At 36.4% G+C, this 72,089-nt stretch overlaps 1 protein-coding gene across 1 annotated transcript; it reads left to right on the forward strand.

The window, feature by feature from the left end:
- Window positions 1-6,165: 6,165 nt before the first annotated feature.
- Window positions 6,166-58,460, forward strand: LOC309839990 (sororin-like; the record flags this gene model as incomplete). Its single annotated transcript, XM_082682009.1, has 2 exons — window positions 6,166-6,344; window positions 58,016-58,460. 2 exons carry the CDS (start codon window positions 6,166-6,168, stop codon window positions 58,458-58,460), a joined length of 624 nt encoding a protein of 207 aa, XP_082538135.1.
- Between the last annotated feature and the right edge of the window lie 13,629 nt (window positions 58,461-72,089).

Here is a 72,089-nt window from a genome sequence, read left to right on the forward strand (position 1 = left end):
CCATCATATATTGGGACATTTACTGCCACTAGTGTGATCACTTTAAAAAGCATCTGTGATCATGACTTACCACTCCTCTGCTTAACATTCCTCAGTAGCCCTCCAGTGGCCATTGGACACCCTCCAAACACCTTGATAAGGCTTCATACCCTGGTCTTTGCTTACCCAAAGGTTCCTTTCGCTTCTTTGTCCTACTCTCACTCCCCCAATCTTCCTCAAGTTTTTTCTAGAGCCATCTTGAATAACTTGACTTTGCCAGAGTGCTATACTATACTCCTTCCTACTCTGCTGGGACACCACTGGACCTGGTGCATACTTCTACAATGCAAATATCACCCAGTTGCTGATTTGTATTTATCTCTTTCTTTACCGAGCTCCTGAAGTTAAAAAGGACTTATTGATCATTAATTTACCAGTACTTACCATACTTGATGTATAGTAAATGTCCACAAATATTTACTGAAATATTTAAATCAAAGCACAGTCATATGTATTATCCCTTAAAGTATAGAATAAACAAACAAAATGTATTTTGAATTTTTAGAGTTTAATCACTGCAAGTTGTTATTAGCAATAATTACATTGCCTTGAGGGCAACAAATGTAATTACTGATGTCCAATGTCATCATAATTTTTTTTAAAGATTTATTTATTTGGTTGCGCTGGGTCTTAGTTGTGGCATGTGGGATCTTCGTTGCCACGTGTGGGATCTTTAGCTGTGGCATGCTAATTCTTAGTTGAGGCATGTGGGTTCTAGTTCCCTGACCAGGGATCGAACTCAGGGCCCCTGCATTGAGAGCGCGGAGCCCTAGCCACTGGACCACCAGGGAAGTCCCAATGTCATCATAATTTAAACATAGTTATTGAAAATCTGAAAAACATTTCCCCCATAAATACAGCATCCCAAATAGAACATTGCCTTCTCCAAAAATGTACTTTTATTCAGCTTTGTAATTCTTACTAATTTGACATTCTATTTATTTTTTCAGAAAAACCAAACTCAATAAATGCATAAATCAATATATTAATTAGTTGTGTTTTTAAACTCTCTGCTTTGACCAATGTACTTGAAGTTTGGCCCTAGGCCAAGACAATTTTGAAGGTGAGGTAGGTTTCTGGTGTTCTTTGGGAATAAGTATTTACTTTTTGAAACTAAGAGTTAAAATATAGCACCTTAACACTTTTTAATTTTTCTTTATATAGCAGAATATAAAAACCCCACTGATGGAATCACTTCTAAGGAGGAAGGAGGAATACAGACCATAATACCTTTGTTATGTTTTGAAATGAAAACAAAATGTTGATGGTCTGCTCATGCCTTTCCTTCCTGTAAGTACTTGGGAATAAAAAGACAAACTTTTTTTTGCCTTTCTCATTTGATAGGTGCATATTAAAATTACTGTTATTTGTTGCACCCTTTCCCGAATAAATCGTCCTTTTAAAAATACTGTTATTTACAAAATTTAAACATTTTATTCACCTGTAGAGGTGTCTGTAAATGGAATCCAGTGTGACAGTTTGTGTAGTTGGTAAATTTTGAAAATTAAGTGTGTTTTTGCTGAATGTACAAAAAAAAGAATTTACAGTAAGAGCAAAAACTTATAAAAGTCAAAACAGAAAGGCAAAGAGAATTGGTTAGAGGTCTTTCTGTCAGTAGGTAAAGGTAAGGAGTATCTGAAATAATATAAGCAAAGACTTTAGTTTTTATTATTCTGGGTTGTTTATCCTCTTTTATAATTATAGTTCAAGCACAGAAATAGCAAAAAATTATTCAACTATGAAATTGTGGTAGTAAATCATTTGGACAACATTTAATTTTACAGCCTATGGGAATTTATGTTAAATGCTTAAGACAGAATATGGCAAAGACTTGGAAGTTTTAGTTGAAGTTAGACAATTTGCTTAAAACCGTACAGCAAGAAAGACAAATACCGTATGCTAACACATATATATGGAATTTAAGAAAAAAAATGTCATGAAGAACCTAGGGGTGAGACAGGAATAAAGACACAGACCTACTGGAGAACGGACTTGAGGATATGGGGAGGGGGAAGGGTGAGCTGTGACAGGGCGAGAGAGAGTCATGGACATGTACACACTAACAAACGTAGTAAGGTAGATAGCTAGTGGGAAGCAGCCACATAGCACAGGGATATCGGCTTGGTGCTTTGTGACAGCCTGGAGGGGTGGGATAGGGAGGGTGGGAGGGAGGGAGATGCAAGAGGGAAGAGATATGGGAACATATGTATATGTATAGCTGATTCACTTTGTTATAAAGCAGAAACTAACACACCATTGTAAAGCAGTTATACCCCAATAAAGATGTTAAAAAAACAACAACAAAAAACCGTACAGCAAAATGAATTAAGTAAACTAAACTAAGTCTTATTGTTTAAATATTCTTTTAGCCATTCCAAACTACTTATATTTTCTAGACTCTGTCAACCTCTCATAATCTAGTAAAGGAGAGCAATTTACAAACACCATAATGTGATAAGAGACTGGAAAGAATGGCATAGATTAGTCTGTATGTGTGTGCACTTGCACACTCACATTCCCAAAAGTGCATCTGGGATGGTTTTACAGAGAAGGCAACATTTTATGCGCATGTTAAAGAGTGCATAGCAGTTTGTGAGATAGAGCTTCGCAAGGAGAGGAAGTGTGTTTCACACATGCAAAGATGCTGAGGTATGAATGAGCATGGTATAGTTAACAACTGGTGAGAAATTTGATATATATCACTGACCACATTTTACGTTATCTATTATTCTAAAAAGAATGTTTTCCCAATATTATTTCACCATGTGATCCCTTCCTCAAATGCAGTATTTGGAAACCCCATTTGTAAACAAATTATCTCAGATAATCTCAGAAACAGATGCTTTGTTTGATTAGAGTCTACAGATAACTCCCTCCCACCCTCAACCCCCTCAGGTGATCTCTGATGAGATGCAGAGAAATCCCTAGAGATAATCACCCCAGCACAGTTTGAAGTTCATTGCCCTAGGTTGTCTGGACCAATACTATTTGTGTGCAGATTTCTCCCTAGTTTACATGTTTGTCACCTGTAGCTTACATGTTTGTCAAATTCTGAGCTGAGATATCAAACAATTTTTTCTAATTCCCTGTACATCACTGCAGAGTTTTGCTACCACAGCTATTTGCACCTTAACTAGCTGTGTCAGGCAGAATGGGTGAAGTTATACTGTTATAACAAACAAACCCCAAGTCTCAGTGACTTAAGACAACAAAATTTATTTTTCACTCATGCTATATGACACAGGGAACTAAAGACTCTGCTCATGGGCTTCCCCGGTGGCGCAGTGGTTGAAAGTCCGCCTGCCGATGCAGGGGACACGGGTTCGTGCCCTAGTCTGGGAAGATTCCACATGCCGCGGAGCGGCTGGGCCCGTGAGCCATGGCCGCTGAGCCTGCGCGTCCGGAGCCTGTGCTCCGCAACGGGAGAGGCCACAACAGTGAGAGGCCGGCGTACCGCAAAAAAAAAAAAAAAAAAAAAAAGACCTCGCTCATTGTAAACACTCAGGAACCCAGACTGATTAAAGCAGCTTCTCAACAACTTCTTCCATGATAGTCTTGACAGAGAGAAGAGAATTTGCTTCTTAAATCTGCCACAGAAGAGGCATATTTCATTTCCATTTCATATTTTATTGGCCAGATGAATCCATGAATCTATGCCACACTTAATCAGTGTCAGGGAAACGTAATCCTAACATGTACCTGAAAGTACAGAAATGCTTAGCAAACTGCACTAATGACTTCTACACTACCCATGCCTATTCTTCCTACTGATGAACTTCCTCCTTAATTACAAGCATATTTAATTTATAACTTTATTTGGTATCTGTGTGATTAAAAAGAAGCTCATGGTTCTCTCTCTGAAAGAAGAGCAGCAGAATTTGATAGATAGCTTAAATAAGCAACTTTGCCTTGGCTATGACTTAGAAGCAGTAAGAGTGACCTATGGCAAATGATGGCTGGACAACAGAAAAAGAGTGCAGTATAAGCAGAGGGAACATAATATAAGGAACAAAAACTAGAAGGGGAGACAGTCAGTGTAACAGTAGTGTGCATTTTTGTCAGTGATGTACTTTCTAGTCTATCCTATTTAACACCAGGTTATTGAATGCTATATACATTTGGGTTCATGTATTTTAACTATATTTCCCTAACAATGCCTGAAGCTCATCCTTTCAATATTTATTTGAAAGTAAAATTGTTAAAAGTTTTGCTGAGAGAATCCTTATTGTATGTGTGCATATGTCTGTCTGTGTGTATACACATGTATATAGTTAAGTAGTAAAGTTAGTCATAAATAAGTGCAGAAAATTATACAATCTATATCTGGTGTAAAGCCTGAACTAATTCATTTTTGGGGGGGGTGTTTTCTATTTCTTAATGGGATGTTGGTGCTGTCTTAGCCAGAAGGCATTATAGTCTTTATCTAGATTGACATCTCAATCTTCTATTGAGGTCTGTATCTCTCACCTGTTGTAACTTCTATGCTCCACATTTTATCATGCTGTGCTAGTTGCTTTAGGCTATCAGAAATGTTAATTGTGGTAATTTGTCAGTGTCCTTCTGCTTGCAGTTGCTTTCATTTCAGTCCTTAAATCTCTCTTCCTGAATACAGAATTAATCAACTGTACTACTAGGTCAGTCACTGTTACTACTTCTCTTCCTAATTGCTGTTGTGCTCATCTCTATGATATTGGAACTGCCACTGCCACTGTAAACCAAGCACCTCTCCTCTGTTACATCTCTCTATTACTCCTGCCTTTTTACTGCTGCCTTCTTTCTGCTGCAGTAAGGGTATTTTATAAGACTCTTACTTTGGGTTGAAAAGCAGTTTTTTTCCAAAAGATATTTCCCTTCCCTTTTAAACAGTAAACTTAATAAACACAGAGCACCTATATTGGCAGGTACTGTGCTAAATGCTAGGGATTCAGAAATGGATTGAAAACGGTCCTTGTATATATGCTCCCAAGTACCTCTTAGGGGGTCCCAAACCAAAGTATTTAAAGCAGTCAAAGAAATCCCTTAAAAAAGGAGTGGGTTGGGGACCTCCCTGGTGGTCCAGTGGGTAAGACCCCGAGCTCCCAATGCAGGGGGCCGGGTTTGATCCCTGGTCAGGGAACTAGATCCCGCATGCACGCCGCAAATGAGAGTTCACATGCCGCAACTAAGAGTCTGCATGCCGCAACTGAGTCTACATGCCACAACTAAAAAGTCCACAGGCCGCAATGAAGATCCTGCGTGCCACATCTAAGACCCTGCGCAGCCAAAATAAATAAATAAATAATTAATTTTTTTAAAAAAAAGAAGAAGTGGGTTGGATGTAAGACAATAATGAGTAACCAGGACTATGGCGAACAAGATTATTCATAAAGATTGAAGGCAAATAATCAGAGATCTTTCAATTTATGTGTGAGTGAAAATCTTGAATTTGGAATTTTGTGTTGGCAATAGGTCTAAAAATTTTTAAACAGTGTATGAATCCAATAAAACATATCTGTGGATTGGATAAAACCTTAAGACCACCAAAGCTGACTTTTGATGTAAGCCATTTACAATGTGATGGTTTCTTTACTCTTCTGCACTTCCTAAAAATGTTTGCTTATGTGTGATTTACTCATTGATCACATAATTCAGATAGCTCTGGGCCTAACTGATAGAAAAGGAGTTAAGAAAATCATTCATTCAAAACCTAAAAGCAAAAATATGGCTTGGGATCTCAAAGATTGGTAACTTCAACTGAAACTAAGTATTTACCAGGAGCCCTTTGAGGCATCACCCTCTTCTCAGGACCAGGAATTTAGAGAGAGAAGCCAGGCAGCATGGCAATGAAGCAGGAAAGACAGGAGTAATCAAATATACTTAATTTAATTACTCAGTTCCTTCCACTAAGCCAACTTCTTGAGTGTGCTATGCCTTAACAGCACTAGGTTAGGCCCAGGTTTACAAATATTTGCAGATGAAAATCCCTGTGTGTCAGCATATTAGGAATGGAGATTCTTCAGCAAGAAGACTTGTTGAGGGAGTGATCTCAGGAGAAAAATTTTAAGGAGAGAGGAAAGCAGAATATGTCAGATGAAGAACCTAGGCAAAGACATGGTTTCATGAGAAGTTTAGCCTCAGCTTGATCCCATGAGGAGTATGAATCTCAACACAGGGGTTTGCCAGTCTACAGACAGGGTAGTGGGGGTAAGCTATTACAACCTAATACCAGTAACTCATTTGTTAGAGCTGCTGGAAGGGGACTATAACGTCCTAGTGTCTTCAGGTGTGATGGCTCCAGTTAGCCAAGAGCAGTCTTCCAGTGAAGAGTAATGAAAGTTAATACCAGCACCACAGCTGTGTGCCTAGCTTGGTAGAGGCAATCTGGACAACAATAGAGTATGTTGCACCCTGTGTTCAAAGAGATTAGAAATTAGTAGCGGAGACAGCCAAGTATACAAAAAGGCATGAGGAATGCTATAACCGAGATGGTTCTTAAATGCCATGGGAACAGAGGGGAGTAAGGAGTAGGTAAGGGGAGATTGGCAGACTTCATAAAGGACCTAGTAATGAAGCTGATCAGTGAATATGTGTATGAATATTTCAGGTGGAGGAAGTCATTCAGAACAGAAGCAATAACTTGTATAGAGGTCTAAAGGAGTGAGAGAATATTCAGCTCTACCAGGCACTGAAATGAAAAGTGTTTCCTGAGGAGCTAAAACTGGAAAAGTTACCATAACTAAAGAGAGTCTTTATTATTATGCCTAGATATTTGGACTCTTTCTTCAAAGTGGTGTGTAAGCATTAAGCGTTTTAGCCAAAGAAGAGGACTTATACAAATAAAAGAGAGAAATAAATATACTATATATGTGCCTACACCAAAAGAGATCCAGAACAGAAGCAAAACGCAAGGCTGTAACTCCATGTTTGCAGTGTGGAATGCATCCTTAATCCTCTGGGTGACTGCAGAAGAAGTTGCAGGAGTGAACACAGATAATTATTTTTATTATAGAACCAGTGGGAGGCAGCATCATTTAGTGGAAATTGCATTAATTAGTATATAAGAGAAATATCCCTCTATTTTATCCCCTTCAAATTCTGAAATAACAATGCATTTTTGGAAAAAATTCTCCTTAATCTGAAAAATAGATGAAACAGGGCACTTATAATACACAAGGCATATGCAGTGATTCCTTTTTCAGCTCATGAAAAAAAGATTATTGATCACAAGCATCTTGAAAATATCTTCATGGTATTTGGCTAACTGCCATTCATGCCAGTCAGTTGAAAATAACGGTCTCTAGCAGCACAGTAGCTATACCAAGCTTTCTGTAAGAAGGACAACTTTAAGGAAGGAAATGTTGGTGAAAGCTTATTATGAAATTTAGGGATTGCCAGGGCAAACAATATTCGATTTGATAATTATCAGTATTATTATTAAATTTTAATACATTCCATATTCAGGACAAAGATTTCAATGGCGACTCTGGTGAATAAAAGAAGGCTTGAGAAAACAACACTGAGGGAAATAATTAAAATTAAAAGCCTGTTAACTTATCTTAAAGGGGATATATATATATATATATCACAATTCAGACAGCTTCTTAGCACTGATTTATAGATTAATGGTTGTAATGGTTACTGTGGTGAGCCATTAAGATTTCCCCTTCAAAACAGAGGCATTCATTTCCCCAGGGGCTGGAAGTGTCATAGAGACATTCAAGTCCCTCTCCAAGAGCTACCCTCTGCCAAAAAAGCTGCCTCACCCAAGGTCATGACTGTATTAATTTATTATTTATCAGCTCCAGATTCACCCTTCAATACCTACTCTGCAATAACGGACAGAATTCTTTAAGCATTTCTCCTGTGTGGTGAACATGATGTTAAGCTTTCTCACTAGAGGTCGCTGTCGTGACATTGTAGGAGAAAGGAATTTCTGCTGATTCCTGCGGCTGTGCCACTAGTCAGAGGTGTGAGTTTGAGGACCTCGGGTGGTATTCTGCCCCAGCCAGGTGTGAAGAACATGCAGTCCCTTGGCGACCTTACAGCTCTGGCTTTGCCTGTTGATCACCTCCCCCGGCCCTCCCAACACTAATATCATATGGTCCCAGCCTTTCTTTAGCACCGATGCCCACACTCTTTTCTGCACACCCATTCACCCACCCACCTTATGTTGCTTGTTTGCTTGACCAGTGACTATGGACCCAGCTCTGCCTACAGAAACCAGCAAAATTTCTGGCATCCAGTGAGCTGCAACTCCACCTTCTCCAATGAAACCTGCATGCTTGCCCTGGGGAAGGAGGTCCCCTTTCAAGTTGGTATCTCCTTGGGTACTGTCTCCTCAGCCACAGGGCACCATACAGAGTTCTCTTACATCTTATAATTATTCTTTTATCATAGCTTAATAGTTATTTATACTAAATTCCCCTGTTTTAATTATAGTTTCTCTGGGTCCCAGTACTTCCTTCTATAAAACAGGCACTAAAACCCCACAAAGATCACATGTTGTTTCTGAGGATCAATTGATATGATGTATGTACAGCATTTTGTTAAGTGCAATATAAATGCAAGCTATTTTATTTTTATATTAATAAATAATGGTAAATGACTGACTTTGCAAACTTCATATCTGATTATTGATACAAATGTTTGGTTATTATGCCACCACCATTCCTCATTCTGAAAAATGGTCTAGTTGTTTGTGGCTTATTTTCAAATTGTCATTCTCACTCATGCAGAAAAGTTGAAAATGCAGGCTGTGATATGATGAAACATCCCCATCTCTATCATAAAATTTCACTTAGAGGAAGAATTCTGACTGAAGTGCCATAAGAACACGACAAACAGTTGAAGACTAGAAGTGCAAAATCACCCAAGCAAGTTTACAAAGCTTAGAAATTCCAGGCAGTTGATATTTATCACACAGCTGAATGCTAATGCACCCAGGAAAACAACATCAGCTCCAGATGTAACCATTAGGTATGTGCTTTGGGACAGGTTATCTGTGCTTTTCATCTGTCAAATGCATCCTTTAAAGGGAGTGCATGATGAACTTTGGTGAGAAAAGGAATATGGAGAATTTAAACACCAATATTAACTTTGTCTTACCTCTGGAAATACTCCGACCTAAATAACAAATAAATATATTAATTTAATGTTATTTTTCACTTGGTAAATGGCTTTGAAATATTATCAAGTATTCAAATTAGTAGTATAGAAAAAAATGAGTCAAGAAATTGAAATGTAAATCCTTCTGTATGAATTGTGCAAGTGATTTTGAAATATGTTTAAGTATCCAATTCAAAGGTGTAAAAAAGAATAGAAGCAGTCAAAAAAGTCAAACATAACTTTTTCTGTACCAAAGCTACTTCCCTCAGCTTGAATGGTCAAAATATTATAGGTATTTTTGGTTAGATTATCTTGTTATCAAACAATTTTTAATGTCCTTCATGGTATCTCAAAACAGTAAAAATGTGAAAACTGAATCTTTACCTTTGGTAATATCGTAATTATTAAAAATGCCTTTAAAAGTGAACTTAGACTAAGTAATAGTGACATTTTCATGTTCTAGGAGAGTATTTCACCAATTGAAAGGAATATAATGGTGTGCATTACTACCACATGTGTCTGAATCTGAATAAAAATTGCTATTGCTATTAAATTTGTTGTCCCAAGTTTAATTCTGCAGGAGCAGCTGCTGCCACAGAGTTTGAAGACAAGATGTTTATTAGAGGATGGCTGATGACAAGGGCTGGCCAACATAACTGGCTGGGTAGGTCATTGTCTACTTTGCTGTTTAGTGCCTCTACCACGGCGGATGATTACTTTTGAGTGTTACAGTGATACAAAGCCCTTCTATTTACACTTCATGCCCATTCTTGTAGGTACCTCCATACGCCTCTACCTTAGAACTTCTTTTTCCTAACCTTCCACTCTTTTACCTTCCAGGCCCCTGACAAGCTGGCCAGACTATTTGCTACTGTCCATGAGTCTGTATATACTTTGAACTTGGGATACTCCTCTTTTTACACAAAAGGTATGACTAGGTGAACTGCCTTAAGCTCTGTTCACTGGGAAGATTTTCTTTACCAGTCTCTCAAGGTCATTACTGTGTGAGGTGGTAATTCAACTACCACCCACTTTTCAACTTGTGCCCACATGCTAAGCCAAACAATGTGTAAACCATTCTTGGGCTTTTTTCTCCTCCTTCAGATGATGATATAGCCTTCTCCCGTGTAGCCATAGGAGTGAGCTGAGAGTGATGCTGACAGTGATGGGGAGCTGGGTTACCTGTCATGCAGCTTACTTCTGGCCACTACTCCTTTTCATGCTCGATACTGGATGTACCATTGCCATCTTACATTGGATTTTTGCTGGATTTATCCAACCTTATGATTTGGTGACTCTCACAGGTTCTAACTCATGCTGAACAGCTCTGGCCATATGGTGACTTGGTGTCCTACGGGCAATCATTCCATCTACACCAGAAGTTGTTTTTCCAAAGGAATATAATTATTTGTTGCTGATGGCAATGCTTTGTTTCAGAACTGCCAGGATCTTGTATTGTGATTCTGTTACTAGGGCTTGCCACAATTTCCACACAACATCTTTTCCAATTGTCGATATTTCCAACATGATAGCGTCTGCCAAATCTTATGGCCTAAGCAGAAAGGCTGCTTGCACTGCGGTACTGAACTGCTGCAGAGCCCTCTTATTCTGTTTCCTGTTCAAAGCTGGCAGCCTTTCATGCTACACAATATTTGGGTGGGAGCAGTATTCCTAAGTGTGGAATATGCTGCTTTTAGAACCTGAAGAGACCTGCTTGCCTTTTACATTGGAGGGAATGTCTCAGCATGCCCTAACTAGAGGACTTCTAAAATTTTAAGGCCGTCATTGGCTGTTCATCTTTGCAGGGTTTATCCCCTATTTCTTGTGAACTTGTGTGTTTTTCCAAGGCCTCTGTATTCTAGGCATCTCTTCTTTATGCTACCAAAGATGTTCGTGGACTTTCACACTTGGCTTTCAATTATCTGCTATTCTCCCTCAGCTGCTTGTTATCATTTTGTACTGGGACAGTGGCACTTAGCTATAGCCATCCAATCCCATTATCTTTTTTTCTGTCCATGAGAGAAACCCCTGCATTCCCAGATCAGAGTGGGTTTAATCTTTTAACAACTTCATTGAGATATAATTCACATACCATATCATTCATCCATTTATAACGTCTACATTCAATATTGTTTAGTATATTCACAGTGTTGTACAACCATCACCATGATTTAACTTTATAATATTTTTGTACCCCTGAAAGAAAACCACGCCCATTAGCAATCATCCCACCACCTTCCCTGCTGCTCCCAGCCCTAACAACCATTAACTAACTTTGTATCCCTATAAATTTGCCTATTCTAGACATTTGATATAAATGAAATAATACAGTATGTGGTTTTAAGTGACTGGCCTCTTTCATTTAGTATAATATTTTTTCAAGGTTCATTCATGTGGTACCATGTATCAGTACTTCATTTCTTTTTATTCTTGAATAATATTTACTTGTATGAACACATCACACTTTATTTATTCATTCATCAGTTGATGGACATTTAGGTTGGTTCCACTTTTGGCTATATCAGTAATGATGCTATGAACATTTCTGTACAAGTTTTTGTGTAGACATATTGTTTCCTTTCCTTAGGAATATACCTAGGAATGGGATTTCAGGGTCATATATCAATAGTAACTCTATGACTAAATTTTTGAGGAACTGTTTTCTAATGAGACTGGGCCATTTTTCATTCCATCAGCAAAATATGAGAGTTCCAGTTTCTCCACATCCCTATCAATACTTACTATTGTCTGCATTTTCCATTATAGCCATCCTAACTGGATATGAAGTGGTATTTCATTGTGGGTTGATTTTTATTTCCCTAATGAATAATGATGTTGAGCACATTTTTTGTGCTTCTTTATCCTTTTATCTAATATTTTCTTCATAATTATCACATACCAGGTACATTGCACCTTCTAGGGCATTCCCTTCCATTGGTACATACTACTAACTCACCAGCAGTGAAGGTTTTAACAATTTAATAGCCACCTTGTGACAAGAGCTCACCATGCTGTACTTGCCACCAGGAGTCTTCATAGAAGTTTGGGTGGTGAGTGATCTAGCTCCAAAACACCATCTTATTGCCTGCTTTCTCAAATCACTCCTGGTGCCAACTCTTGCTGATTGAATTTTCCAGAAGCAGATGTGAGAAAGAGTTTGTGGTATAAGCTACTTTATTAGGAATCAACATTTGTAAAGGGAGATAGAGGAAGGAGGATTGTCAGAGGATGAAGTCAAAGTGAAATGCAGGCCCGACAGACCTGGCTAACCTGGTGGAGAGTTCTGGAACAACACTTGCTCATCATAGTGTCCTGTTTGAGGCCAAAATGGTCAGGTCTTTATATCCTTCTCTGACCCAGCCACCAGTTGTGGGCTGCCCTCAGAAGGGTGTACCTCAAGTAAGGCCAATCTCTGCAGATGAGGTAAAACCAGAAGGAGTGGACAGCTGGAGGCTGTCTACTGACTTCCCTCCCAAAAGCTGGGCAACAAATCTTTTCCTTCCATAGTGATCTGGGTATCACATCACCATGTCTACCACATATATTGTACTTGGATACAACTTAGAGGCCTTCCTAATAATTGTTATATACTATTAAGTAGCTTTTGCTCATGTTGAATAATATTCAAACATCAAATAATTAAGGGATGAATATGAAGTGTTGATAGATATCATATGCAGGGGTTAATTTCCTCTTTTCAGTTATTTACTTATTTGCATATATTTATATTTTGCTGCCTATTTATCATTCTGTAGAAATAGAAGTACAAACTGGTTTCCTCCTGATGATTCATAAAATTGCATAGCCTGAGTTACTTGGTCTTGAATGAAAAAAATCAATCAGTCACTCTCTCTATATATGTATATACACACACACACACACACACACACACACACACACTACTCTGGTAGTTTTCATTGCTTAACATTCTTTCTTCTTAAAGTTAGATATTGGTCAAAATGATTTTCTCTCATTTGAAAACTCTTGTCTGCAACAGGCACTTAATTTCATGCCAAAGGAGTTTATTACAAAATAAAAGGTAAAATTTTACCCAAAGTTCCACTAGCCTTAAGAGAGAACCATAGACACATTTCTCACACTTTTCTATAATTTGACCTTTTGATATTAGAACATGACTCTTTCGATATTCAATTGTTATATTGCAAATGCACTGAACTTTCATGTTTTGGACATTCACTCTTGGGTGTAGAATTGACTGAAATAAAATGTAATACAATATGCACTTTGAAGAACCTAAATCAATTTAGGCCATTTTGTTACAGAGATACTTATAAAAGGCAAATTGTATTGGAATTCCTACCTTAAGTGGCAGGTACACTACCCATTTATACTTAATACAAAGTAGTTTCAAATATGCTTATGTAGAGGTGAATAACAAGGAAAAATACTTTTAATACACATTTAGATACTGCTTTCTAGGCAATGACTTTCTCGTACAATATGTATTTTATTTTTTTCTCAACAAGTAGACATTTCATTTGATATGCTCTAATGGCTTCTGTATTTTAATAGCTTGTGTATTTATTTAACTAAAGAGGGTCCAGTATCTGTCTCTCATTCTAAGTATTTTACACTGGTCTATGTTTTCAACACTTTAACTTTGATGTGTCTGTATGTTGCCTGAAAATTGTGAATTCCAGTGAGTTGAAATGAAAGGCAAATGAAAGTGAATTTTTAGCATGAGAAAGAGTGGGTAAGTTCTTATCCCAACTGAAATGCACACACACACACACATACACACACACACACACAACATGGGCTTCTATGCTATAAAATAAATATATAAAATAAAATATATATAAATTATATATATATAAATATATATATAAATATATAATAAAATATATATAAAATAAATATATAAAATATAATATAAAATAAACCTGGGAGTTTATTTGATTTTTCTTCTCCTGTACAGAATTTATCACAGTAAATAAGAGACAGACTAGAAATGGGTCGATGGGCCCATCTCAGCTACCAGAATAAGAGGATTACTTCTCATCCTAAAAGGCCCGAACAAAATAGTTGCTAAAGAACAGAATGGTAATTTTCCTCTGTGGAAACACAGTTGTCCATACAACTCAACTGCTAGTAATTTGGTGACATACTTTCTTTAAAATCCTTTCAGTCCTGGCAAAATCCTGAAGAGAGGTGACTCTTGTTAAGTGAAATCTTATGACTTCCTATTCTTTTTCCTGCCTGTGAGTTGAGATAAAATGTGGGCTACAGGGGCTTCCCTGGTGGTACAGCGGTTAAGAATCTGCCTGCCAATGCTGGGAACACAGGTTCGAGCCCTGGTCGGGGAAGATCCCACATGCCGCGGAGCAACTAAGCCCGTAAGCCACAACTGCTGAAGCCCGTGCGCCTAGAGCCCGTGCTCCGCAACAACAGAAGCCACTGCAATGAGAAGGTCGCGCGGCACAACGAAGAGTAGCCCCCGCTCGCCGCAACTAAAGAAAGCCCACGCGCAGCAACGAAGACTCAACGCAGCCATAAATAAATAAATTTACTTTTTAAAAAAAGATGTGGGCTACAACTTAAACTGAAATAATTACTCTCTTAAGAAAAATAAGTATAGGAATAAATTGGATCTGTATTATATGAGATATTGAGATACTGTCAAATTATCAGTCCTGCATTCTTTTCCCCTGTCATCATGTCTCTGCATTTGTTTGTTCTAGCACTAGATGACAACCTTGGCAGCAGAAACTACTGATTTACATCTCTTCTATTAATAGGACATCTAGAGAACTCAGGAATATATATTTGGTTATGGGGGAAAAACCTGCTTTTATTTACCAAAACATGTTTATTTTAATGAACAACCATCATATATGTGAGGCATATATATATGAAACCAGATATAACTTAGAAGGTGTTCTTTGAAACTAAGGCTTATGTCATAAGAAAGAGCATTAAACTCCCTAAAATAATTTCATAATCTTGCTCATTTTTTTTTCAGATATAGAAGATTTTCTTTCCATAAATCTCTTTTCTTCAAATCAAGCTTCAAAGCTTTTAGCCGATCTGGTTTACCTCTGTCCATGGGAAAATATTTGAGAACCATAACTTGGCCTTAAAGCATGACATGAATCAAAGTCTTGCCTTTAAATAAATAATTTAAAATACTATATTATCTAAATAAGTCATTCTTTCTGAGTGCTGGCACTACAAACTATTCTCTTTAGTCAGAACTATAACTTAAACTGAAACTCAGTTATAACAGCTAGAAGCTAGATTTTCTATTTTTTTGTCCTCATGACACTTTTATTCAATTAAGAGGCATGTGGAGCAAGGATCAGGTATAGGAACTAGTTGGCACTCAGTTCCTAATTCTTTTCCCTTCTCTCTCACAACTTACCAAGACTCTGGAACCTAAAGTGTATGCAGAGGGTAGTTAATTTTTTTTTTTTTTCGGAAACCAATTGAACTTGTATTGACACCAGCTACATGACTCTTCTTAGTAGCCTTATGGCAATGGATAAAGTGGCTTGACCCAAGATAACACTGATTAGACTTAGCAATGCTACTTTTAAATAAAACCAACCCTATTTTCCCCAAGGTGGCTTAGATTTCATAATGGTCACAAACTAATAATACAAATAAAACATTTAAAATTTTGATCCAAGCCTTTTCTATCCTCCCAAACTTGAAAGGTACCTGATGAACACCAATTTCCCAATCCTAGCATCACTAGCTTACAAACCTTAGGGTTAAAATCTCCCTTCTCATTGACTTTGTTATTGTTTGAAATCATTTGTCAGGATCTATATACTTCCTTGCATGAGGGAGTGTCTAACGTCAGGAGGTTATATTCACAAAGACTGTTTAGAATCTAAATGTTTGGGGAGACCTTCAAGATGGCAGAACAGTAAGACGAGATGACCTTCCTCCCCACAGATACACCAGAAATACATCTACACGTGGAACAACTCCTACAGAACACCTACTAAACGCTGGCAGAAGACCTCAAAACTCCCAAAAGGCCAGAAACTCCCCACGTACCTGGGTACGGCAAAAGAAAAAAGAAACAACAGGAACCAAAGAATAGGGACAGGGCCTGCACCAGTGGGAGGGAGCTGTGAAGGAGGAAAGGTTTCCACACACTAGGAAGTCCCTTCTCGGGTGGAGACTGCGGGTGGAGGAGGTGGGGAGCTTCGGAGCCGCGGAGGAGAGCACAGCAACGGGGTGCAGAGGGCAAAGCGGAGAGATTCCCGCACAGAGGATCCGGTGCCGACCGGTACTCACCAGTCCGAGAGGCTTGTCTGCTCACCCGCCGGGACGGGCGGGGCTGGGAGCTGAGGCTCCGGCTTCGGACGTCGGATCCCAGGGAGAGGACTGGGGTTGGCTGCGTGCACACAGCCTGAACAGGTCTAGTGCGCCACAGCTAGCCGGGAGGGAGTCCGGGAAAAAGTCTGGACCTGCTGAAGAGACAAGAGACTTTTTCTTGCCTCTTTGTTTCCTGGTGCGCGAGGAGCGGGGATTAAAAGCACCCCTTAAAGGAGCTCCAGAGACGGGCGCGAGCCGGGGCTATCAGCACGGACCCCAGAGACGGGCATGAGACGCTAAGGCCGCTGCCGCCGCCACCAAGAAGCCTGTGTGCAAGCACAGCTCACTTTCCACACCTCCCCTCCTGGGAGCCTGTGCAGCCCACCACTGCCAGGGTCCCGGAATCCAAAGACAACTTACCCGGGAGAACGCACGGCGCGCCTCAGGCTGGTGCAACGTCACGCCGACCTCTGCTGCCAAAGGCTCAGTTCGCAATCCGTACCGCTCCCTCCACGTGGCCCGAGTGAGGCAGAGCCCCGGAATCAGCTGCTCCTTTAACCCCGCCCTGTCTGGGCGGGAACAGACGTCCTCAGGCGACCTACACGCAGAGGTGGGGCTAAATCCAAAGCTGAACCCCGGGAGCTGTGAGAACAAAGAAGAGAGAGGGAAATCTCTCTCAGCAGCCTCAGGAGCAAGGGATTAAATCTCCACAATCAACTTCATGTACCCTGCATCTATGGAATACCTGAATACACAACGAATCATCCCAAATTGAGGCAGTGGACTTTGGGAGCAACGTTATATATTTTTTTTTCCTTTTTCTCTTTTTGTGAGTGTGTATGTGTATGCTTCTCTGTGTGATTTTGTCTCTATAGCTTTGCTTTTACCATTTCTCATAGGGTTCTGTCAGTCCCTTTTTTTTTGTATTTTTTTTTTTAGTATAGTTTTGAGAACTTGTTATCATTTGTGGATTTGTTTTTTGTTTTGGTTGCTCTCTTCTTTCTTTCTTTTCTTTAATATTTTAAATTTTTAATAATTATTTTTTATTTTAATAACCTTATTTATTTATTTATTTATTTGTTTGTTTGTTTGTTTGTTCTTCCTTTCTTTCTTTTCTTCTCCCTTTTACTCTCAGCCACCTGGATGACAGGGTATTGGTGCTGTGGCTGGGTGTCAGGCCTGAGCCTCTGAGGTGGGAGAGCCAAGTTCAGGACATTAATCCACCAGAGACCTCCCAACTCCATGTAATATCAAACAGCAAAAATCTCTCAGAGATATCCATCTCAATGCCAAGACCCAGCTCCATTTAACGACCAGCAAGCTATAGTGCTGGATGCTCCATGCCAAACAACTAGCAAGACAGGAACACAACCCCACCCACTAGCAGAAAGGCTGCCTAAAATCATAAGGTCACAGACACCCCAAAACACACTACCAGACACAGACCTGCCCACCAGAAAGACAAGATCCAGCCTCCTCCACGAGAACACAGGCAACAGTCCCCTCCACCAGGAAGCCTACACAACCCACTGAACCAACCTTAGCCACTGGGGGCAGACACCAAAAACAACGGGAACTACGAACCTGCAGCCTGCAGAAAGGAGACCCCAAACACAGTAAGATAAGCAAAATGAGAAGACAGAGAAACACACAGCAGATGAAGGAGCAAAGTAAAAACCCACCAGACGAAGTAAATGAAGGGCAAATAGGCAGTCTGCCTGAAAAAGATTCAGAGTAATGATAGTAAAGATGATCCAAACTCTTGGAAATAGAATGGAGAAAATACAAGAAACGTTTAACAAGGACCTGGAAGAACTAAAGATGAAACAAACAATGATAAACAACACAATACATGAAATTAAAAATTCTCTAGAAGGAATCAATAGCAGGATAACTGAGGCAGAAGAATGGATAAGTGACCTGGAAGATAAAATAGTGGAAATAGCTACTGCACAGTAGAATAAAGAAAAAAGAATGAAAAGAACTGAGAACAGTCTCAGAGACCTCTGGGACAACATTAAATGCACCAACATTCAAATTATAGGGGTCCCAGAAGAAGAAGAGAAAAAGAGAGGGACTGAGAAAATATTTGAAGAGATTATAGTTGAAAACTTCCTTAATATGGGAAAGGAAATAATTAATCAAGTCCAGGAAGCACAGAGAGTCCATACAGGATAAATCCAAGGAGAAACACAAGACACCTATGAATCAAACTATCAAAAATTAAATACAAAGAAAAATATTAAAAGCAGCAAGGGAAAAACAACAAATAACACACAAGGAAATCCCCATAAGGCTAACTGCTGATCTTTCAGCAGAAACTGTACAAGCCAGAAGGGACTGGCAGGACAAATTTAAAGTGATGAAAGGGAAAAACCTACAACCAAGATTACTCTACCCAGCAAGGATCTCATTCAGATTCGATGGAGAAATTAAAACGTTTACAGACAAGCAAAAGCTAAGAGAATGAAGCATCAACCAAACCAGCTTTACAACAAATGCTAAAGGAACTTCTCTAGGCAGGAGACACAAGAGAAGTAAAAGACCTACAATACCAAACCCAAAACAATTAAGAAAATGGTAATGGGAACATACATATCGATAATTACCTTAAATATGAAAGGATTAAATGCTCCCACCAAAAGACATAAAGACATAGACTGGCTGAATGGATACAAAAAACAAGACCCATACATATGCTGTCTACAAGAGACCCACTTCAGACCTAGGGACACATACAGACTGAAAATGGGGGGATGTAAAAAGATATTCCATGCAAATAGAAATCAAAAGAAAGCTGGAGTAGCAATTATCATATCAGACAAAATAGACTTTAAAACAAAGACTATTACAAGAGACAAAGAAGGACACTATGTAATGATCAAAGGATTAATCCAAGAAGAAGATATAACAATTATAAATATTAAAGCACCCAACATAGGAGCACCTCAATACATAAGGCAAATGCTAACAGCCATAAAAGGGGAAATTGACAGTAACACAATCACAGAAGGAGACATTAACACCCCACGTTCACCAATGGACAGATCATCCAAAATGAAAATAAATAAGGAAACACAAGCTTTAAAGGACACATTAAACAAGATGGATTTAACTGATATTTATAGGACATTCCATCCTAAAAAAACAGAATACACTTTCTTCTCAAGTGCTCATGGAACATTCTCCAGGATAAATCATATCTTTGGTCACAAATCAAGCTTCGTAAATTTAAGAAAATTGAAATCGTATCAAGTATCTTTTCCAAACACAACACTATGAGACTAGATATCCATTACAGGAAAAAATCTGTAAGAAATACAAACACATGGAGGCTGAACAATACACTACTAAATAAACAAGAGATCACTGAAGAAATCAAAAAATACTTAGAAACAAATGACAATGAAAACACGACGACCCAAAACCTATGGGATGCAGTAAAAGCAATTCTAAGAGGGAAGTTTATAGCAATACAATCCTATCTTACGAAACGAGTAACATCTCAAATAAATAACCTAACCTTACACTTAAAGCAATTAGAGAAAGAACAACAAAAAACCCCCAAAGTTAGCAGAAGGAAAGAATCATAAAGATCAGATCAGAAATAAATGAAAAAGAAATGAAGGAAACAATAGCAAAGATCAATAAATCTAAAAGCTATTTCTTTGAGAAGATAAAAAATATTGATAAACCATTAGCCAGACTCATCAAGAAAAAAAGGGAAAAGACTCAAATCAATAGAATTAGAAATGAAAAAGGAGAAGTAACAACTGACACTGCAGAAATACTAAGGATATTGAGAGATTACTACAAGCAACTCTATGCCAATAAAATGGACAATCTGGAAGAAATGGACAAATTCTTAGAAAAGCACAACCTTCTGAGACTGAACCAGGAAGAAACAGAAAATATGAACAGACCAATCACAAACACTGAAATTGAGACTGTGATTAAAAATCTTCCAACAAACAAAAGCCCAGGACCAGATGGCTTCAGTGGCTAATTCTATCAAACATTTAGAGAAGAGCTAACACCTATCCTCCTCAAACTCTTCCAAAATATAGCAGAGTGAGGAACACTCCCAAACTCATTCTACGAGACCACCATCACCCTGACACCAAAACCAGACAAAGATGTCCGAAAGAAAGAAAACTACAGGCCAGTATCACTGATGAATATAGATGCAAAAATGCTCAACAAAATACTAGCAAACCGACTCCAATAGCACATTAAAAGGATCATACACCATGATCAAGTGGGGTTTATCCCAAGAATGCAAGGATTCTTTAATATATGCAAATCAATCAATGTGATACACCATATTAACAAACTGAAGGAGAAAAACCATATGATCATCTCAATAGATGCAGAAAAAGCTTTTGACAAAATTCAACACCCATTTATGATAAAAACCCTCCAGAAAGTAGGCATAGAGGGAACAAACCTCAACATAATAAAGGCCATATATGACAAACCCACAGCCAACATTGTTCTCAATGGTGATAAACTGAAACCATTTCCACTAAGATCCGGGACAAGACAAGGTTACCCATTCTCACCACTGTTATTCAACATAGTTTTTGAAGTTTTAGCAACAGCATTCAGAGAGGAAAAAGAAATAAAAGGAATCCAAATCAGAAAAGAAGAAGTAAAGCTGTCACTGTTTGCAGATGACATGATACTATACATAGAGAATCCTAAAGATGCCATCAGAAAACTACTAGAGCTAATCAATGAATTTGGTAAAGTAGCAGGATACCAAATTAATGCACAGAAATCTCTTGCATTCCTATACACTAATGATGAAAAATCTGAAAGAAAAATTAAGGAAACACTCCCATTTACCATTGTAACAAAAGAATAAAATACCTAGCAATAAACCTACCTAAGGAGACAAAATACATGTATGCAGAAAACTATAAGACACTGATGAAAGAAATTAAAGACAATACAAACAGACGGAGAGATATACCATGTTCTTGGACTGGAAGAATCAACATTGTGAAAATGGCTATACTACCCAAAGCAATCTACAGATTCAATGCAATCCCTATCAAACTACCACTGGCACTTTTCACAGGACTAGAACAAAAAATTTCACAATTTGTATGGAAACACAAAAGACCCCGAATAGCCAGAGCAATCTTGAGAAAGAAAAACGGAGCTGGAGGAATAAGGCTCCCTGACTTCAGACTATACTACAATGCTACAGTAATCAAGACGGTCTGGTACTGGCACAAAAACAGAAATATAGATCAATGGAACAGGATAGAAAGTCTAGAGATAAACCCATGCACATATGGTCACCTTATTTTTGATAAAGGAGGCAAGAATATATAATGGAGAAAAGACAGCCTCTTCAATAAATGGTGGTGGGAAAACTGGACAGCTACATGTAAAAGAATGAAATTAGAACACTCCCTAACACCATACACAAAAATAAACTCAAAATGGATTAAAGACCTAAATATAAGGCCACACACTGTAAAACTCTTAGAGGAAAACATAGGCAGATCACTCTATGACGTAAATCACAGCAAGATCCTTTTTGACCCACCTCCTAGAGAAATGGAAATAAAAACATATATAAACAAATGGGACCTAATGAAACTTAAAAGCTTTTGCACAGCAAAGGAAACCATAAACAAGATGAAAAGACAACCCTCAGAATGGGAGAAAATACTTGCAAATCAAGCAAGTAACAAAGAATTAATCTCCAAAATTTACAAGCAGCTCATGCAGCTCAATATCAAAAAAACAAACAACCCAGTCCAAAAATGGGCAGAAGACCTAGATAGACATTTCTCTAAAGATATATAGATCGCCAACAAACACATGAAAGAATGCTCAACGTCATTAATCATTAGAGAAATGCAAATCAAAACTACAATGAGGTATCACCTCACACCAGTCAGAATGGCCATCGTCAAAAAATCTACAAATTATAAATGCTGGAGAGGGTGTGGAGAAGGAACCCTCTTGCACTGTTGGTGGGAATGTAAATTGATACAGCCACTATGGAGAACAGTATGGAGGTTCCTTAAAATACTAAAAATTGAACTACCATACGACCCAGCAATCCCACTACTAGGCATATACCCTGAGAAAACCATAATTCAAAAAGAATCATGTACCACAATGTTCATTGCAGCTCTATTTACAATAGCCAGGACACGGAAGCAACCTAAGTGTCCCTCAACAGATGAATGGATAAAGAAGATGTGGCACATATATACAATGGAATATTACTCAGCCATAAAAAGAAACGAAATTGAGTTATTTGTAGTGAGGTGGATGGACCTAGAGTCTGTCATACAGAGTGAAGTAAGTCAGAAAGAGAAAGAAATGCCATATGGTAACACATATATATGGAATCTAAAAATAAAGAGAAAAAATGGTTATGAAGAACCTAGGGGCAGGACGGGAATAAATACGTGGACTTACTAGAGAATGGACTTGAGGACATGGGGAGGGGGAAGGGTAAGCTGGCACGAAGTGAGAGAGAGGCATGGACATATATACACTATCAAATGAAAATAGATAGCTAGTGGGAAGCAGCCACATAGCACAGGGACATCACCTCGGTGCTTTGTGACCCCCAGAGGTGGGACAGAGAGGGTGGGAGGGAGGGAGATGCAAGAGGGAAGAGATATGGGGATATATGTGTATGTATAGCTGATTCACTTTGTTATAAAGCAGAAGCTAACACACAATTGTAAAGCAATTATACTCCAATAAAGATGTTAAAAATAAATAAAATAAAATAAATGTTTAACTCTAGTAAGATTTTCTAATTTAAAAATAGTATAGAAATTATGCTTAAGATAGGAGGAAGCTTTTACAAAACTATGCAAAATAAAACATACTTGACTTAAAATAGCAGTGGGTATCAACGGAACACGGTATAATGGAGATAGTAGATGGGGTTTGGGAATGGAATAAAATTCTGATAATATGGTGGCTCCTTTTCTTACTATCTGTGTGATATTCATCAGGTTATTTAAACTCTCATGGCCTCAGTTTTCTTAAATGTGTTAAGTACAAAAAGTTAATAATATCCTCTTCTGAGAGTTAGTATAAGGATTAAAGTATTATATAATATTTGTAGGTTGAACCAAATGAAAATTGTCAAGATTCAACTTTTGGAAACCTACAAAATTGGCAATTTTCTTGTGGTTCACAATCTTAATTATATATAAAGCTCTTTGTACACAGAAACCACTAAATAACGTGTAGCTTTTGTTATTTCTGTGGGAAACCTGGTAAAGAACTTCCCCTTCCATAATACCTCCTACTGCACCTCCAGAAGCTTGGTAGTAGAAACACAGAATCTGCTTTGTTCTCTTCCCTACCTCTAAAAATGTTATGATTTCCCTACCACAAGTTTTTGGGTGGTGGTTCAAGGGTATCCCATAGGGGAGGGGCTAAGATAGAAGTAACGGAAAAGTAGGTTGACACTTCTGTGATCTAAAAAGTGAGAAACAGGATGTGTGCTAGCGTGTGCTAAGAGTGAGAAAAGATTGCTATTGATTGAGGAGAGGTTTGAAGCTCCTTGGTTTGTGAAGATGCAACCAATTTAGGTTGGGAGGAGGGATACGTGTTGGCTTTTTCTATCCCTATTTCTTTCTATTGATTCTATTGATGAAAAAATTAATCAATAGTCAATCTAAGAAAGAAATGGAAAATTTTATTCCAGCCAACCTAAGGATTATAACCTGGGAGATCATCTTTCAGTAAGCTCTGAGAACTGTTCAGCCCATTACAGGTCAAAGCACAGTTATGTAAGTTTTTGAGAGAAAGGGTTATATGCTAAATGACGTATTATTGATGGTTTACACAATCCAGATCTACATGTACAAAGTGAGTACTGGGCTGTGGGTCATTGTGGCCCCTTACAAGATTAAGAAGGAAGGTTATCTGCTAAGGAGGTCTGGTTAATGCAGATGCACAATACAAACTAAATAATACTAAAGGGGAGGGAGGATGCCCAAGCTGGCAAAGAAAAATTTTGTTTCAGTTTTTCTCTTCTTGCCATAAAATATGAATTCTATTTCATCAATTCTTTCCGTAACTGCTAGAATGACTGACAACCCCTCCCCCCTGCAGTTCCTGTTTCGCCCATGGGTGTTTTGCAGTGCAGTGAATTAATGGAGAGCATTTGTAAAGAATTCAAGAGAAAGTCTCTCCCCTTTTCCCCTTTCCATAACTCTTCCTACAGTGAAAGGCAAGGGAAGCCTCTGAAGCAACCAAAAGGAAGACAGAATGAATATTCCATAGGGGTAAAATAAATATGGGCCTGGGGCAGGCCAATCAGGGCCACTCTTCCCAGGTGGGGGCTCATCTATGTCTATAAATTTTCTCTCTTACCTTTAATTATTCATTTAACACACACTTGTTGTCTTCCCAAATAGACTGTCAGCAACCTAATGTCAGGGGCCACTTCACATTTGTGTGATTTTCCTCCCTCATCTTTCATCTTGCTACTTAGTTTATTTTTCCCATTAATTTAAAGCAGTAGAGTTCAATAATAATACATTAACTCCAAAAACCAGTAAAGCCTCTTTTACTTTTTAAAACATCTGCCTTCAAGCTCTTTGATTCTCTCATAGAAAGAAAGATCCTACTCCTGTTTCATCTATTTTGTTGGGTCATTTCCTCTTGCTGTAGCATTTTCTAAGCAGAGCAACTGCTTAATTTCCTTCTGAGCATATCCTCTTCTACACTTCAAGACATCTATTAAGCTTGGATAGTTTCCTTTGTTATGGCTCAATAGCCTGAACTCCTTCATTTTTGTTCAGAAAAGTAATTTCCTATCCTTTAATCTTTTCAGTTGATCTTCCCTGGATCCTTTAGAGTTTCTCCCACATATTTTTATAAATGGGAAGATTTAAACTTTGCCTCCAAATGTTCCCAGGAAAAAGCTGCATAATTAAACACTTTCCTCTACCAAAGTTCAACTCCCCTCAGGACGAATAGAACAATGCCTTTGTGTATAGCTGCTTGGGTTTGGTGCAGTTCATGTTTAATCAGGGTATACCTAAGGTTTTTATAATCAGTGCTAGAGCTCTGAAGTCTTCGGTGAGAGTGCAATCCTTAAGAATTCTGACTTTGTGAAGGATTCTGACATCATGACTCCAAGTGCTAGGGCTAACTTTAGGGCTTCAGCAATCTCTACCAAAGAGAGGTGTGGTAAATTAAAGATGAACACAAACTTTCTGGTTGTACTTCCAAGAAGTTGAGTCTATATTTCCTCCCCTTAAATCTGGGCTGGCCTGTGACTACTTTGACCAACAGAATATGGAAGAAGTAATATTATGCCCAGGGTGGCTTAAACAACAAACATTTTGTTTCTCAATTTGTTTCCCAGTTCTAAAGTCTGGGAAGTCTAAAATCAAGGTGTCGGCAGATTCAGTTCTTGGGTAGGACCCTCCTCCTGGCTTGTAGACAGCCACCTTTTCACTGTATTCTCACATGGCAGGGACAGAGAAAATTCTTGTGTCTCTTCCTCTTTTTAAGGGTATTAATTTCATCATAAGGACTCCACCTTTATGACCTAATCTAACCCTAATTACTTCCTCAAAGTCCCACTTACAAATATCATTAGTTTGGGGATTGTGGCTTCAACATATCAATTTTGGGGGGACACAAACATTCAGTCCTAACCTTTCGGAGGACTAGCAGCTACCACTTCTATCCTCTTGAAGCCCTGAGAAGCCAAGACCTGCCTCAGTTTTTGACCTATAATATTTTAAGAGATAATAATAAATTGTTCTAGCAAGTCACTAGTTTTGTAATGATTTGTTATGTAACAATAGATAAGCAGATCAGGAAAGAAACACAATTCCCTTTCTCCATATTGCCACCTTTTCTGTATGTCTCTCAATATCCCCTTATCATGTAAGTATCTTTAAGTACTCCAGCTAAGTATCTTTAAGTACTCCAGCTAAGAGGTTGTGGCTGTGACCTCTGAGGTTAATGTAGAGGGTTCGATAGTTATATAAACAAGTATTTCTCCAAGGACTTAGATTTCTACGTTTCTTGGCCACCACAGTTAGCTTCTCCTGGGACACTGGGAAAGACCAAAATGCTAAAAAGGCAATTTTATCGCTTTATGGCTGTTTCTGCTATTTTCAGGTTGGAGCCCTGAGCTTCCATGTGAGAAGTACGACCACCCTGCTGCAAGAGACCACATGGAGATAAAATGTAACTTATCTATCATGATGGGATTAATATAAGCTCAACTCCAACCTGTTCTAAGTCAGAAGGTAAGTGTTGTGTCTTCTACTTTTACATGGAAGAATGATTGCTAATTTAATTTTGTTACAGGAATAAAGTTGAAGTAATGTGATGGAGAATGTGGTTACATGTGTACAGGAAGGAGAGGGGCAAAACTGCAGTATATCCCAGTATTCCTTGGTCTATCCATAAGGACCATGAATACTGAGTCCTAAATGTCAGGGTCTTGCAACAGATCTATTTATTGAGGGTGTTGTGTACATGTTATTCTCTTTTCCCATGGCTTGTCGACTTAGAGCTCCCACTTGGGTTACATTCTCTGAAAACTTTTGGAAGTCTCAAAGCTTGATCTGCAATATCACTGCAGTATTTCTAGTCAGTGAACAGGACTCAATCCTCCTAAAATAATCTTCCTCCACTGGGATTGCTCTTCACTGACCTGTCTCCTCTCACTGCTACTACATCAGAAGTAGGGGCTTATTTCCTATTGGTTCACTTGTCTAAGGTCAGGAAATCAAAAGATTTAGTTCCTATGGATCCAACTATTTTTAAAAAATATTTCAGGGTATGTCAATATAGCTACCAACACACTTTCACTATCAGCAGTCACCAGTACAAGATTTTCACTTTTCTGCCAAAAGCATGGTTGACATCTGCACTCTTTCCCCATCTCTTAAGGTGTGAAAATAAGAGATATTTAAGAAATCACATATATACACAAAAACAAATCTACACACACACCAACAGTTAGTGTGGCTGGGGCAACTGACATGAATTTCTCAGTATTTTAATCCATCCTCTTATGATGGCCTCTGGCTACTCAGAGGTATTTCTGGTATAACGGGAGCAATGATGCCCTCCCTGCCTGAGGAACATGCTTGAAGCCAATCTTTCATAGTCAGAGGCACCAAAGTAAGCTAGTCCAGAAAGTCAAGCCAAAGACATTTACAGTGTGTTACACTTAGACCCGTGGTGAATAAACAGATGACTGAGATTGTGCAGAAGTATGCTCAGGGCCTGCTCATCTGGAAACCAGAAAATTCAGCAAGGACAGTTCAGTTGAATGTTGGTGACAGAGACTGGAGGCTGGTTGAAAGTTAGGCAACCTTTGGGCTTTTCTGAAGTAGTGGAATAGCTTTTCACTCACTCCTGAACTTTTAAAATGCAACATGCAGGCGATACATTGGACTGAGGGAAACACATTTGGAACAGACACTAATCACTGTGTTTCAGAAATCTGGTATGGCTGGATATCCTTAGGCTGGGAGGGCTCTGAAGCTTAGAGAGAGCCCTCCCAGCCTAAGGATATCCAGCCATACCTGATTTCTGAAACATGTATGTTTCAGAATGCATGTATATTAAACCTTATGATTAATTAATTATTGGATTCTGTGGACTTAAAGAGCCAATACATTGGTATAAAGAAACTTTTAGGTCAAGGGGAAATATAAGATAGACTGAAAAATATAGTCATATTCATATTACACATTGACAGTGCAGGAAGGACAGATATGGGCACCTGGCAGAAGCAGATTTTCCATGAGGCTGAGGAGTCTCTAACTTCAAGGCCCTGCACTTGCTGGTGACGTTTTCAAGGGCCTTGAACAATGTGTCCATACAATCATGTGCTTTGTAAAATTTGCAAATTAAGATTATTTTTTGTAGTCACTGTTTGTTTCCATTGTGACATGTCTTCTGTCACATTTTCCTTCTGTCAATTCCAACAGTATGGCCAAAAAACTTTGAGGATATGACTAGGGTGAAGGTGAGTTGGGAAAGATTTACTTTGGGATATATTTATGTGATTTTTAGCCATGTTCAAGAAAAGTTATTTCTAGCCATGCATATAGCAATGGCTTCCAGGAAAACTCCTCTAGTTCCCCATTCTGTCTGACCCAGTGCAGCTGTGACAGGGATATGCAGGACCAGAAGTAGTACTTTGACATTAACATGCTCTAAGGAGCTTAGGATTGAAAGTTTGTGGATAGGGGAGGAGAAAGAAGGTTTGAAATGTCTTAAACCAGGAGCTGGGCTGTGGGAAATTCTTCCACTCATCAGTCACACAATGTTGTAAGGGAAGGATCTGGTTTCCACTGATGCTTGTCAAAGCAGAAATTCTTTCCAGTCAGAAACTTATTTGATAACACAGTGTAAGCCATTATAAATGTACCATACTTTCTCCCCTGTTTGATAGGGGTCATGTGAAAAGGAATTAATCTGAATTCCTATTGGTGTGTGTAGGGGGAGAGGGGAAGAACCTGTAATATTATGTAGTATTATTACCATCTCCTAGTAATGTTCAGAAAGTTGCATGCTCTATGCATCCAAAGCATTTGATTGTGCCTTAATGTATCCATTCTGATGAAGCAACAAAGCATCCCCACTTTGTTGGAAAGAATTCTGGGAGATCTAGATGAAACAGTACACAAAATTGCCACACATTCAGCAAAACAAGATTCTAGTGACAATTCACCTAATACTTCTCCATTAATAAATCAAAGTATGTATGGTAAGAGTAATTTGATTATACATTATTTTAACTCATTAGTACGTAGCAGCAGTTTATAACGTATTTGAATTGTTGTTCTGTGGCTTCTTCATAAACATAGACACAGTTCCACCTGGATCTTACTAGCTATGTGAACTTGGAAAAGTCACGGAACTACTCTGGGCCTCTGTTTCCTTACCTCTAGAATGGAAATAATATCTGCTCTCTTCGTCTGTCAGGCTGTATTAAGAGAAATCTGGCGCTATATTTGTTACAAGCATTTGTGCACTGCAAAATGCTATCTAGTAGTAATACTAAGTCTTTAGTGGTGATGGTTTGAAAAAGGAAATATCTCCTATTTACTTCTTGGATTATCCCCACTTCTAGAAAACCTGATTATATTTTGTCTCAGCACAAATAATTACTGCAGGTTTCTCAAGACAAAATTTTAAAATTTATCTCAAGTCAGCCAGTGCAATAATACAGAAAGAAAAAAACTTTTAAAAAATCATAATGCATTGAGTATGAGTTTTTTTGAAATCCTTCCTGGGGAATAGCAATTAAGTCTGCTTCCTTGTTATATTGAAGATACATTAAGCCTATTCAAAGCAGCTTTATCTAAAGAAAAACACTATCCATTATAAGGAAATAGTGATTTTTTTCTACATAAGAGTGAACTCAAGCCATCTATTATATCTCACTTATGGAGATCATCTCAAACATATGTGAAAGCAATAAACGACATTCTGACATATAAGCGTATTAACAGAGAGAACTGGCTGCTAAGGGCTCTCACCCAGTGGAAATTCCTTAATGCATTTATTGTGATTCAGGTCTAGAAACTCAGTGTTTTCAGTGCTTTAGTGTTGATCAGACTTAGGAATGTTGGCCCACGCTTAGCAACTCCCAGGATATTTCAGAGTAAACCTGAATGCTAATCTATTAATTTACAATAAGAAACACAACTGTCAACTTGATTGGAGAGTCAGGTCAGCCAGACCAGCACATTCTCTCCCTGTGGAAAAAAGCTAAAGGAAGCCAACTACAATTAGAAAAGCCTGGTGAGGGAGTTAACAGAATGGCTCAAATATGATAGCCCAAAGGAGATGTATCTCTTGGTATGGCCAGCCCATAGCAGGGTCAGAGTGGACCATGCATAAATCTTTGCCAAATCAAAGAAAAAATTCACAAGTCATGCCTGGCACCACGGCCAGATAAAAGAAAGTGTTGGATCTGTACTCCTCCATCCCCTAGAAAATGTGGCTAAAGAACGTTAACTTGTAAATGTTAGGATTACTGCATAATTAAAAAAACAGTAAAATAATTAAAAGCAAGATTTGTATGTCAATATTAAAGATACACAATAGATAAGAGTAAATTCATAAATTAGAGATTCATGATGTCATTAAAGGAGTTCATTTATGAATGAACTCATTTTGATAGAAGACTACCTATAAATCAATTCTAGGTATGGGAAGGAACTTATGTATAAATAAGTTATGGTCATCTAACCTTATTAAAATTCATCAGTAAGTAAAATCCTCTTGTACTTGAATTTCTTGTGAATGCCTGAATTTTTAACTCATTAATTTTCATACCAGGAAACCTAATTAAGTCAATATTTTCACTTGCTAACATCTATAATCAAGAGATAGGGAATTAGGGGGGCTTCCCTAGTGGCGCAGTGGTTGAGAGTCCGCCTGCCGATGTAGGGGACACGGGTTTGTGCCCCGGTCCGGGAAGATCCCACATGCTGCGGAGCGGCTGGGCCCGTGAGCCATGGCCGCTGAGCCTGCGCGTCCGGGGCCTGTGCTCCCCAGCGGGAGAGGCCACAACAGTGAGAGGCCCGCGTATCGCAAAAAAAAAAAAAAAAAAGAGAGATAGGGAATTAGTTAGTGAAAACTACAAATGTGTGAAATCAAATTTGCATATTTAGTAATTATTCATTGACCACTTACACTAATATTTATAATCTTGACCACTTACTCATTCCACTCCTTGATCTATGTCATAGAAATGATTCTCTAACATAAATAAATTTTCAAAAGGGTCACCAGGAGACCTACTGCTTTGAGAAGGAAGATTTTTATGGGAGAAGTGATAAGATAAAAAAAATGTCTGCTTTTGACCAAGATCTTTCTATGCTATGTCTATACTTAGGGAAATGTCCTTTACATTGAAAACCTAGGCATAAAAGGGGTGTCATTCAGGGAGAAAGGAACTGAGGATGTCCAGGAAAGCAGTTCTCTAAGTATGGTCTGTGGAATCCACGATACTCTTTAAAGGGAGACTGTGAAGTCAAAAGATCTAGCATGCAAGATTATAATGTAGCAAAGAACAAAAAGAGCATTGATAATGGTTTCAAATTTCACATCACATCTAACCTTTAAGAAACTGCCACTTGCCTATTTGGGTGCGTAGTGTTGAAGAAGTATACATATAATTATTTGAAAAGACTATTAAAATACTCCTCCCTTTTCAAACCTTATACTTGTATGAAGCCAGATTTTATTCATATGCATCAGCCCAAACTAAACGTTGCAGCAGCTTAAATGCAGAAGCAGATATGATAGGCCCATTGTCTTCTATTAAGCCAGACTTAGAGATTTTGAAAAACACTCTTCTCATTAATTTTTGTTTTAAAAATACAGATATCATTTTTCATGAAAGGGTTGTAAAAATTTAAGGGGTTTATTATTGTCATCTCATATCAATTGATAAGTGTTTTTAAAATTTCTCCATTTTAATTTCTAAATGGTAACTATAGATAGTTATAATCCATATTAATAAAAGCTCTTTTGGATCCTCAATGATTTAGATCAGAGTACAAGAGTAATGAGCCCACATAATTTAATAATAACTAATATAGGACTCAAATGAGATGTGTTAAGTATGAACTGTTAAGTTTAAATTTATTTTGCTTATAAGGCCCTTGTCATGGAAGGACCAGGCAGTGTCAAGTGAAAAGCAACAAAAGAGAGTTGATTAATCAGGACTGCCTGTGGTCTGGATTTTAATGGAGAAAAATAAAAGAGAGCCTTTGAGATGGGTATGTTCTCTGTCTCATTAGGATTTGAGAACAGAAAGGTAGATAGGGTATAAAGATAAAAAGGAATAAAGTTATTTTTTCCCTTGAGTTCCTGTTGTCCTGTACCCCCCAGAAACTGGGCTAGCCTAGCAAAAGTGACAGAATCTTTTAAGAGACACTGAAACATAATTCTATGCTGGACACTGAAAGGGATGAATTTAAATACGCCACATGAGATCTGTCTCTAGAAGTCAAGTCTCCTCATGCCTGAAGGATTGGCAGGCTACAGAATCAGACATTTTAGCAATAGCTTCATCATATTCCTCCAGAACATCATCTCTTGAAATTAAGGGCTTAACAGATAGCTGATGAATACTTCAGTTTTGAAGTGAAAAGGTGGTACCAGTGGAAATTTAAAAGCAAGTATGAATGTAAGAATAAATATTAAATAAATATTAGAAAGAAATGCTAGAGTTTTACTGATAAGGCTCAATGCTGCTGAAAATACTGCTTCCCTACTCAGCTTCTTTCATCTTCTGCATAAGTGCTATCCAATAGAAATATAATACAAGCATAAATAAAATGTGTGCCACAAAAGTAATTTAAAATTTCCTAGTCACATTTCAAAAAGTAAAAAATTATGTAAAATTAATTACTAATTTTATTAACCCAATATCTCTAGAATATTATCATTCCACATGTAATCAATATAAAAATTTCATAAGATAATTCGCATTCTTTCCTTCATAGTAGATCTTCAACATATAGTATACATTTTACACTTACAACATGACTGAGTTTGGACTAGCTAGATTTCAAGTGCAAAATAACCACATAAGGCTTGTGGCAGACACACTGGGAAGCTCAGTTCTATATAGTCATAATTTCAGACCTCCATAAGCAGCCTTAACTTGAGGTCTTAAATGTCCTTTTCGGGTTTTTTTTTATTGTTCTCATTTTCCTTCTTCTCACTGTGCTAATAAAACACAATAGATGTCAAAATTCTCAGTTTCTTTTCTTTCTACTGGGTGTTTTAGGTTGGCACTTGCACTTATTTTTGGATCTCAATATCTGTGTTTCCATGAACTATTTAAGTACAGGTATTAAAATTACTTTTTCTAATTTATCTTATCTCAGGGATTAAACATATCACTGCTCCATTTGTTCATTCTGGTTTTTGTTGTTGTTGTTTTTCTGTTTGAGGCCTACTTGATAAAATGGTATTGTCTTTCTCCAACATAAAAGCTGCTGTTCCATTTGTTCTGTGTACTTTGCTTGTTCTAAGAGAACTAACAACTTCAGATTTAATACATTTTTAAATTTGATGTTTGACTTAAGATTTTCTGTTCTGAAATAAATGATTAGGAAACAGATCCCTTTTATTACAGAATTTTGGGTCACTGCTCACCTGAGGTAGAACTTTGGGATTTAGGGAAATTGTCTTTCATTATTTTATTTATTCATACATTTCACAATTATTTATTGACGTCACTATGTTTCAGGCAATGGTCATCTCTGCTTCCTTTCCTACCATGAAGAGTCAATTATATTTTTTAAATTGTTAATGTTGAGCTAATTATATACTTACAAAAAATTTGTAAAAACAGTAAAGAGAATTCCCACATATCCCTCATCCAGCTTCTCCTAAAGTTAACATTTTACGTAACAATAATTAAAATCAATACATTAATATTGGTGCAATACCATTCATTGAACTATAAATCTTATTCAAATTTCACCAATTTTTCCACTAATTCCCATTTTTCTGTTCCAGGATCCAATGTCCTATTCCACATTGTATTTAATTGTTGTGTGTCCTTAGTCTCCTCCAATCTCTGATAGTTTCTGAGTCTTTCTTTGTCTTTTATGATCTTGGTACTATTGATATGTACTGGTTACTTTGCAGATGGCCCTCAGTTTGGGTTTGCCTGATGTTTTCTTATGATTTGAATGAGGTCATACATTTTTGGCAAGAATACCACAGATATAATCTTGTGCCCTTCTTTGTGTGTCATCTCAAGGGCTTCATTATGTCACCATGCCTTATTATTGGTTATGTTACTTGTGGTTATTTGGTTAAGGTAGTTATTTTCAGGTATTTCCACTGTAAAGTTACTATCTCTCTGTGTGGTTAATAGTTTTTGAGGAGATAATCTGAGACTACACAAATTGTGTTTCTCGTCAAACTTTCACTATTTTTAGTATCCATCAGTGGATCTGATCTACATTAATTGTTACCACAGTGTGTGCTTAATAGTGAATTTTCTATTTCCCTCTTTCTTTCTACATGTATCAGCTGGAATTCTGCTCTCATAAAGAACAATTCCTTTTTCTCTATTTATTTGGTGATTTATTTATACCTATATGGATGGACTTATGGATATTCATTTTATTCTATGGGTTTAAATCCAATACTATCTTTTTTTCTTTTTCTTTTTCTTTTTTTTTTTTTTTGCGGTACGCAGGCCTCTCACTGTTGTGGCCTCTCCCGTTGCGGAGCACAGGCTCCGGACGCGCAGGCTCAGCAGCCATGGCTCACGGGCCCAGCCGCTCCGTGGCATGTGGGATCTTCCCGGACCGGGGCACGAACCCGTGTCCCCTGCATCGGCAGGCGGACTCTCAACCACTGCGCCACCAGGGAAGCCCTTCTTTTTCTTTTTTTTGCACAAAATATTCCAACTTTAACTATTAGGAGCTCTTTAAGGTTGGCTACTGTGTTCTTTCAACATTCCCCATTCTTCTTTTTTAAACTACTTTATTGAAGTTTAATTAATATATAAAAGCTGTACATATTTATTGGTTTCCTGTTACCTTTAAGATAAAATTTAAACCTCTTCATACAGCATGCAAAGCCTCTCATGATCTCATGTATGCTTACTATTTAGTCTCATTTTCTTTCAGTGCTCATCCACAAACATACATCGTCATGATAGCTTCAGTTGCTCAAATAAGCCATGTCTTCCCTTCTCCTTAGGCCTTTGCATATGCTGTCCCTCAGCCTGGAACACTCTGTTCACCTCCACACTGTCCCATGAGGATGGGGGTATTAGTATTATTTGCAGTTTTATTCCCACACTCTAGCTCTTCTCTTGCTGCTAAAGAGAGAGGGCTGAAAAAAATCAAGTTTTAAATGTTTGGTTGCTGACTGAGAGAATTTTAATAATCAGGAACAAAATAGATTTCTGTAGACCACGGGGAGTTTGTTTTCAAACAATTTAACCTTAACACAATGATGGCCTGTCCATCTTTTAATTGCTCTTTCCAGGCCATAACATTCAAACATGCCATTACATATTCTTTGCACTTTTAAAAAGATCATTTATATCCTCATGTTTTTAAAGTGTTATATCTTAAGTATTTTTTTATTTTCAAATTTCTTTCCAAAACATAATTAGATTACGTAGACACAAACATGTATTTATTTCCACACCATAAAACCCTGAATTAAGTCTTTCCAAAAGAAAAAACAAAAGCATTTTTCAATATACTATTACCAAAATATTTATGAAGGATTTAAAATAACAACTTATCTTCCACATGCTTTCTTATACTGAGATATATAGTTATATTTAAAGAAATAGATGGTATACACTTGTAAAATCCTTAGAAAATTGTCAATAAAAGAACCATACAAGAAGTTCCTTTTTACTGTGTATATTGATTTTATTTTAGAGCAAATATAAGAGGTAAAATGCAAGGTGCTGTGGTTTGTAATAGAGCAACAATAAAGAGAAAATCATAAAAGTGAATGTTTGGGTTGGCTTTTGAAGAAAAGAATTAGGAGGCCCATGGGGTGGTTTCCAATACATTCTCCATCCTAAACATTTAGTATCACTTTTGGTATATTTCTCTCCTATACTTTCAATTCAATTCATTTGTACCCTACCCAATATAAATTGAAATGCTGTAGTTTTTAAAATGTAGACATGAAAGAAAATATAAATGATTTGGAATATTTTCACGTTATTCGAGTGTACAATATTATTGGAAAACTTCCATTCAGAAATCCAAAATTGAAGTAATATGCAAAAGAATATATAACAAGAAGCTTATTAGTCGGTTGACAAAGTAACTTCCCCAAAGGGACTTAAGTGTGTTGATTTTTCACAGTGGTCAAAACCACAGATGAAAGTAAGAAGTAGTTTGAAACTCAGCCCCACAAAACAAGGCAGTGAATGAATCTTGACAATATGAAGTCTACTCATTACCCCACTCATTAAGCCTGGTCTCAGCATCCTTAATCATATAACTCGCTAGCAGGACTTTATGTGCTATGGGAGAATCTGAGAAACAACCTCATCGCCAAAGCAACTTCAGTAGTGCCTATTACCAGTAGAAAAAGGCATTAGGAGAAGTATTATTTTGAGCCACCTAAAAGAGCAACTCACACACCAAGGCATATAAACTGATTTGAGGAAGTAAGTGAGGGTGGGGAGAGGAGTTCATTGAATATACTCCCCATCCCACCCCACCCCCAGCTTCTGAGGAACTGAAAGCAATGATTCCCATTTATACAAACTGAGAATGGTTTTATTGAAATAATTTATAGAAAAGAAATAATATAAGATACATCAAAAATTAGATCTGTATTTGAGTATAGATCTGTATTTGAGTATAGTACATTTGATACTCCTGAAAAATTCTAACTTTTTGAATTATACACACAGATCACTTGTAATCATTAGATAAGAGGGTAGGGCGTCTATTGGACCTACAAAATCTCTGACAGAAAATAGCACATCTTGTATTAGTCTCGTTATATGGAGTTCTTCTCTAACTCTCTCCATTGAAATGAACTTAAGTTTTCTAGATAATAAAAATAGAAAATAAAAGCTAAATAAAAAGTCACACAATAAAGTGAATAGCAAAGAGAAAAAGGACATATCTAGAATATATCTTATTACGTTTTTGGAAATGATTTTAAAGAGTCTCCTATGCTTCACTTTATTTTAGTATTTGGATTTATTTTTCTTATAAGACTTTGGAAAGCATTTAACATTTTTTAATCATCAGAGCTATGACATGATCAGATTTATGCATTAGAAAGAGAGGTCCAATGACAGTGGAGGAGAGTAGCCGATGCTGTCAGTGCCTTGCCCACGTCCATTTTGCACTCACCATTTCAGTACATTCCTGAATGAAGCATCAGCAGCTCTCCATTGAGGGCTTTCTCTCAGCCTGTGAATGGGGCAGGCCTGGAGTGCCAGAGAGTTAATGTCTCCCATTAGCCTAGGACAGCGGTAGCTAGAGGATAAATACCACAGCCTCCTTTAACCTTGAGCAGTTAACTGTGGGGCCTAGTTACCCAGATGGATTGAGCACAAGGTAATTCATGAGTTAGCTGCTCCATAATAAATAATTTACTGGTTCATTGTCTTCCCTGTCTCACTTTTTCATTCCTCTACCAGGGTTTCCAGGTTCTGGGATCACCTTCCACAGAAACTACTTTCACTCAAATTCTTATCTCAGGATCTAAAGCTGGGGAAACCCAAACTAAGATAGTTGGACATGACAGTGGTTTTAAGAAGCAGATTCTAAGAATGAATTCTGAAATTGGATCAATTACTGGTTAGATAGTAACAAGGACCATACTGCTAGTAGTAAGTGGAGTAGTGATAATCCTTGGAGTGCTTTAGTCTCATAATGCAAAAAATCTTATATGTGGAGATTTGAGAAGGTATAGGGCAAAGAGTATATATTTGATTATGTAGCAGCTCTAGTACTTGCATTTGAAAGCTATGAAGACAGTGGTAATCATACATCTCATGAAATTGGTTGATTGCTGTTAACTGCCTTCAATGCACTGAAGTAAGAAAAGTTAGGGATGCTGCTACACATCCTACAGGGCACAGGATAGCACTCTATAACAAAGAATTATCCAGCACAAAGTGTCAATACTTCTAAGGTTGAGAAACCCTGATTTAAAGTGACCATCATTCCCTGCAGCTGAAAAGCAATGATCCTGCTCAGAGAAAACACCTACAACTATCCACTTGAGGCCTGTGTGTGGGTCATGTGGATCATATGCCAGGGACTTAATCGCAATGGGAGCTACCCTCAGCCAATGACAGATGGAAATTGAGGCTAAATACTACAAGGCCCTTGCCCCTTGGTTGGGATAACTCCCTTGCTCCTTGGTTGGGATAACTTTGAGGCTTGTTCTATGCTGGTCTCTCTGAATTCCTCAGTGGGGTCGGGTGTAGTTTGCCCACAGCAATGACCTGCCTGATAATGAAGACTTTAATGAGTTTCTTCTCTTCCTTGTGCCCCTCTGAATTCATAAAATTGCCATTATAGTGTTAGGGAGAAATAGTAATATCAGAAAATCTAATAATGTAATTCTCTATATTAGCAAATTAAATAAGAAAAATATGATTATCAAAATAAATCCAGAAGAAATGATTCCATATTCATTAAAGATAAAAATTCATATAATCCAGGAATAGAATAAAATATCCATAAATCAAGAAAAATTATGCACCAAAAGCCTACATAATGATCAAAATTAATTATAAAATTTAAGAAATATTCCTATTAAACTTGGTCAAATACACATGGATTATAGTTACAGGATTATATCATTACTTTTACACATTGTGCTGGACCTCCTAGAGAATTCAATAGTAGAAGAAAAAAGTGGGAAGTATTAAAAAAGAGAAATGAAGACACAAAATTGTTCTTAAAGTGATATTACTGATTACATATACAATTTAAAACAAACTAGTATACCTAGTAAGAATGTTCAGCAATTTTGCTAGATTCAAATCAATATACTAAAACTCAATATAGGCCAAAAATAAGCAGGCTGAAAATGTAATAGAAAACACTATTTAAATGGCAACAACAAAAAATAAAGTGCCTAGGAATAAATCTCAAAAGTAAAGATATATGAGAACTTTTAAAAAATTTACAAAGGACTATTGAAAGACAAAAGTTACATAAGAATAAATGGAGAGATATACCATGTTCATTGATGAGAATATTGAGTATATGAAAGATTACATTTCTCTTCAAAATATTTGTTAAATTCAATGCAATTCCAAAAAAAATTCTAACATCCTTTTTCAATTATCATAACTGCAAAATCCTTATGGAAGTGCAAAGATCAAGAGTAGTCAGTATAAATTTATGGATTAAAAACTATGAGTATGTGAATACCCATATAAGATAGCAAGAAAATTAAGAAACCCAAAGCATTTATAACACTATATAATTGACACAGGGGTACACATATATGGACATGCAGATCATAAATGGAAAAATTATTGAATAAGTGTTGCCAAGGCAATTGGTTATTCACATGGGACAATGAAAATTATATCACTGTCTTACAGCATGTGAGATGCATTTCATGCTACACATAAAACTTAATTTCACGTAGATTAAAGGCTTAAGTACAAGAAGCAGCAAAATCTTAAAACTTCTGAACCTCAGGAGAATGGCTTATCTTAAGGTAGAAAATTATTTCTTAAAAAAGTGACACAAAATTCTAAGAACATACAATGAGAGACATTAATTTAACCACATTAAAAATTTTTAATATGAAGACATGATGATGACATTAACAACATTATAGGACAAGGCTCAGACTAGAAAAAAAATTCTTCAAAATATATCACTGAATAAAAATTAGAACCTATAAATTGCTGACTTCTATTAATCAATAAGTAAAAGATCAAATTTCCAATAGAAAAGAGGGAGAAGTTATGAAGAAGTAATTCAAAGGCTATGAACCACAAACCATCATATCCAAGAATGTCTTATTTCAGCATTGTTTATAATAACGAAAAAATTCAAAATAACCTGTAAGTTCATCAACATGAGAGAAGATAAATAAATCATGGTATATTTACACAATTGAGTTACGTATATATGTGGAAAATTTTGAAATGTATCTTGCAACTTTATGAGATATTCAAAATCTCTCTGTAAAGAAAATGAGAAAGTCTAATTACCAGTTACTATTAGTAGTTGCTAACAATTTCTAAATAGTCAAGTTTATTTGCTTTGCTCACCAAACCTAAAATTTAATTTGTATTTCCATTTGGTCACTTGATCCAAAGTTGTAAGTGAGCAGGTATTTTTAATTTAAATATTTAGGCCTATTTCAAAGTCAGATGCAAAGCACTCACAATTATGACTAAAATGATATGCCATACCAGATTACAATGATAAACTAGACTATGTGTTTACTTCTTATTGTATAACTGACTTCTGACTTCTATGACAATGATTACACGGCAAGCAGTTATGTCCACCTAGTTCCTGGTCTGTGAGTGTAGAACACATGTGCTTAATGATTGTGCTTGCTTATACAATATTTTATGAAGGGATATTAATAGTCTTCAATTTTTAAAAGGACCAGAGCAGACCTATAAACTTTCTAATCAATCACACTTTTATGAGATGTACAAACATGATGAACAAAGATAGTATTTTAAAACATTTTCTTTGTTTACTTGTGCTAAAGGGATAGACAAGTGAGGGAGAAAGATTGAAGTCTCAAAATAAAGTGTATAAAATATGCTTTAAAATTTTTCCATTTTTAAAACTGTGGGTAAATATGTAATATATTAGATGAAAATTCATAATAATTAATAGGACACCATAGACTGTAATTATGATTTGTAAAACAAAGTAAATTACAATGAGGATAAAATCTTGACTTTTTGTTCATCTTGCTTATCACCCCAGAACAGAAAGGGGGATGGCTAGAGTAAACTGCTTTCTTTTCCACATGAAGATGACCCAAGTGTTTTATTTGACTAGAAGCTCAATATGAAACCAAACCAAAATCTCTCATTACAGTTTAAACTTATGAAAGTTAGACATCATAAAGTGGAGTGACAAGGTAAAGAGATGAAATATGACTGCATGGTTCTTGAATATGGAAGGATTTTTCCAGCTGTAGATGCCAGATTGCAGAACTATCAATAAACATGAACACATTCAGATGAAAAACATGATGATGAAATCTGATTATCATGGCCAAAACATTGTATCAGGTACACTAAGAGATGAGGTGATGAGCAGTTCTAGATACAAAAAAGTGGATCATTGAAGACCAAATTGTGAGGATTCTCTACATGGAATAATACAAGAGTGGTGACAGTAAGGCAGAATGTGGTATGTACCTCCAAATATACTGAACACTATGGATGGAGGTCCAGGGGAAATGTGATCATGGTCATTTAGAAGATTAAGGAAAAGATTTCTTCGGTTTTCTTCAACCAGGCATTGATTAAGCTCATCTTAAAATATTCTGATTATAGTGGAACATGCATCAAGAAGTTGAAAACATGGATAGTGAATTCCATTCTGTATAGGATGTAAAATGATGAAGAATATCTGTGCTCCCATAGTTCATCAACATAAATCTAGATAAAATAGAACCCGTACATTTCTAAAGGACTATCAGAGTAGAGGCACCAAAGCTTAAACGAGGTCATTTCCAGAGAAAGGAGCCCCTCTTCAGGTAACAATGAGCCAAGGATGCTACTTGAGGGCAAATGCTGGGTTTGGCTAACAAGCTATTGATCAAGGTGTTAGCAGACAAAACAAAATGAATTCTAAAAGACTCACAAATACAATGATAATTCACTCAGCCTAACAATTCTCCCCTACACATTTTCTTAGAAAATGACAAAAAAGGCTTGACTGAAAAGCAGAAAGAATTTGCACAGTCTTATGGAGTTTTGTGGTACCTGAAACCAGAGGTCTTTGTACCAGTGAATCCAATGCTGAACCATGACCCAGCCGTCTCCTGGCTCAAATACTAAGTCAAGAATATGGGGATATATGTATATGTATAGCTGATTCACTTTGTTATAAAGCAGAAACTAACACACCATTGTAAAGCAATTATACTCCAATAAAGATGTTTAAAAAAAGAAGTCAATCTGCACTCTTGTGCTCTCTCCCTCTCTCATAGTTGATATAACATATCTGTACTCACTGAATAATCTCATTTCCATGCATCCATTTTGATCACTGCCTCTTTTCTTTCCCATTCCCTCCATCTTATAACCTGGCCTCCAGGATTATACAACTCCATGAGACCATCAATCAAATGACCTTCGTGTTTTCCCTATTTCTTAACCCTTCAATCATGACCGTCAGCCTTACCCAGCCTAGCTGCCCTCACATACACTTTCAGTTTCCTTGCCTGACAAAACCCCAACCATAGCTAAATATAATTCTCTGCCTATTTCACATCTGCACCTAAGTAGCTAAACCTGAATACAAAAACACGTAAAGGTGCTAACAGGATCTCATTATAAATGCATGAGTCCAAAGGGAATTATACCCTATTTCCCTAATACATTTGTTCTTCTTTCTTAGATAACTATTTCTTCTCTCTTCACAAGGTATGAATATTTCCTTCTCTTTTTTACTTTCAGATCATGACCTTTCTTATTTCCTGATGAAATAAAATATAACTGATAAAAGATTCCACATTTACCGATCTAACCACTCTACTTTCATCTGGATCTATATCCTTTCCCTTCCCTCCTACTGCTCTCAAAGAATGGTTACTGATGCTATCCAAGGCTAACCCTTACACTTGTGAACCAGATCCCATTCTCTCTTGCCTACTCAAAGACATAACTCTCTTTCCTCCTTCTTGAGTTTCCCTCTCTCATGGATACTTCTCATCAGCACATGAATAGGCTGTACTATCTCCTACTCCAAACAAAACTCCAACTTCATATCCTTCTACAGCTTCTTCTCCATTTCTCTGCCCCTCTCTACATTAAGATACTCAAAAAAAGCTATTTATACCCTGTCTCATTTCCTCTTGTCCTTTCTCGAATCCACTCTAATCAATCTTTTACGCTAATGACTAACAAAATAGCTTTAGTGACATTCTGTCATGGCTTCTACTTTGCCAGTTCCAATGGTCAATTCGCAATCTTTATTGTACTGACTAGTTAAGAGCATCTGACACAACTGTTCACTCTCTCTTAGTTCAAACATTTTCTTCACTTGGCTTCCAGGACAACACGTTTTCTTGGTTTTCTTCTGATCACATAAGTGCTCTTTTTCAGTTTCTCTTGCTATATCCTCCTCCTCTTCTAGATTCCACCAACTGGAAAGCTCCAGGGCTCGGCCTTCGGACCTCCTCTCTGCTCCTTTACCCAGTCCCTCATGATCACATCAAGACTTATGGCTTCAAATACCATCTATATGTTGATAGTTACCAAATTTATAATCTAATATAGATGTCTCACTAGAATTCTAGTCTCATATCAAGCTGTCTAAGTGCTATTTCCCTTGGGATGTCTAATAGGCACTTTAAAAGTTAATGTGTCTAAATCCAAACTCCTGATTTTTGCCAATGCTCTTCTTGTTCAGTCTTTCTTAAATCAGTTAGTGGTAATTCCATCATTTTAATTGATCAGACTCTAAACCTTGGAATCAGCTTTAACAATCTCTGATGTTCTTCCCACAGATATCCATGTTTCACTCCCTTGCTACATATTGCTGCTCAACTTTCATGTAGGAAGAGAAGGCTTTTACTATTTCCCTAGAATTTCTCCCTCATTCACTACATCCATTACCTCATTTCATTTTCTATACAACACTTACTACTACCTGATATATTATATATGTTTAATTATTTATTTTCTTTGTCTCTCCCTTAGCATGTAAGATGTAATCAGACAAAGATAGGAGCTTTGTCTTTTTAGTTCAGTGCCTAACATACAGTAGGTCCTTAAAAAATGTTAGTTGAACAAAGAAATCTATTTAAATGAAGGCAGAATTACTTTCACTTTGGAAGTTTGTAAAAAAACTTTTTTTAAACTAATTTTCCCTCAGTTATACTTTGATGACTCTAAGGATTGTTAGTGTTCGTTTTGTTGAGAGCAAGGATTTTTTTCCTACTCATCTTACTCTTGAATTATTAATAAGTTTCTATATTTTCTTTTTGAATTACATTCTACAGGAAGGCAGATATCTGGTTAATAAAGGTAAGACAGAAATATTCTAGGATAGTATTATCCCTTAACTCTTTCAAAATGAGAGACTACATTAATTTACATACTGTGTGAATATGAAAAGGCCTAGAGGTGGTAAGAAGATAATTAAAACTAGATCTGACAGGCTTGTAGAGGAACAAAACAATTCTTGTTAAATTACTATATCATTGTAGTCTGGAGGGGTTAAAGATTTGATATGATTATTAATATACACACATTTGATTTGTTTAAGCAATTACATTGTTTAATGGATGAAAAGCAATATGTTTGCTATAAAAAGTTCACCTAGCAGCCTTCTAGATTTAACTGTCATAGAATAGTCTATGATAAGAAAGATTAAGGCAAGCATGTCTAAATTAATATATGAAAAGAATCCCACAAGAAACACATGTACAAAGTAATAAGCTCTTAATATCATCTAAACTTATGTGCAAAAATTAATTATTTAAGTTTATTTATTTTCACAAAATTCTTACAGCCATTTTGTTCTTTTGAGTATCAATATTACTGTGGACACTATTCATCAATTATATTTTGTCTCCTATTTTCAATACTTTAAAAAGTTGTTTTCTTTTGGCTTTATATATAAGAAGTATTTTAGGATGTGCATAAGCCACTGGTCCTAAATTCAGTATTCAAAGAATAACCGTGTTGCAAACAATTTTGGTGGGTAGCTAAAATAATTATATTCCCTTTCTGTTGGTATTAGAAAAGTGCTCCTGAAACAGTTTCATGGGCAGAGGTGCTACCTCTAAATGTCTTTGCAAAGAATACTCAAGGTGAGGCCATTTGGATTTAGAGTTAACATAAACATATTTGCATTGATTTTCACATATGTAAAAGATAAATATTATCTAAGAATGTATTTCAATGTTGATGAATATATATTTGTTTTAAATGAGATAAAATGTTTAATGTAATTAAACAGGTAGAAGAAAAAATGTTCTAATTTTCTATCAGATATAGGAAGAGAAAAGATAATATGAAACATTCATATAAACAGAACTTAAAAATTCTGAATTTTCAATTCTGATTTATTCCTAACTGTATAATGCTGATGTCTTTTCCTTGCAGTGCTTCTAGATTTCTTTTGAGCAACAGTTTCACTCAGTAGTCAATTTATATCAAAGATTATGTAAAATGTGACCAATTAAAATCAGGCCAAATGTTAATGCTGGGTAAAAAGGCCAAAATAAATATAAAAATTATGTCTGGAAGGCATTATAGTGTGATTTACTTACTAATAGAAGTAAACTATGAAAAGGAAAAACAGCTATAAAAGTAATGAATGTTTTACTGAAAACATAAGGTGTTTTCTCTTCCCATTCTCATACCATAGAAACAAGCTGACTCTCAATGAGAAGGAATCACATTCCACTTTAGACTGATGAACAGCACAATTCTTTATGCAGCACACAATCAAGCTGTGGAATTCAATTCTGCAATATATCATTGTGGTAAATAGTTTAGCAAAATCCAGGAAAGCATTAAATGTTGCTATGAATAAGAATGACATTTAGAGCCATGCTTAGTAGGTCACAAAGTTTAAAGGGCTCTCAGCCCTCTAGCAGTGGGGCATACGAGAATTTGTGTGAAGGTCAGAAAGTAATGTTCTCTCCTCTGACATTATTGCATATCACTCATGCATTATGGGATGTTTATGTGGCTCTTTCTCAAAGCTGGGAATGAAGGATATCTACCTGCATGTAAAGAAAATTAAAAGTACTTAATTTTCTTCAAAATATAAACATTATTTAATGCAAATTATCAATTATATTATCAATGACTGTAGTAATTCTGCAAAATATAATCAAAGGAAAGTAAAAAAAAATATTCTCCCTGCAGAGGACTAAAGGAGTAGGAAAATTTGGCAGATGTGAGAAATAGGGAAGGCAAAAATGGCTAAAAACAACAGTATACCTTGGATGTTAAAATATTTCCTTCTAAAACATAGCAAATTTCAAAAAATAACCTTGACTTTCTTATTTAACTACATAAGTAATTAGTGTCTAGATCTGTTAAATTAGAGGTTTGGACTGCTCAGTGCTTAAATTTGTTCCTCCTGTGCACTGAGACATGCAAAAGAAGAGTCTTAACAACATTATTTATAAAACGCAAACTATAGCTAACCCAAATTTCAAATCGAGTCACGTGAAAAAGGTTTTTATATACTATTATAAAGAAAACTATACAGCAATGAAAATGGATAGAGTTGCATGCAGTAACATAGACACATCTCAAAAATATAATGTAAAACTAAAGATTCCTTACAATAATATCTTTATAAAAAGAAAACAAAATTAAACTTAACTATTTAAGAATGGTTACTTATGTGGTAAAACTATGCAGGAAAGTAAGCAGATGATTGCTATAAATGACATGAGCATAGTTGTTTTTGTGACACAGGATGGTTGTAACAAGAAGGTGGCAAAAGAGAGACTTCTAGGGCTTCCCTGGTGGCGCAGTGGTTGAGAGTCCGCCTGCCAAATGCAGGGGACACGGGTTCGTGCCCCGGTCCGGGAAGATCCCACATGCCGCGGAGCGGCTGGGCCCGTGAGCCACGGCCGCTGAGCCTGCGCGTCTGGAGCCTGTACTCGGCAACAGGAGAGGCCACAACAGTGAGAGGCCCGCGTACCGCAAAAAAAAAAAAAAAAAAAAAAAAAAAAAAGACTTCTATACCGCTGCAATGTTGTATTTTTGATCTATGTCAGTATTTACAAAGTATCGACTTTATGATGAATCACTGATTTCTACTTCTTCATTCTCTCTCTCTCTCTATACATATATATATACACACACATATATTTCAGAATAAAGTTTCAAATACGGTAAAATAAATGGATAAGAAGACATTGTGTGAATACTGAAGAATGTGCTTGATAAAAATAAGTTACTTATTTTCTAATGTGCAATATTAGATAAAATAATCTATAGTTCCTTCTTTTTAGAAACTGGCTTTTCCTGTTAGGTCAAGGCAATAGTTACCAAATGAAAGTTGCTTGAAAATTTGTTTGAGTTTTATAAAATAAATATGATCATCTCAGCATTTCATAAACTATAGCATGAGAGATTAATTTGCATGAAACAAAAATGTCACGCTATAGATATCAGATCAAGACAATGAGTAGATTTAAAGCAAGTATCTCTGGAACATGTTCTGACACTATCTTCAAAAGGAAGAGTTTACAACATAAAGAATCTTTCTAGAAAGTATAAATCAAGATAAACGTTCACAAAAGGAAAGAGTGCAGAGTTTTATTTGTTCAGACTATCCTGCAGGAAAATTAATTTAATTTTATTTAGCATTGTGAGAATTACAGGAAATAATTTGTCATCAGAAAAAACTACAGGGCTCTAAAAATCACTTCTAGAGTGTATGGAAATCCAAAAGTTCTAAGTATTTTCGACCAGGTACTTAACTAAATGATGAAGAAGTATGTTGTCTCATGGGAGAAACATCAATCATGGAAAGTTCATTGCTCTTTGGGAAACCTAATGAGTCACTGATTCTAACCTGATAACTATCCAGGTTAGAGTGCTCTGGAAACTTAACATGGTATTTGTTTATTATTTTCTAAGTATCTTTGACAGCAGTTGATTGAAATCAGTGAAACAACCTTTCTTTCTCCACTCCCCTTACTCTCAAATTCACACCTTTCCTCACACATGCCAGTCATTTTTGAATAAAGGAAAATTTATGCAAACTACAGATATAGTAATGACATTATTATATATTATGTATATATTATATATATAATATAATATTATAATAATATATATATTATATATAATATAATATATATTATTATGTATATATTATTATAATATTATCTATTTAAGATATGTACTCTCTAACTTTGTATTGATAGAGTTTTAAGAGTTGAGTCAATATAACACCAAATTTCAACAGATTCAATTTGTGATGGTTATTCATACTCATCCCTCCCCCTCCCCGCCGGCCACAACAAATTTCCATCCCTCTCTGTCAAGCTGATGCCTGCAGACTTCATCACCTGGGCTACCTGCACCCTGGTGGAGTTTGGCTAATAGAAGCCACCAGGAAGAAATTGCAGTGCAAGAGGAGAGAGGTTTATTTTTTTTCTACTGCTCACTCCTGCCTTTTTGCTACCTTACTCTTTTTTTAAAAAAAAAATATCTTTATTGGAGTATAATTGCTTTACAATGCTGTGTTAGTTTCTGCTGTACAACAGTGAATCAGCTATATGTATACATATATCCCCCTATCCCCTCCTTCTTGAGTCTCCCTCCCACCCTCCCTATCCCACCCCTCTAGGTTGTCACAAAGCACCTAGCTGATCTCCCTGTGCTATGCAGCAGCTTCCCACTAGCCAACCATTTTACATTTAGTAGTGTATATATGTCAATGCTACTCTCTCACTTCGTCCCAGCTTCCCCTCCCCGCCCTCCATGTCCTCAAGTCCGTTCCCTACGTCTGAGTCTTTATTCCTGCCCTGCCACTAAGTTCATCAGTACTGTCTTTTTATTTTTATTTTTTAACATCTTTATTGGGGTATAATTGCTTTACAATGGTGTGTTAGTTTCTGCTTTATAACAAAGTGAATCAGTTATACATATACATGTGTTCCCATATCTCTTCCCTCTTGCGTCTCCCTCCCTCCCACCCTCCCTATCCCACCCCTCCAGGCGGTCACAAAGCACTGAGCTGATATCCCTGTGCTATGGACATATATACACTATCAAACGTAAGGTAGACAGCTAGTGGGAAGCAGTCGCATAGTACCGTCTTTTTAGATTCCATATATGTGCGTTAGCATCCTGCTACCTTACTCTCTTAACCAATATGGAGAATGGTGTCATGGAAAATTCCTTATGACTAGACAACAGAAGAGGAAAAATATGTAGGTCTGGTTTAAAGATAGGTCTGCAAGAAATGCTGGCACCAGATGGAAGTAAAGGTTGCTGCATTTGCTGAGTGTCAATATGGATTAAGAATCTCAAGTGTGTGCATATCCTTGGTATCCACTAATGATTTTTATCTCATTTTTTGAGTCATTTTTCATTTTTATAAATTGTAAAAGTATAAGAAAGTACAAAAAGTCCGTTTTCTTACCATACAAAATTAACCACTAATTACAATTTCTTATATTCACTTTGTCTATTTTTGAATGTAATAAGACAATCAATTTATAGAAATCGTTCTATCCATCATGTCCTGCCCACTTCTCTCCTGATATCCCCAGTGATACTTGTTTATTCATTCATTTTTTAAAATTTACTGAGTCACTGTCAGGCTCTGTCTTTGGTGCTAGAGACATGGAAATAAACATCATAAAACATCTGCTCTCATGAAGCTTACACTCTAGCAGCAGTCTGGGGGAGGTTTGGATAGAGAAAATAAAAATACAAAAAAATAAAAGATATAAAAAGTCATTGAGATAATTGCTATAGAAAGGATACAGCAAGTGATAAGGAGATTTGGAGGGATTTAATTATTTACTTTGTAACTTTATTGAGGAATAACTGACAAATATAATTGTATATATTTAAGGTATAAAATGTGATGATTCGAAATGCATATACACTGTAGAATGATTACAAAGATCAAGATAATTAACACATCCATCACCTCGCATAATTAACACAGTTAACTATTTCTGTGCCATGGGAATGCTTAAGATCTACTGTGAGTGACTTCTAAGTGTCTAATACGGTATTTTAAACTATAGTCACCATCCTGTGCATTAATCTTCAGAGCTTGTACTTCCTATAACTGATAATTTGTACCGTTTGATCTACATCACCCCATTTCCCCCTCCTCCCAGCCCTGTTAGCACATTATTGACTGGGGGATTTTTGCAGAAACTAACACCTGTGGCCATAATACGTCTCCAGTCAAAAATGTGTTAGTATAGCTATAATCAAAAAGACAAGCGCTAACAAATGTTGGCGAGGATGTGGAGAAAAAGGATCCCTTAAACACTGGTGGTGGGAATGTAAAATGATACAGTCATTATAGAGAACAGTTTAGTGGTTCCTCAAAAAATCTAAAATGGAATTACCATATGATCCAGCAATCTCACTCTTGGGTATCTATCCAAAGGAATCAGTATCTTGAAGAGACACCGGCATACCCATGTTCATTGCAGCATTATCCACAATAACCTAGAGGGATTTTAAATAGAGTTGCCAAGAAAGGCAACTAATGAAGGACAAATGTAACAAAAGTTAAATATCTGAAAGAATGAGGAAAAATGAATTATATGAATTATATATATAATTATATATATAATTATATATATAATGAATTGTATCTGGGCAGAGGGCAGTGAGAGGAGGAGAGAGAGGACATGAAATGCAATGACACTGATGAGAATGTATCTAATGCCAGTGTGGCTGGAATGGATACTGTGAAGGGAATGACAGTAGGAGATGAAGTGAGAGAGGTACCAGGGAGCCATATAATAAAGGGCCAGAAGGTCATTTTACTCTAGCTTTTATTGTGTGAGAGACAGGAAATACCGGAGAGTTTCGAGCAGAGGTGTGATAGGGGAACCCATATAATAAAGGGCCAGAAGGTCATTTTACTCTAGCTTTTATTGTGTGAGAGACAGGAAATACTGGAGAGTTTTGAGCAGAGGTGTGATAGGGGAACTCATATATGAATTTGCTGTTTGGAAGAGAGGTCCGAGTTTTTATCTTTACAATAATAACCTACATTTTGTCTAATTTTTCAAATATATTTGGTTGTATGTGTTGGTCTATAAAGAAAAGTCCTTCCTAATATGAGGTTATAAAAGAGTTCTTGTATTTTTTCATGTTTTATTTTTAATTTTTTTCATCTGTTTTAAATACTTATTTAAAACTTTTTTCTACCTAGAATGTACATCTTTTTAATCCACCTGGAATGTATGTCTTTTTATTCCCAAATGGAAAGCCAGATTTTCCAACATCTTTATCGAATAGTGTTTGCTTTCTACAATGTTTATGATGCCACCTCTCTCATATACCAAGTGTCCACATATGCATAGGTATGTTTCCTGACCCATAATTCTCCTTAAATGGCCTATGAAACAAAACATTATTTTAATTTGTATCACTTTATAAATACTTTCTATCTGTAGGTTGAATTCCTCTATTTGTTCTTATTTTACTAAAAAAATAGCTGAACACATAATTTTACTCCCCCATATAAACTTACTCTGTTCGTCAAGTACTCTGCTGGGTTTATCATTGGGCATACATAGAATTTTGAAGAAATTAAGAGAGAATTGACATTTTAAAAAGAGTGTGCCTTTGTATCCAGGAAACCTAGTTTTCCATTTATTGAGACCTTCTTTTATGCACTTCAAACATGTTGCATATTTTTCTATATAAAAAGTGTTACAGATTTTAGGTTAAAATTCCTGGGGATTTTTTAAATGTATTACTTTTGTAAAGGGTTTTATTTTCCTACCACAAATGCTACTTGGTTACTTTTGATATAAAGTAATGGTATTGATTTTTTAAAGTTGATCTTGAATACAGCATACCTGCTGAAGCAATTGGTTCGTTCTAATAATGTCTCCATTGGTTTTCTTTAATTTTTATAGGCAAATATCTGACACACGGAGACAATGATTTTTATTTGTCCTGTTATTATCTAACATATGACATCCAGAATAATGATGGATTCCAGCAGTAATGGAACCAATCTGAACTTATCCATGTGTTTAGTGAGAATGCCTCTAATCTCTTAACTGCCTTTCTAATCTTTTGAATGCCTTTTTGTCAGTCTAAGGAAATTTCTTTGTTTCTAGTTTACTAAGTGCATTAACATACATGTGAAATGTTATCAAAGGTTTCCTTTTCTTCTATTAAAAGATTATTTGGTCTTGACCCAAGGCTTTGGTACCTCTAAAAAAAAAAAAGAAAGAATAAAAACGATTATTTGGTCTTTCTGCTTCATGCATTAATATAGTGAATCACAGTGATAGGTTTTTAAATATGGAACTCTCTTTGCCTTTCTGAGATAAATCCTATTAGGTCATGATTTTTACAGTGTTATCAATTTTAGTTACTAATGTTTTTGTATGCATACATATCATAAAAGGGAGTTTCACCAATAATTTTTTATTATTTTTTATGTTGTTCTTTTCTGGTTTCAGTATCAAGGACCTATTAACTTCATATAATAAACTGTGTAGAGCTCTTTATTCAGTAATCATCACCTTTGGCTGCAAGCATTTATATTAGGCCAAGTGCACCCATACAACTGAAATGTTGAATAGTAAAAATCTCCATTATAAGAATGTCCACAACAAGAATTTAATTAAAGCTCAGGTTTCCAAAAAACACATACACAATTATATACATATAGATAGATAGATGTAGATATAAATATATACATTTTGGCCCTACTTTTAAAAAAACTCTCATAACATACAGAGAAAAACATCTAGATTGAAATATTAACAATAATAAGTTTAGATTATATAATTATGTGTAATTTTCCTTTCCTTTTTAGAGCCCCATCATTTTCTTTATTTTCTGTATTACGGATACATTTCTTTTATGTTATGGTAAAAAAAAAAAACAGCAGTATAAATAAAATGAAATGGTTAGGATGGGTGACTACTTTTCTTTCCAGTTCTAATAATCCATGAAGCTATGCCAAATAAACACCAACTCCTTACTCATATATTCTGTGCTTATCTGCCTTGACTGGGCTTCTGGTTACTAACAGTCGATCATTCCACCCAAAAACGTACACTACTTTTATCACACCACCTCCAATTTCCTCCTCCATACTACCATGCTAAATATCAGTAAAAGCATCATCATCACCACCATCATTAGAAAACCAGTTTTATTATTTCTTAGTTTTAACAATTTATTTTTAATCATGTGCAGAAATAACCCAAGAAAGGCATGGATAAAAATACCAAAACATTTGATCACAAAAGCCCTGTGGTTACATAGGCATGACAAATGTTCAGTTAAATTCTGCACTGTTGGTTACATATGTTGATATTTTGTTTTGAGTGATGTTGAAAGCTTTTTGGTTAAGAATGAAAGCTTCTAAGAAATGTGAACTTTACATTTTCTAATCTTAAAGCTAAAGAAACATCTTTGAAAATATATCTGTAGCATCTAACATGATTCCAAGTGTCATAGAAATTTATAAAATCAATCACCTTATTTCTCCATGTACTTTTACTTTATCAGACTCCTATTAACACAAAAAGATGTGATATATATATATACATATATATATCTACACACACATATATGTACATATATATATATATATATGTATTTACTTTATTCTAAGAAAGTCAAGAAAGGGTTTGTGACCAATTTGTTGAAGACATCCTAGTACACATTGAAGAAGGAGAGAGAGGAGAGGGGTGGAAAGAAGAAAAGGAAAACATAAAGTTAAGGTTGTTTTTCCATTCAATTTGCTCAAATACTCTTTATGATCAGTTAATATGAATGGAAGGAGAACAAAACATTTTATATAACCACTGTTTAAAGTATTGTTTGTGTTTTAACTCTCTTGCTTAAGGAAATGCACTATTCAAATAAATAAAGACCATTAGGGTCACAGAAACTGAAATACTTGGATTTATGTAAATATTGGTAATACAACAGAAGCATATTTGAATCATGTTCTAATTATATTAATAAAACCCTTAATGATTATTGTAGAATATCCAGAAAATACAGAAAATAATAAAGGAATATACAGAAAATAAAAGATGATAGTAATTTCATAAGTAAAAATTGACAGTATAATTGTGAATATTTGTCATATGTCCTTTCAGGTTCTTTAACTGTTTTGAAAAGTTTTCTGCAGATTAATTATATTTAAATACAAATTATGTATTTCCAAAGTGCCAAACAGGAAGATATTGTCAGTTTCTTTGTAAAGCATGCCATAATCTTGCCATTTTCCTGGAAACAAATATTGTCATTTTGCAGCCCCACCCCTATCATTTGTGAAGCCCTGAGCAAGAGTATAAATAGAGGACCAATGCCATATGTCCTAATATTTTTAAATATTCAAGCTAAAAGAACTGCTAACCTATGCTGTTCTCTTAACTTCAAAAAGATACAAAACATATGAGGGAAATCATACAGTATGTGTCTGACTTATTTCACTTAGCATAATATCCTCAAGGTCCACCCACGTTGTCACACATGGCACAATATCAACCGTATGGTGATGGATGGAAACTAAATTTTCGGTGGTGAGCACGCTGTAGTATACACAGAAGTAGAAATATATGTTGTACACATGAAACTTATATAATGTTATAAACCAGTGTTACCTCAATAAATCTAAAAAATACAAATACAAAAAAATTTGTGTTAAGCTCTGGGCTTCGTATGACTAAGAATCACAAAATAACAAAGATAATAAAAATGTTATTATTACTGCTACATGTAGAAAGTTTAGCGATGTTTAGATGAGTAATAAAAACATAATAATTCATCAGTTATTTTTACATCTATTCTATAAAATAGATAGTCTTGCCTTTATATCACAAAATTACTAGTTGTGTTATAACTGAATTTTTACATAATCTGTGTTATATTAAATGACCAAATGAAAAGATGTAATTGCATTCAAAGTGTAAATAATTTGAAATATTTACACTGAAAATATGAATGCTAGGAAATGTAAGAATAAAACAATTAAAATTATTTTCTTATGATTTAAAATATTTTTTCTCCTAATATATTCAAAATTATCTATCAAGGTAAAAGACAACCCACACTTTATATTTAATGAAACTCAAAATTATTTAAAACAGGTAAACTTTTAGATATACTTTTGAAAATGTAATTACACTTTAATGTATTTTTTTGTACTAACCAAATTACAAGTGACAGTGACACTTAGGTGTCCTCTAAGAAATGTTTTGTCTTGTGATACTTGAGACTCTGTAGGGCCCAGGGCAGCAGTCCTTCTTCTTGGTTTAAGGGAAATACAGCCTTTTTGTTTTAATTTTTATGTTCTCATTAGTGAATTTTAGCATTTTTTATTACCTTACATTTATTATTCTGTACATTTTTTTTCGAGTGGTTACCTCCTGTTTAACTGCTTTGCTTTCACACTTTTGTCCTTATTTTTGAGATCTGGATGATAACCTTTCAAACCTTAGTGTATGATTTTACACTTTATTTTTGGCCTAAAAGACAGCCTAGGAATTTAAAGTGCCCAGGGACCATATTTAAAATGCATCATTCTAGTTATTCACTTATTCACCTTTAGATGCTTTTTATGCAATCAAAGTGAATTATTCACAGCCTGCATTATGAAGTTCAACATGATATAAAATCACACAAAATATATTTGGAGGCTTTAATTCAAGCAAAAAGACACCAGTCGTACATCATTTAGTGGAGATTTAACCAAGAAGTTTTCATAGAGCCAGAAGCAGAAATCATAAAAGAAGAAGTGATATCACAGACTTACAACATGTATAAAGTGTATTTCTGAAGTACAGTGCACTGGAAAACAACCATTTCAACTATATATCAATCAACATTGATAGCCATAGGTACACATTTTTATTTTGTCATGAGTGGATATGAATGTGTGCTGTTATCAGCTGAGGGCTTAGAGGGTTAGATAGCTTTAAAGGCTGTAAGAGTTTAAAGGCACTCTGTGACCATTTGGAATTTATTTGTTATATTTCTTGCATGTTGGGAGATTTATCTCGAATTTTTTTCACACAATAACACAAAAAAAACTAAGCAGGTGTTGATTGGCATTTACACCTTTCCACAAAGCTACGGAAAGTTGATATTTTCCAATTTCTCATTAATTGGCTAAATTTTTAATAACTATACACAGTGATATTTTATGATATTCTCTGATATCTTCTATTTGACAGCACTTTCACTGAACCCTTCCAGCAGAGAGTCAAACAACATACTGCTCTTCACATTCACACAGAGCCAAGAAGTTTTTTCTACCCTCAACTTTTCACACTCTCACAATAACATCAACTATGAAGATACTGGTTTGGGGGGCTGCTCTTTCTTAAGGTAGAAAAAACATAACCTTGTGTCTTTAACTTCCATGCATAGTAGATTGTTCCTCCATTCTATATTTGGAAATGAAATTCAATGCATAATAATAATTTGCACAGTTTAGGGCATTAAGGTGCCAGCCAAATAGAAAACTTCCTAAGTGTACACTATAATAGCAAACTGTTTCTTGATTTTATGTCACATTCATACTCTGAACTACCAGTTTCAAGTTGCCCTTACTCAAGACAGCATTATTTCTTCACCTCAGCAATATGTGCCTGAAAGATGCAGACCACAATCACATCTTTCACTTTATCTATCTTCTTCAGTGACTAGCATTAAGGTATGCACATTGCAGAAGCTCTGTAAAAATACTGTGAATGAATGAAATAAAAATGCTATGTGATATAATTTGAGAAACACAAGAAAAATCGTTTAACAAAAATCTTTGTCTCTAACTTGTACAACAAAGTGGAGAATTCTATTCACCAATTTTTTCATGGTATTAATTATAAGAGAAACTGATAAAGTGAGTGTAGGAACCTTCCCTTGCGTCCCTCCACAAATATTCATTCCACATGGTATTACATGCTTGATGAGCAGAGGCATAAATTCTGGACACGCCTCTGCGAGATAGCGGATAATGGAGGAATAAATAAAAAGCAGTCTGATGGTGAACAAATTCAGTGGAGAGCACTGAAGAGTAGATTCTAAGGTAAAGAGGTTGTGTTGTTTGTCTTAGCAACTTCGATGAGTGTGGAAATTTAGGAAGAAGAAAGAATGCTTAACCAGTAGTTTTAGGAAAAATTTTTTGTGAAGCATTATGGGAAACTCATACACAGCTTCCATTAAGAAAATTTAGATTAGACATACATATTGGGTCAAGGTGTCTAGAGTCAGATGGCTGTGAAGCTGGACCTGATTCTATTTGAGTTCTATCTGGGAGTGCTCTCGTCTGGGATTTTGTACATACTTTGCAAAATCTCATTGCACATAAGTGTATCATAATCATTGAAATGAGCTAAAACCACATTATTCACTCTTACCATCCCCTCTTGCAAGGAAATTATTATGACTGGAGTTCATCAGACTTGGAATATTATGTTTCATAGGATACATCCAATATGTAAAAGATACTTTGTAACTGAAAGAGGAGACCACTTGGCCCTAGATGAAAAATTTTAGCTGTATGGAGGCCACTAAATTAAAGAAGTCTTTGTGAATGCTTCGTGAGATAGAAAATTATTTATTTTTCTTCTTAAAGTCATATATATATAATTTTATATAAGGTACTAGTATTTTGTTATGTTATATATTATACTAGTATTTTGAAATTTGGGGATTTGGAGTCCTGTAGATTTTGGAAACACTGAAGCATATCCTTCTTTATGGGAAGATCTTCACTGGAGCTGGAATATGCGGGTTAAATTCACCCTTGTACATCTACCAAAATGGCAAAAGCACTGCCCTTGTATATTCGGATCAAGATAACTAGGACAGTAAGACACTTGCTATGGGGCATTAGCAAGGGGTTCTAATGGACTAGGTTCTTGCAGGCACGTTTCACAATGAATATTTACTGAATAATCTTGTACCTCATTTTAAATAAGAGAGACATAACCTGAATTCTCACCATTGATGGAGGCAAACAAGACTGAAGAATGAGAGACTAGAGGAGTAGTGCTCTGAGGAAAACAAGCAAACAGTGAGATGATAGGGGAGACTTAAGTTCAGAGAATGTTACACATCTATCTCAAACTCTTGAAACTGGATGAAGTCCCAGGGGCCTCCAAACCTTTTCCAAAGGTGCACTTTCCAAACCTTTTACTAATCTCTTTAGATTTGGTAGAATTAAGATTGAAGGACACTCCCTGTCACCTCCGCCTCCACTCCTGCGCTGTGCTCCCCGAATGTTGAGTCCGACTCCAGGGAAGGAGACCTGGACGCCAGAGACTTGGAAATGTCCAAGAAAGTCAGGCGATCCTACAGCCGCCTGGAGACTCCTGGCTCGGCCTCCACCTCCACCCCAGGTCGCTGGTCCTGCTCTGGCTTTGAGGGGCTGCTGGCCACAGAAGACTTGGCTGGAGTCTCGCCTGTGGTGGGTTCAAAGCTAACTGAGGTCCCCAGGGTCCCTGTGAAGCCCTGGGCCCCAGACACAACTCTCCCTGGAATCTCTCCCCCGGCCGTGAAAGAGAAACGAAAGAAGAGGAAGGTGCCGGAGATCTTGAAATCGGAGCTGGATGAGTGGGCCGCGGCCATGAATGCTGAGTTTGAAGCTGCTGAGCAGTTTGATCTCCTGGTTGAATGAGATGAAGTGGGGCTGTCCCTGGCCAGACTCCCCTCTTCCCCCTGTACATAGTCCCCTCTCCCTGTGGAGAAGACACTTGGGGTCCCCTCCCCTGGTCTCGTTACCTGTGCACGCGCTGTTGCTGCACATGAGGCCTGTCCTCTGAGGGCTGGCACAGCGGCAGCGGCCGTTTCAGCTTGAGGAAACAGGGCCCGCCTGGCCCAGCCCCGCACTGGTGTCCTGCCTGTAGTCAGTCACCTACCATCCTTTCCCCACTACGTCCCAGAGTATCCCAGCCTGTTTCCAGTCGGGCCTCAGACTAGGGAGTAGGAATCACTGGCCCAGCCAGAAGAGGTTAAAGGGCTGGGGGCTGGGGGTGAGAGAGAGCACCTCTGCTCTTGTGGGGAAATGTGGCTGCTCTGCAGCAGCCCCACCAGAGCTGGATGCCGAGGGCCACAGCCAGCCTCGGGCTTTCTCTACTGAGTTGCCTCTGCTGAGGCTTGGTTCCCAGCCATGAGTGCATCTAGGTAACGAGGCTTGGGTTTCCTCTTAGATTCTGTAGATGGTCCGGGAGGACTGTCGCCATGGATTGGAGACAATTCTGTCTGTGAGGAAGAAGCAGAATATTCAGCCTATAGTCTTAAGTTTTGAAGGAGGGAGGGAAGCCTTGGTTGGGTCTCAGACTATAAATGTCTGCTGCACAGAAGCTGTGTTTTATAGTTCTGTGTGCTGTTGCTGAGATGTTCGGTTAAATGCAGGTTGATGGAGCAGTGGCCGCTTGGGGAGGGAAGGTGTCTCCAGACCCCCCAGAACCTGAGGCTCAGGGCATATGGACGGATAACTGCAGAGGGCAGGAAGGGGCCCATGGCAGGAGGCCCCCCCTCTTATCACTCATACCTGTTTTTTACAAAACAAAGTGTACAGCGTCTACTTAGCTCTAGAAGAAGAACTTAGGGGTTGAATGGTCCTGGTGACATTAGCATTTCGTAAAGTTCTAGGAAGCTTTTCTCACGTGCCAGAAAGGGGCCAGGGTTGATAACAGTTTTAACTTTCAGCTTCCTTAGTGTCCTCTCACAGGAGGACACTGCCTGAGGTAGGTGCTAGGAGTTGAACTAGGGGGAGGGTGGGGTCATCTCATTGTCTCTGGGGATCCCCACTCCCCTAGCCCCTGTTTCTCTTTTCTCAATATTGTTAAAAGGTGAGCTTTCAAAGGCTGCCCAACCACAACTTCCTCCATAGCCCAGGCCTCTGTGCCTTTTGATGTTTACAGGTTCATGGAAGTAGGGGATAAGAGGATTGTGGAGAGGCTAGTGGATAGCAGAGAATATCAGGGAAGATGAGTGCTTGCTCGGTTAGGGTCCCTGAAATGGCACGGGCCTGGTGGGTGCTAGTTAAACTCTTTGCAATTGTCCTCGCTGGCTGGCGGGACAACTCCTGGGAAATGTCTTAGTCCTGCAGAATCGGGAGTAGCCAAATAATGTTGAGTTGATGTCATGACTGCAAACTTCTTTTTGTCCCTGAAAAACTAAGAATGGAGTTTAAGGAAAAACTGGGGTTTGTTTTTTAAAGAAAACAACAATTAAAGAGTTTCTGCCTGTTCAAAAAAAAAAAAAAAAAAGATTGAAGGACACTGACTTAATTTGGCACTACCTTCTGAGCTCCTTGAGGAAAATTCTCTGTGCAACAGATGAAGAAAAGCAGGCATGCGCTTGATATAAACAAAGTGACAAAGAGATAGTATGCTCTTATTTTTGAAGAGATACAAAAGCATTAGTTGTGCTAAAACTTTAATGAGGTCATATTTATTACATGCATTATTATGGTATAGAAGATACTCTTTAAAATGTTGACAAATAACTATACACTATTTCCAATTCCCAGTAACATATTTTTCCAAGTTCAAATGTTGTTGTGTGAATTTTTTCTCTAGATTTTGGTAAATTATTTTCTCCACTAGCACATCATTTCTCTAGTGATTTTTTCCTTTGAAAACTACTCCTAATTAAGCAACAATAAGAATATTAAATTTAAAAATTTTCTGAGAAGTCAAGATATAGCCCTTTTACCTGCTTTCATGCACTTTAACCCTAGAAAACCTCTTGGATGCTGAAAGAGGGTCCACTTACTCATATCATACCCAACATTCTAATTACAGTAATTTGGTTTTCTGATTCCCCAAACTATAGTATATTAGAAACATCAAATTAGAAAATGAAGGGACTTTGAGCAGCAAGAACACAGGTATAAAAAATGATGTCATTTGGCAATATTAAATCTAGGATGGAGACCAGAAATATATTACAAAAGAGATTAGGATGTATACCCAGAAGTAGAGTGGCTGGATCATTTGGTAATTCTATTTTTAATTTTTTGAGGAACCTCCATACTGTTTTCCATAGTGGCTGTATCTATTTACATTCCCACCAACAGTGCACAAGAGTTCCCTTTTCTCCACATCCTCACCAGCACTTGTTATCCCTTATCTTTATAATAATAGCCATTCTAACAGGTGGGAGGTGTGATACCTTATTGTAGTTTTGATTTGCATTTCTCTGATGATTAGTGATATTGAGTACCTTCTCATGTCCCTATTGGCCATCTGAATATATTCTTTGGCAAAATGTCTATTCAGGTCCTTTACCAATTTTTAATTGGATTATTTGGTTTTTTTGTTTGTTTGTTTTTTGCTATTAAGTTGTTCATTGCAGCATTACTTACAGTAACCAAAACATGGAAACAACCTAAGTGTCCACTGATAAATGCATAAAGAAAATGTGGTAAATATAAAATGGAATGTTATTCAGCCACAGAAAAAGAAGGAAATCCTGCCGCTTGCGACAACATGGATGGGCCTTGAGGGCATTATGCTTAGTGAAATAAGTCAGATAGAGAAAGAGAAATACTGTATGATATCAGCTATATATGGAATCTAAAAAAAAAAAAAGAAATTCATATAACTAGAGAACAACTAGTGATTGCCAGATGGGAGAGTGAAGGGTGGGGGAATTGGGTGAAGGTGGTCAAAAGGTACAAACTTCCAGTCATAAGCTAAATAAGTTCTGGGGACATGATATGTGCAGCATGATGACTATAGTTAACAATATGTATTGTATATTGGAAAGTTTCGAGAGAGTAACTTTAATGATAGCTTAAAAGCTATCATTACAAGAAAGAAAATTTGTAATTATGGAAGATGACAAATGTTAACTAAAGTTACTGTGGTAATAAATTTGCAATATATACATATATCAAATCATTACGTGGTACACCTTAAACTTATACAATGTTATAGGTCAATTATACCTCAATAAAACTGGAAAAAAGACATTAGGAACTTGAAATACAGAGCAATGTAAAATCAATACAACTGCAAGTATTTTAAATTATGACAAAATACTCCTGCTTACTATGCTGTTTATAAAGGCAAAAAGGAAGAATTAAACAGTTCAGAACAGCTTACATCAGAATAGCAAACAAATAATGTGTATTTGGTTTTTATGTACTGGATAAAAGTAAACTTCAATAATTCTGAAAATACAGTGTTGTGAGACCTGAGTGATACAAGAATTAATGAAGAATGACTTACTGCGAAGTAATTTTTTTCATGAATCCTTTCCTATATGGAATACACAATTTCCTCTGAGATTTGTTCTGTTATTTTCTAGAAAAGAGCTTCAGTGGTCTCAGTGGTTGTCATTATTTCTCATAGAGTCTTCTAAGATAGGCTGAGTCTCTTCAACAAGATCTATGATTACTTAACAGAGAATTATTTAATCTCCAACTGGGCTTCACAGTGTTTTCACTTTGAATACTAACCTACCATGACAGAGGCAAGGCAAGATCCAGCACTCTTGCTGCATGTGAACCATGGTGTTAACTCAGTGGAAGTCGTCTTCTGCAGGTATTTTCACAAATAATCATGATTTTCTTTGCTATACTGAATTTAATTTTCTTTTGAGGAGCCATTCCGGTATTTCTTTCACTGTATTATTTTTGGTATTTTTTTCGAGCCCTATTTCTTTATTGCTTTAACTGAATTATTTTTAGTTTTTGTTTCCTCTTTGACTTGTGTTAATCACCATTTAAATACTTCAGTAACTTTACCAAGATAATGGATAGAATATGGAAACAATTCAGACAAATGTGTTAGAATTGAAGAAATAATTTATCTCAAATTAATATGGCTAAGAAGTTCTTTGTTTTAAGGAAAAAATAGCTTATATGTTGTATGTTACAGAAACTGATTTAATTTAAACTTTATATATTTTACCATTAATAAATATATGAAAAACTATATGTCTCTTAACAAGAGTGCTAACATAATTTTGAAGCAATTCTATTTTACTTTGTACTTATATTTCAAGTGAAAGACTTTATTTTGGTCTCAGAGTTAAACAATCAATTTTTTCTGCAGTTGCTAATTTCTTAGATATAAAATATAACCAATTAAACAGGTAATGTTACTAAAATGTTTTAAGCCTTTTACATACTGATCATGTAGATCTTAATATCATATTGTAATAAAGTAAAATAGAAGTAATTTAAAATATTAATGCTGTAAATGATACAATCTGGTAGACATTGTTTCACTTTTTGCTTTATTTTTAAAATTTTAAATTATTCATTAATTTATTTTTTATTGAAGTATAATTGACTGAGTTTCAGGTGTACAACATAGTGATTTGATACGTTTATAGATTACGCACTATACAAAGTTATTTTAATATTATTGACTATATTCCCTGTGCTGTACTTTACATCCTTGTGACATTTGTTTTATAACTGGAAATTTGTACCTCTTAATCACCTTCCCCTATTTTTCCCATCCCCCAATCCCCATCTCCTCTGGCAACCACTAGTTTGTTCTCTGAATCCATGAGTCTGTTTCTGTTTTGTTATATTTGTTTGCTTTGTTTTTTAGATTCCACATATAAGTGAAAAGATACAGTATTTGTCTTTCTCTGTCTTTAAATTTCCTTTGAACGCACATAATGGGGAATAACTCCAGTTAAATTATGCAACAGGGGCTTCCCTGGTGGCGCAGTGGTTAGGAATCTGCCCCCCAATGCAAGGGACATGGGTTCGAGCCCTGGTTCAGGAAGATCCCATATGCTGCAGAGCAGCTAGGCCCGTGCGCCACAACTACTGAGCCTGCGCTCTAGAGCCCGCGCACCTAGAGCCGGTGTTCCAAGACGAGAGAGGCCACCACAATGAGAGGCCCACGCACGGCAATGAAGAGTAGCCTCTGCTCACTGCAACTAAAAAGAAAGCCCATGCACAGCAAGGAAGACCCAACGCAGCCAAAAATAAATTTAAAAAAAAATGCAACAATGTATCTTTACAGGATGGATACTGGGGTTTATCCCCAAATCAGAGGGAGACAGCCCCTAAGGGAAAATCAGAACAGGGAATTTAAAAAGTTATAGGCATATGGGTGACCCTCCTCCATTCCATTCTTTCTGCTTCTCCATCTGATTCATTCATATTATCCTGAACATCATTTTCTTTGTGACTTTTTGCAAATAAGACTGAAGAAGTCTCCTCCTCTAAGATTTATGAGTCTCTCAGTTCCGGCGTTTACAGAACCTAACTGCATGGGAATTTCACATTCCTAGGAGAATCTGATTAACTCAGGTCAGGCCCCGTGTCCAATACTGGTCTAATCAATAGTACACAGAAAGATATCATGCACTGTTACCAATGTTTCAGCTGCCCATACAACTAGATATAGGGGTTGGGGCAATGCTCTGTTGAGGAAGGGGATTCTCTTAAACGGAGCTGACATCCCAAAAGTTACTACTATACCTATATTGTTACAGTTGTTAATCAGAAGAAGTAATGACACTGAATATTCAACAGGTATTGTGCTTCTACCATGTGCCAGAAGAACTATGGTCAAGCCTGTCATCCATTACTTCCTGTTTTCTTCACATGGTTCTTATCTCTATTTTATCCATGAAGAAACTAAAGATTAATAGTGGCTAAATATTGTGCTGAAACTCTCAGAATGGTGTGAAAAAATGCCACAAATTATAGAATGTAAATTTATTTAATGGAGAAGAGACAAATGCTTACGAAAAACAGGATAGTACCTGACCCCAGGGAGGATTTTACAGATCTCCCAATGTTCCTGATAGGCAGGCATAGCTGTGGGAAATACCACTGGAATTAGCATTGTCATTCTCATAGCAGTTTTATATCCTTCAGGTCCCCTGGTGACAATGGACTATTCTGCAGATTCTAGCTATATGACAACCCATTTGCCAGCTAGAAAACAGCTGGTATAAAATAACCCAAATGAATTCCTATGTGTCCAGGGCAAGCTTAGGTGAAGCAAAACACAGTCTTCCCCGCATGTCTCCTGGCAGGCCCCTCAAATGCTTATGGTCCATCATCAACATTTCCATTCTCAGGTCACTGGATTCCTTGCCAAATGACTCTTGGTTTTAGTGCTAAAGCTTAATACATATGTCTAATGCTTTTAAACAAAATTTATATAGCTACTCTTTTATAATAAGAAGCCAAATCACTGCTTCCCAGTAGAGAATAATCATTTCTAGCTTACACACTCACACACCCAAATCACCTTAAAATAATAGAATTCAGGCACCCCACAGCTAAACTTTAATTATGTTGTCTGATAGTAGATTGCTATATTTTGTCATCATTTCAATTCTGCCTCTATCAACACAGTGCTTTATTGTTCTCGATTACAAACCCTGTTCATTATTTACTGTTAAAGATTCAATAGTTGCATTTACACTCTGCCACAATAAATCATGCTCACCCAGCTAATGCAGCATTAAAATGAAATCAGGCTTGCAATATTGTTAAGCCATATATATTAAAGTGTTTGGGTGGACAACATAGACCAGGCATTCCAAAACTGTCTCAAGTCACACATACCACACCATCCAAAACTCTCCATTGAATGACTCTAGGTTTCATGAGACTACTCCAAGTGTTCTGTAATTATCAGATAAGAGAAAAAACACATGCACAATAAATATTCACTCTTAAGATGAAATATTTGAAAACTATACGTAAGAACCTACACTTATATGCCTGAATGTGGGATGTGAAATTACTTGAATGAGTGCTCAATATTGTTTGTGTAAAGTTGGTGTCATAGCAAATGTTATAATGGGTTTAGTCTCCAGTTCAGGTTCTGCAAACGAAATTATATATAAACACACGTATATATGTATATGTATACACATAAACATTATATATAATGTTTATTTTAATAAGGTATACACCTTGATGCTTAGAGTTAATGGGAAAATCAGTGTACAGTGCTGCAATTATTTATTTGTAATGATATCTTTCTTTTTATGGGATTTTTCCATCCTTTGATGGTTTGAGTTTAGCACATTTTTGAGGAAAGTGCTATTATAGTAGGAAAAACCAGATAGAAGCTTCTGAAAATGCCTCTCCTTTCTGGCCAAGAGAGTACATCAAAAACACCAGTATATCTGGAGGGGATGCTGAAAAGTAGTGCTACCTTTAAAGATCTAAAGGCTACAAGGATGGTGGCCCCTATTTTATTTCTGTTTAATTCACCAGTCTGGACCCTGCAGAAACTGAATGGATCCAAGAGGACGACTGTAGACTATTGCAGATTTCGACAAGTAGAAGCCTTGATTGCAACTTCTGTGTTGGACATGGTATTATTGTTAGAGTAGATTAATATGGCCTCAGGTACATGGTATGTGACCGTTGATTTGGAAAATGTGTTATTTCTATTTTAATCAGAAAAGAAGATCAGTAACTGTTTGAACTCATGTGGAACAGACAAATGAATTCATTAGCAGTTTTGCCTTAGGGCTATGTTAACTCTAGTGCTCTCTCTATTATAATAAAGTCTAAAGAGCTCTACACTGTCTGGATATCCCACAGAATATCACATTGATTCATTACATCAATGATATGTTGATCAGGCAGGATAACAAAGAAGTGACTATCACAGTGGGCACCTTGGTAAGATATGTACAATCCAGGGGATGGGATATAAATCTGAGGAAGATTCAGAGGACCATAATAGCTAAATGATTTTTATAGATCCAGTGCCAAGACATATCCCCCAAAGCAAAAGAGAAGTGCAGTGCTTCCCTTCTTCAGACTCTGTAGGAAACATATTCCATACCTAGCACTGCTTCAGCCCATATACTAGGTGACACAAAAATCTGCCAGCTTTGAGTGGGGCCCAGAGCAAAAGAAGTTTTCTGCAGCAAGTCTAAGCTATAGTGCAAGCATCTGTGATTTTTGGGCTATGTGGTTTGCTGGACCCCATGATGTTGGAGGTATCAGTGGTGGGGAAAGTTGCTGTGTGAGAGAAGAAAGACAGTGTCCCCAAAAAGGAAACTGAAGTACTGTTATCCTAAAAAGGGAAAAGATGCTGGACATGAAAGAACAAACAGATATCCAACTTATCTCTATTGTAGTCATTGCAGTTTTTTTTTTTGAAGATTTATTATTCTCAGTTGGTTTACCTCTAAAAGGCCAATTTTTTTTCCCCAATGAACACTTTTAAAACTCTAGAACACAGTTGAATGAATAATGAATCAAGATAATGAATCAACATAATGAATAATGAATAATGAATCAATGAATAATGAATCAAGATAATGAATCAACATAATTTTAAAAACACTGTTTATCACATGATATTAAATGTTAAAAAATGGCTGTGCCATGTGAACATTTTCGAACTTTTGATGTGCCAATATATTTTATCAAAGATATAATCAAAATCGAAATATTTATCAAAAAGATACCTATTTTTGAAATTTTTCTCTTCCTTGTGATTAAACCCAGAAATAAAATATTTCATAGTAGATCACAATCCAATTAATATATAATTTTAATTTGAAAAAGTGACTAAGAAATAGATTCACTAATCCCCGACTTTGCAATGAAAGAAATCTGCACTAAATGCTAACTCTTCAGTGTAATTCTAATAAAAATAAAACTTTTGTTCATTACCACTTTTAAGCTTTTTCTAATTAACTCTGAATAGAATCACTGAAAAAAATAGATCAGAATAGAATATTAAAATCTAAGATCCTAATTCGCATAAGTCTGCAATATTCAAAGATCTACAATGTCATTAAAACCTCTTAGAGTTTACGAACTTAGAAATAAATAATAAAATAAATGGCACTAGAAACTTTCATTTTTCTTCATATCCCACATGTCTAACAGTATTCTTTTTATATTTTTAAACCCACGCACATATGGTCACCTTATCTTTGATAAAGGAGGCAGGAATGTACAGTGGAGAAAGGACAGCCTCTTCAATAAGTGGTGCTGGGAAAACGTGAGAGGTACATGTAAAAGTATGAGATTAGATAACTCCCTAACACCATACACAAAAATAATCTCAAAATGGATTAAAGACCTAAATGTAAGGCCAGAAACTATCAAACTCTTATCAAATTCTTAGAGGAAAACATACGCAGAACACTCTATGACATAAATCACAGCAAGATCCTTTTTGACCCACCTCCTAGAGAAATGGAAAAATGGGACATATTAAATACAAAAATAAACAAATGGGACCTAATGAAACTTCAAAGCTTTTGCACAGCAAAGGAAACCATAAACAAGACCAAAAGACAACCCTCAGAATGGGAGAAAATATTTGCAAATGAAGCAACTGACAAAGGATTAATCTCCAAAATTTACAAGCAGCTCATGCAGCTCAATAACAAAAAAACAAACAATCTAATCCAAAAACGGGCAGAAGACCTAAATAGACATTTCTCCAAAGAAGATATATAGATTGCCAACAAACCCATGAAAGAATGCTCAACATCATTAATCATTAGAGAAATGCAAATCAAAACTAGAATGAGATATCATCTCACACCTGTCAGAATGGCCATCATCAAAAAATCTAGAAACAATAAATGCTGAAGAGGGTGTGGAAAAAGGGAACACTCTTGCACTGCTGGTGGGAATATGAATTGGTACAGCCACTATGGAGAACAGTATGGAAGTTCCTTAAAAAACTACAAATTGAACTACCATATAACCGAGCAATCCCACTCCTGGGCATATACCCTGAGAAAACTATAATTCAAAAAGAGTCATGTACCAAAATGTTCATTGCAGCTCTATTTACAATAGCCCGGAGATGGAAACAACCTAACTGTCCATCATCGGATGAATGGATAAAGAAGATGTGGCACATATATACAATGGAATATTACTCAGCCATAAAAAGAAACGAAATTGAGATATTTGTAATGAGGTGGATGGACCTAGAGTCTGTCATACAGAGTGAAGTAAGTCAGAAAGAAAAAGACAAATACCGTATGCTAACACATATATATGTAATCTAAGAAAAAAAAAGTCATGAAGAACCTAGGGGTACGATGGGAATAAAGACACAGACCTACTAGAGAATGGACTTGAGGATATGGGGAGGGGGAAGCGTAAGCTGTGACAAAGTGAGAGAGAGGCATGGACATATATACACTACCAAACGTAAAATAGACAGCTAGTGGGAAGCAGCCGCATAGCACAGGAAGATCAGCTTGGTGCTTTGTGACCACCTAGAGGGGTGGGATAGGGAGGGTGGGAGGGAGGGAGATGTAAGAGGGAAGAGATATGGGAACAAATGCATATGTATAACTGATTCACTTTGTTATAAAGCAGAAACTAACACACCATTGTAAAGCAATTATACTCCAATAAAAATGTTAAAAAAAACTAGAGGAATTATAATACAGATGGACAATATATATCTCAACATATATCTTAGATTTATGGAGTAAAGAGGAGCAACATAATTGTCTAAGAAAATTGTTTTGAATTTTCAGCTAGACTATATTGTAAAAGTAAACAGAATACATTACTAGTATTCTTTTCCCTTTCTAGGGACATAAAAGATTGAATTCTTACTTTATACAGTATTTTTTAAATGAAAAGATATATGAAATTTCTGTAGAAGATACTGTGGTTGATACTATTGCTTCTATTTTTGGTATTATTGCATTAGAATTCTTCCAGTTTTTTAAAAAATATTCTCCTCAACTGTTGCAATGTAGTGAATCATCCTCTCTTAGAAAGTACATCCTCTCTTAGAAAGTACATTTTCTTCCACAATATCAATTTTCAGTCATAATATTAGTATACTAAAGGTACATCAATTACCCCTAAGTTGGAAACATAGGTCTCATAGTCTCTATGAGAACTGGAATAATTAATTCTGCTGGCAAAAATGGAAGTAGCAGATATTTTTTCACTATTATTCCAGTTATGGCTCATTCAGGTATGAGGGTAATTCAACTGAAATTAATTAAATTCAATATGGAAATTTATTTATCTATACAAAAGGAAAATGGAGTTGGGTTTGGTCATAACTGAATACAAAGCTTAAACAACGTCATCACTTATTTCTCCTCTTTCCCTCCACTCTTGCCACTGCTATCTTGTTATGTTGATTCTTTCTGTTAGAAGGAAGGAATTGCTGCTGGAAGCCCCGGATTCATAATCTACAGCTTAACATCGCCATCAAAAAGAGGATCTTTATCCATGATAGCTGTGGGAGAAATTGTCTAGGGGGAGACTGATTGGACATGCCTGATGTTGCGGCACTGGCCCAGTCATTGTTGCCCGGAAGGAAAAAGTCGGGGCAGAATTAGTCTTATGGAAACTACGTAAAATGTATTTCCCAAAGGGGAAAAATACATTCTCCTTCTAGAAGGAAGACAAAAATCCTTGACAGATGTGGGAAAAAAAAGCAAAAAAAAAAAAAAAAGTTAGACACTACAATTATGGGTACACCATTTTATTTGTAATCCATGGAACTATCTTATGGAAATTTCAAGCTACACTGATTAAATACATAAGGAGCAACAAATATGGAGGGTTCTGGTGGCTAATCTCTTTCCTTCCTTTAATAGCTTAGAAGAGTGGCTCAGTAGTCTGAGTTAGCTCATCAGAATGACAGGCTAATACCAGTTACAGGGCTTCAGAAAATTCCCATTTCTAACAAGACCACTTCCCTGACCAGAGAGCTCCTCTGTGTCTTAGTTACATAGATTTCCTGCTCTGCATTATAAATACATAACTATTTAGAGATTTGGGAGGAAGGTTCCTCCTGTCTAGTACAACATGATGTGTGCAGACCTATGCCCAGCCTACACTGTGGGATAGGGAGAGTTCAGGGAAACGTGTGTGTTCTACATTTCTCTGCTTTTCAGTTTTCTCCCAATAAATCCTGTTTTATATCTGCACCACATGATGCTTTGCCTAACATAGGTTAAACATTTTCTTTCATGGAGTTCTGAAAGCTGTGAATTGAGTCACATGATTTAACATTTTTATATAGCAATTGACATGATTCACTAATTTGCTTACTCAGGATCATGATACACTTGGGAAAATAAAAGCATGTTGGAAAAGAACCTTTCATTATTTTACCCCTCTTATTAGTATTATGCCTTTTTACAAGTTTCTATTTGTTTCTATTGCAAACCATCTACTGATATTTTCATATCCTCCAAATATCCAGTTGTCTGCCATGTAGTGACTAGTCCACACAGTTATTAACTGCTCATTTATTAAATATTTTATACTTAGAGTCTTTTTTAAAAGCATTGCCTTTTCATGACTTAGAAGAAAAAAGGATCGTCACTTTTTATGGCACAAGAGAACTAAATAATTACATCGAGATGTTTATTAAAAAGTATAATGCTAACTAAATAATGTGAAAATATATAGACACTATTTCAAAAATAAAACAATTTTTATGTGCAACTTCTGTTACTTACAGTTCTAACATATTGCAGTATTCTACATTGTAATATCATATGGCTTAGAAACTTCGTAGAGGATGCTTAGGTACATTGTTCTATTCCATGATTGGTTGCAGATAGTTATAAAGCTGCTAGAAAAACACAGTATCTTGGAGAAAACTCAATAAAATATGCAAAATGCATTCTTTTTTTTTTAACATCTTTATTGGAGTATAATTGCTTTACATTGTTGTGCTAGTGTCTGCTGTATAACAAAGTGAATCAGCTATATGTACACATATATCTCCAAATCCCCTCCCTCTTGCTTCTCCCTCCCACCCTCCCTATCCCACCCCTCTAGGGGAAATGTGGAAAATTCAAGGAAGGTAGAGCGATTGCAGCTCTATATGCTGCTTCCTGCCAATGAAGTGAGTCAGCAGATCAGCAACAACATATGTCATCTACAAAATGGTTGTTTCCCTTCCATTCTCCAACAAAGACTCTTTGAGAAAAGGATTCACTAGTAGCCTGTCCAAACTCCTGAAAAACCAACTTTCTCAGCTATGACTTAAAGTCCAGACTAAAAAGATAGGATAAATTCTATTGCTTAAAATTAAATAAAAATTTCATAGCAAGAAAGAAAGAAATATGGGCAAAGTTAATGGAAAATTACTATTTGAAAGAAAATATTTGCAGCATATGTTAGAGATAAATTATTAATATTATAATAAAGAAATCTAAATGATGAAGTCTAACAACAACCACCAAAGCTAAAATTATAGACAAAACAGGAAAGAAAACATGAACAATTTTATATTTCAAAACAACTTTAAAGAGACATAAAAGTTCTTAAACTTCTAAAAATATGCTAAATTTTGCGTATAATGAGGAAAATGTAATTTAA

Source organism: Grampus griseus, assembly GCF_964374135.1.
Source record: "Grampus griseus genome assembly, chromosome: X".
Taxonomy (NCBI): domain Eukaryota; kingdom Metazoa; phylum Chordata; class Mammalia; order Artiodactyla; family Delphinidae; genus Grampus; species Grampus griseus.